The sequence below is a fragment of the Melitaea cinxia genome, chromosome 17 (assembly GCF_905220565.1).
Source record: "Melitaea cinxia chromosome 17, ilMelCinx1.1, whole genome shotgun sequence".
Classification (NCBI taxonomy): Eukaryota; Metazoa; Arthropoda; class Insecta; order Lepidoptera; family Nymphalidae; genus Melitaea; species Melitaea cinxia.
The window spans coordinates 12,227,790-12,289,085 of NC_059410.1; the positions used below are offsets into that span (position 1 = coordinate 12,227,790).

The 61,296-nt window shown below is 37.1% G+C and overlaps 5 protein-coding genes across 6 annotated transcripts; 3 read left to right on the plus strand and 2 right to left on the minus strand.

Annotated features, from left to right (window-relative positions):
- The first annotated feature begins 4,699 nt into the window (after positions 1-4,699).
- LOC123661548 (ubiquitin carboxyl-terminal hydrolase 14) lies at positions 4,700-16,347 on the plus strand. The gene is made up of 9 exons (XM_045596506.1): positions 4,700-4,822; positions 5,030-5,144; positions 6,060-6,309; positions 8,706-8,862; positions 9,388-9,453; positions 9,545-9,727; positions 10,243-10,354; positions 10,681-10,860; positions 15,198-16,347. The coding sequence occupies exons 1-9, from the start codon at positions 4,733-4,735 to the stop codon at positions 15,329-15,331; spliced, it is 1,287 nt and encodes a 428-aa protein (XP_045452462.1). The 5' UTR covers positions 4,700-4,732; the 3' UTR covers positions 15,332-16,347.
- Positions 16,348-17,379: 1,032 nt separating this feature from the next.
- LOC123661416 (protein sneaky) lies at positions 17,380-23,228 on the plus strand. The gene is made up of 8 exons (XM_045596378.1): positions 17,380-17,519; positions 17,689-18,157; positions 19,753-19,878; positions 19,974-20,225; positions 20,705-20,920; positions 21,217-21,422; positions 21,555-21,823; positions 22,964-23,228. The coding sequence occupies exons 1-8, from the start codon at positions 17,380-17,382 to the stop codon at positions 23,128-23,130; spliced, it is 1,845 nt and encodes a 614-aa protein (XP_045452334.1). The 3' UTR covers positions 23,131-23,228.
- Positions 23,229-23,270: 42 nt separating this feature from the next.
- LOC123661564 lies at positions 23,271-24,778 on the minus strand. Its single transcript, XM_045596520.1, has 5 exons — positions 24,689-24,778; positions 24,476-24,585; positions 24,238-24,383; positions 23,611-23,725; positions 23,271-23,425 (listed from the first exon to the last, which is right to left on the minus strand). The coding sequence occupies exons 2-5, from the start codon at positions 24,542-24,544 to the stop codon at positions 23,291-23,293; spliced, it is 465 nt and encodes a 154-aa protein (XP_045452476.1). The 5' UTR covers positions 24,545-24,585; positions 24,689-24,778; the 3' UTR covers positions 23,271-23,290.
- Positions 24,779-37,039: 12,261 nt separating this feature from the next.
- LOC123661898 (protein wech) lies at positions 37,040-39,384 on the minus strand. The gene has a single exon (XM_045596834.1). The coding sequence runs from the start codon at positions 39,382-39,384 to the stop codon at positions 37,042-37,044; it is 2,343 nt and encodes a 780-aa protein (XP_045452790.1). The 3' UTR covers positions 37,040-37,041.
- A 9,981-nt stretch (positions 39,385-49,365) lies between these two features.
- LOC123661666 (DNA replication licensing factor MCM4) lies at positions 49,366-57,933 on the plus strand. 2 transcript variants are annotated; one of them, XM_045596616.1, is made up of 17 exons: positions 49,366-49,498; positions 49,741-49,836; positions 50,020-50,183; positions 50,536-50,700; positions 51,529-51,627; positions 51,742-51,874; positions 52,436-52,678; positions 53,066-53,294; positions 53,427-53,621; positions 53,709-53,885; positions 54,195-54,282; positions 54,518-54,678; positions 54,816-54,939; positions 55,317-55,423; positions 55,864-55,998; positions 56,396-56,606; positions 57,611-57,933. In XM_045596616.1, the coding sequence occupies exons 1-17, from the start codon at positions 49,366-49,368 to the stop codon at positions 57,704-57,706; spliced, it is 2,556 nt and encodes an 851-aa protein (XP_045452572.1). In that variant the 3' UTR covers positions 57,707-57,933. The 2 variants fall into 2 exon arrangements, 1 of the variants encoding a protein (XP_045452572.1); XR_006744374.1 differs by lacking the exons at positions 49,366-49,498; positions 49,741-49,836; positions 50,020-50,183; ... (11 more) ...; positions 55,864-55,998; positions 56,396-56,606 and adding an exon at positions 56,979-57,050 and having other exon boundaries at positions 57,611-57,693.
- The last annotated feature ends 3,363 nt before the right edge of the window (positions 57,934-61,296 follow it).

The following is a 61,296-nucleotide window of genomic DNA, read 5'->3' on the forward strand; positions in this document are numbered from 1 at the left end:
TATGTTCTCAAGTAAGTGATAATAATGTCTTTAAGCCTAGTCATTAAAAATGTATGTTTGTTACTTTTATCTCAAAGAAAGCGTTTTCATAAACCTTTTTTAATTTTAACCAGAATTTAATGACGCTTTGCGCTGTGTTAATGACTATTGGCTAGCGCATTCACGATCACGGGTTAGATCCCACCACTTACCTAACAAACATGTGTATAGGTCGTGCAGATATTTATCGTGGACTTGGGGTGTGTGCTTGTGCGTTGTAGGAGTTTTTTTCGACTCCCGACACAGGATTTATAAATATACTACACTGGAGGCCATAGAGTGTGAGACATTTCTAATGTTAATATTTACTTTAATCAAAAATGCAATTTATAATAAAAGGAATTTATATAAAAAATATCTCATGGAAAATAAAATGAAATCTTATATCTATCTTTATCTTAAAGGATAAGTATTTTTATAGATCGATTAATCTGTTAAGGGGAACCCCTTAAAAGATTAATCGATCTATATCATGTACGGACGTACCTCAAAAGGAAAAAACGGAACCCTTATGAAACGCGTAGAAATGTCAAGCTGAGATTCATATCGAATACTCAGATCTACTGTCCCTTGGAGCTGTGAAAAAATCAAATTTCTAAGCTAACGCAATCAACGCATACAGCCGTCAGTCAGTCAGTTCAGCCTATTGTAGTCCACTGCCGGACGTAGGCCTCTACAAGTTCACGCCAAAAATGGCGTGAGCTCATGTGTTTTGCCCATAGTCACCACGCTGGGCAGGCGGGTTGATGACCGCAGGGCTGGCTTTGTCGCACTAAAGACGCTGCTGCCCGCCCTCGGCCTGTGTATTTTAAAACCAGCAATTGGATGGTTATCCCACCATCAGTCGGCTTTTTAAGTATCAAGGTGGTTGCGGAACCGTGTCATTGCCCAGTCACCTCTTACGACACCCATGGGGCGGCAACCACACAGCATACAGCCGTTGATGCTGCAAACTTTCGACACACCCCAGGGAATCAAAACCTACCGGGTACTTCCCGTGAACTCCATACCATCACCATTCTACCAGCAAACCGCTAGGCATCACATGAACCGCTACGTGGTTGAAATCCCAAGATCTCGCACTAAGCGCTTTGCTTCCTCGTTCTAAATACGCACCGCAAAAATTTGGAATGCCCTTCCGGCTACCGTTTTTTCATCTAATCATAACTTAGGTATTTTCAAATCAAGAGTGAATCTTCTAGGTAAGAGCGCACCATCTTAGGCTGCATCTTCACTAACCATAAGGTGAGATCGCAGTCAAGCGCTAGTCTATATATTAAAAAAAAAAGAACTCAGAATCTTGAAACTTGGTACGAAGCAACGTCTTATATAACAGATAAGGGAAAATTACGAAAAGTATAAATTTTTAGTTACATCATATAATAATATTTTTAATAATTTTTGTACGGAACCCTCGATATGCGAGTCTGACTCGTACTTGGCCGGTTTTTTTTTTGTTTAACGATAAGATATATAGTCAAACAAAAACGCCAAAATACAATAAATTACATACAGAAGAATACCATGAAATTAAAAAATGTATAACTTCGTATGATATGATTAATTAACTTTGCCAAACTAACGATTAAAAGGCCAATTCAATTTCACGATTGACCGTGAAACGATCGAGTTAATCTATGGAAATCGCGGCTAAATACTATTAGGTAAGCGTACACTTTCGATAGCTTATTGAATCGATCGTCATAGTAAAGGGAAAATGTTTACTCCAAAGTTTTTGCTTTTTACGGGATTGCAGGTCAGTAGTATCTAGTAAAAAAACTAATTTATATAATAGATTCTTGAATCTGACGGATCATGAATCACTTGAGAAAATTTATCGCATTCTTTTTTGCATGAGACATCTATTATCAATAAAAAACTTATACATCAGTTTTAATAAGCTCGGTCCGTGTGACCCATGGGTTTTGCTCTATTAACGGTGCGAATTGACTTTTATTTATAGAATCAAAGCCTTTTATAGTTTAATATGAGAAAAATATTTTGTGCAAAAAAAAATTTAATTATTAAAAAAACACAAATACATAAACCAACTCTATTAAACGAATAAGTGCTCGTAACTTTTTAGTTAAATTATATTTTTAATAAATTTGAGTTACAATTACAAAAAATAAATAGTTATATCAAATAAAGTAAACTAGACACACAACCATTTACATAAAAAAAGTAGTTTTGGTACATGTGAATAAATAGTGTTTATTATTACAAATTCTGATGCGCTTATCATAACCTAAGCACGTAAGCTCGCAAACTTACCTTAAGCTCGGGCCGTAATACTTTACATCGATTTATCATTACACTAATTGCTTTTTTAATTAAGTAAAACACTGCACTAATTTCCACAATACACTGTTAAAACACACCGCTGTTTTATTATATATTCTGATAGAATAGTAGATTAATAGATTCGAATAATTCGTTTTCTTATAATACGATTGTACCTTGCGACGTTCGTACGAATACTGCCGGTAGTCGGTACCGTAGGCTGCGTCTGCGCAGGCTTCGAAGGAAAGTTCATCGAACGCCTCCATCTTTTCCATACCTACTCTTTTTTGTTCGTATCATATTATTAATTTTCATTTTTTGAATGCGTAAGGTTAATTTGAAATAGGTATTGTATTTTAAATTATTGTTTATTTTAATCATCTGCGGCGAAATATTATTTGTATGTTGTACTGCCCCTGTGGTTTTCGCCCAGTAAACCCAGCTGTGGTACATTTAACTTTTTCAGTCATGTGCACTTCGAAATACTGTTCAGCACAGTAGGTACAATACATATTTATGAGTTGCACTATGTAATGGTATAAATAATGTAATTACTTGTATACTTTGTTTAAATCTAAACACTAAATATATAACCAAGCGACTTTTTCCATCTACTTTTAATGGAGCGGGCGATATAATACTTTATAAAAAAACACTAGTGTTTTTTAGATCACACGAGTTAAGTAAAACTTACGAAACATTACTCTCTCTCTCTCTCTCACTCTTTCAATTGTCACTAATTTATATCTCCCTCTCAACTTCCGTTCGTCTCGCTCGATCAGACTTTTCGTAACGCTCTCGTCACGCATTCACCAGCTTACTCCCCAAGTCAAGCGTGCGTAAAGAAGTTTTACTGCAAAACATGTGTTTATAGCATTCGTAACTTAACCACAAACTTTATAAATAATAAAACTTTTTTCTTATTACAAGAATTTTTTTGTCACAAGTATCCGAATCACAACGTTTTATCTGTGGAAAAATTAAACAAACTACAAATTTGACAGGATAAAGACATAAACGACAGTCACAGTTGTTGGTTAAGCCCACGAAGTTAATCGTGACTATCAAATTTTAATTACAAAAACGATATTAACTGATTTTTGTTTATATTTTTGGAGTTTTCGTTGAAATACAAGAAACAATGCCAAAGGTTTCAGGTGAGTTCCAATTAATAATAGTTCTGTTAAAACTGCATATTCATTCCGATACGTTGAGGTTAAAGTTTTCCTATGAAATATTATATTAAAAAGTGTTGGTTGATTATTAATTAAAAACACCGCTATCCTAAGGATTTTACTATCTAGATGGCATAATTTTTATACCTATTTTCTTTGTTTGAAATTTGTAACTTACAAAAAAATAATCACATCAAAACATGTCAAGGATTTTACCATAAATACCGGCTTTTGATAAGTGTAACGTTGTTAATATTTAATGATGTGTCATGCTATAAAGGCAATAGTACAAATTTTTATCCCGAGCTTTTCTCAGTAAATGTATTTTTTTTTTGTTCAGTAAAAGTTAAATGGGGCAAGGAAATGTACCCAGACGTCGAAGTGAACACGGATGACGAGCCAGTCCTGTTCAAGGCTCAAATATTTGCACTGACTGGTGTGCAACCAGAGAGACAGAAAGTAGTATGCAAAGGTGTCACCCTACGAGATGACAGCTGGGCAAATTTTAAACTTACAAATGTAAGTAATTAATTGTTTTGTTGTAGTAATGGAATGGAATTAGGTAATGAACTTTAAAAAATACACTAATTTTGAATGATACTGTTACTGTGGGGTAATGCTACAGATATTGTGACTTATTTATTTTGCAAAAAAGGCTATTATGATCTTGAAGCTCTAGTCTCCCTCTGGGATGTTTTTCTTAAGACATATTAACAATTGTGTCACTATATATATTATGTTTATTCACCAGAATATTGATTGTTTTAATATAAATAATATATATCACATTATAAACACGAGAAGGAATAACAATTATAATTCCATATTTCCAACTTTACAAATTAAACATCTCTTTTTTTGCATTTGGTATTTGCATGTATAATAAATATCCACAAACAATATTAGAAAGAAAGTAATAACTAAAGCTTATTATTCAGTATGGAATCACATAGATTATAAAGATGTGTCTCCACTTTAAAAAAATAATTAAAACACATTTTTTAAATGACGATTTGAAAGTGCTTTTGAAGCCTATTTGTATAAAGATATTTGTTTAATTATTGATGGTAAGCAGTTATCTTACCTTATAGATGCCTGCAATATCGGAAAGATAACAAGATCCTTGCCAATCCTACCTTGACTTCTCCCAGGTGCTTTGACTGATCTGTAAATTTTAAACAAGTTTCAACATAATAAGGTACTTTTTCAAATTACAGAATGCTTTGGTACTAGTGATGGGTAGCAAAGAAGAAGACGTACCTGCTGCACCAGTTGAACAGACTCGCTTTGTTGAAGATATGAACGAGGCAGAATTGGCAACAGCTGTAAGTAGGCATTTTGACTAATCCTCAGTATCCAACAGTACTGTAACATGTATTACCATGAAAAGATAAAAAAAAATTAGGATCCTATTCTCTGAATGTACTGTCATTTCTTAAGCATAAAAAAAGCTTAATCAAACAATTCAATTATTATATATTTTTAAGATAATTAAGAAGGTAAGATCAATAATAACATCTTTTTTTTCACAGTTGGACCTACCTGAAGGTCTCATTAACTTGGGTAACACTTGCTACATGAATGCCACAGTTCAGTGTCTCAAAACAGTTCCTGAACTTAAAAATGCACTACTTGGGTATGATCAATGTAAGTAAATTTTTAAAAACACAATACTTCAGACATTATCTGTGTCAAAAAAAACTTAATATAGATAAATTGAGGCACAGTTTTGACTACAAATTCTTGTTAATTGTACTGGTGTCTATTGATACGCTTCAGCCTGTAATATCACACTACTGGGCATAGGCCGCTTTCCTCGTGTAGGAAAAGGATCAGAGCTTAATCCACCACACTGTTCCAATGCAGGTAGGCGGATATATTCCCTACTATGAGCAACTATCGCTATCAGGTGGATATGATAACAACCGGGACTGACGGCTTAACATGCTCTCTGACGCTCGGAGAGGAGACCCACAAGAACTGCGCAAACACCCAGACCACGGCAAACACCTGTATGGCCAATACAAATGTTTGTAACATGCGGGGATCGAACCCACAACCACCAGCACAACATGTACAATCCATTGCTGTAACCGTTGCGCCAACCCGGTGTCTATTGATAGGTACATATAAATTAATGTTTTAATAAAACCAGTGAATATAATCTATACCATATGTAGAATAAAGTTTCTTTTGTATTGTATAAAAATTTAAAAATTGTAAATGTTTATACTTTCAGTTTAATATTTAATTTTTTTATTAGTTGGGTTATTTACATTGAAATTCGTATATTATATATTTTAACTATAATTATGTGATTAACACAAAAGTATTGATAAATCTTGAGCAGCTTATCTACAGAAGAACCTCTACCTTACTGAAGATTACAGCTAAATACCTACTACTCCTCTCAAATAGTATTGTGTTCCTGTGTTGAGTAAGGTGGCCAGAGTCATGAGGTAGGATGTCGCTTGTTTGTGGATCTAGTTGTATAGAAAATTTATAAACTTAGCTATGAAGCAGTAGCATATTACGCACAAACATAAGCTTTTATGGTAATAGCGTCTGGTGGTGGGACCGCGGGCGGACTGACATCGGCACTGAGCGAGACAATGCGGGCGTTAGAGGGAGGGGGAGCGGGCGCGTGCGCAGCGGCCGCAGCAAGGTTACTGAACGCATTGCACGCGGCCGCACCCCGCCTTGCTGAGAGGGGGCCGGGCGGGCAACTGGCCCAGCAAGATGCCTCCGAGTGTTGGACTGAGATCGTCCGAGCTTTGACGATGAGGCTGCCTATTGCCCCTGAACCCAATAGGTAACATTTTGTTTTTTAACGTAATATAGCTTTGTGAAACAAATTTGCAAATATTGATAAGTATTTGCAAAGGAGGGTATCGATAAGGTAAGAAAATCGGCCCCTTTTAAAAAAAATTTCTTTTATATTTTTTAGTTAGTGTATGACTCATATTTAAAAAAAATATAGATTATTTCGTGGAGGTCCTGTTATTTAACTTTAATTGAAGCACTCTATATATGTATGGAATAAAAGTAGTATAAGATAAAAATATTTTTATTTCAGATATAATAACCTACGAAAGAAACAACATTCATTATATAACATTATTTTTTATTAAAAATCCTATTCTAGGCCTACTCTGAATCGTCTGACCATCCACACTGCTGCGTATCAGCAGCAGCATCTTGTATACAACTGCTGAAGTCCACAACTCGTTGTGTTCGGCGTTCGTATCTTTCATACGATAAATACCATATAACTGATGCTATGTGAGCACAACAGCCAACGGTGCGCGCTCCTACTTTGCACTGACAATACCACGCTTCTATGGTGGTGGCATTATATTGTAGCCATAGATTGTATACTTTAGAAGAGATATGTCGCGACTGTATCTTAATTCTTATTATATTGTCATTTTCCCGATGCACAAAGATTGTATAAAGTCCCTCAGCATCTAAATGTTCTTTTGTGTTCCCTTTGATTTCGTGAAAAAGCCGCTTGAAGGGGCGAAACACTACGAAACACGATACGCGAATCACGAAATGCGAAAAAATTACGAAAAAGGCCTACACACTATTCACGAAAAAGTAAGAAAACTCACGAAACGCGAAAAAATTACGGAAAAAATGAATAGTGTGTAGCCACCTTAACCATGTAACGCGAAATAGATGTAAAAGTCGCGAAACGCGAAAACGTTGCGAATAGTGTGTAGCAAGCTTAAACCGTTGAGAGGGTACTTGTAGAAGTATTTTATTATAAACACCGCCTACCCAGCGAACGCAATTAAGATAAAATAAACACTGATAATGTGAGTATGGAAACTTGACCTAACGTACTATAATTCAAAAAAGTTTTATTACACCATGAGCGCATTTTTTTAGCAAATCAGTTTTTTTATATATTGTGCCTTGGCTGTCGGGTAACGTGTAGACGCAACAATAAAAGTGCTAAAAAAATGCGCTCTGTATACAATGATCACGAGAATGCCCCAAAAAGGCGATTTTTCTTGAAAAACGACGTTTAGACTTCACTTTACGGTATAAGTTTCCCTAGAAAATGGGACTATATATAATCATATTTATACGCACCATTAAATATGGGTCCTCTAGTATTTAGAAAGAGACAAAATTTTGGAAAACAACAGAAGTCAGTTTTTGTCAAAATAGGGGCCGATTTTCTTAGCTTATCGATACCCCTCCTTTGTTTCACAAAGCTATATAATTAAATATTAAAATTTTTATCTTGACTATATATATGAGCTGTGTGGCTACGGCATTAAAGAATATAGCCACCCCCCTCTCTTCCCGTGGGTGTCATAAGAGGCGATTAAGAGATAATACAGTTCCACTACCACCTTGGAACTTATAAAGAAGACGGGCAGCAGTGTCTTCGGTGCGACAAAGCCAGCCCTGCGGTCACCAACCCTCCTGCCCAGTATGGTGACTATGGGTAACACACATGAGTTCATGCCATTTTTGACGCGAACTTGTAGAGACCTATGTCCAGCAGTGGACTGCAATAGGCTGAAATGATGATGATGATGATAAATATGATGATGATAAATATTGGTTTTGTTATCATCAAAGCCCTTTGAAAGTCTTTAAAATGACATTATATTATACATCATAGTATTAAAGGAACATTAAACGTATGCCTTGATGACACATGGGTTCGCGCCATTTTTGGCACGAATTTGTGGAGAGCTATGTCCAGCAGTGGACTGCAGTAGGCTGAAATGATGAATGATGATATGTTGTTTTCTCTATACTGAGTAGTTTAGACGAACAGTATAGTTTAACAGCATGTTTGTATGTATTTTACACCTACTGTATTAAAATGTCCTCATAGTTCATCATGTTCATCACGTACAGTAGTAATGACATCATCATTTTCATGATAAAAAAATAACCTTTGTGTTATATCAGATTTCCACCAATTTCCATATCAATTCAGTATTTTTGGCATGATGCACAACAAAATTTCCGTTTTTACTTAGTCATTTGAGATAAATATATTTATAAAGAAAACAAATCAGCAATGTTTTGTTTTGTAAACAAATCCCAATATATCATTTTACTTGTCCACTTAATCGTGGTTTTTTTTTCTTTAAAAGAATGTCTCACTTTATATAATTTAAATAGTGTGTATAAATAAAACATGGGTATTGAATTAAACTTAAAAGTTTTAATTTGTAGTAAATCCCTGGTGGAACAATACTTTGGAGGTACATTAGATGTTGAACTGGTATGCAGTGAAGCAGACGAGCCACCGACTCGCTCCACTGAGTCGTTCTTACAACTCTCATGCTTTATCTCACAAGATGTCAAATATTTACAATCGGGCCTAAGATCTGTAAGTATACATTATAATTTTCTAAATTTTAAATAAATTTTAGAAATATTATAATTATACTAGCGACCCGCCCCGGCATCGCACGGGTGCAATGCTGATACTAAATATACTACAGAATGTCTATATTTATAGTGTGAAACTAGCTTATGACATGGTTATTAACATAATAACAACAACATTCAAATATGCGTCGTTAGATTACACGTTTTTACAGAATTTGTTGAAGAAATAAAGGTTCACTGCTTATTCCCCGTAGGTGATAGCGTGATAATATGTAGCCTGTATGTTGACCCGACTTCTTAATAGTATTCGTGCCAAATTTGAAGTAAATCCATGCAGTACTTTTTGAGTTTATCCTGGATATACATACAGACAAACCAACATAAATTCTAAAAACTATATTTTTAGCTTCGGTATCGATTGTAGATCACACCCCAAGTATTTAAAAAAAAAAAAATTCTATGTACAGTTTTGACTTTCCTACCATTTTATTATATGTATATGAGTAGATATTTTTCTTTACAGAAAATGGCAGAGCAAATCACAAAAATGTCACAGACATTAGGAAGAGATGCAGTCTATACGAAAACTGTATGTATTGACTTATAGAAGAGCAAGACTGAATGTCTTAATTCTATTTTTCTTCATACAAGTGAAATTAAAAATTCATTTTTATTTTCAGAGCAAAATCAGTCGTTTACCAGCATACTTAACAGTGCAATTTGTACGTTTTTACTACAAAGAAAAAGAATCCATCAATGCCAAAATTCTTAAAGATGTTAAGTTTCCTTTAGACTTGGATGTGTATGAACTTTGTTCTTCAGAGCTTCAAGAACGCCTGACACCAATGAGAAATAAATTCAAGGTAAAACATTGGTAACAATTAATATATTCTTGATCACACTTTAAAATTAGATTGATTTGTACTGAATTTTAGTAAGCAATCGCTTCAGCCGGTAATATCCCGCTACTGGGCATAGGCCTCTTTCCCCTTGTAGGAGAAGGATCAGAGCTTAATCCACCACACTACTCCAATGCGGGTTGTTGGATATATTCCCTACTATGAGTAACGATCGCTTTCACCGACCGACCGATGGCTTAACGTGTTCTTCGAGCCACGGTGGGGAGACCTACAAGGACTGCACAAACACCCAGACCACGGCAAACACCTGTATGGCCAATACAAATGTTTGTCATGTGCAGGGATCGAACCCGCAACCGCCACGCACAACAGGTACAATCCATGGCTGTGACCGTTGCGCCAACGCGGCGTCTTAGTAGGCAATGGCTGCATCCTAATGTTGAATCTAAAATTATTAAAATTAGTAATACAATATTATACTACAAATAGTACAAAATCTGAATTTTAATTATTTACAGGAACTAGAGGACGTGTCTATCGAAAAATCTTTAACTGCTAAGAACAAAAGTCATGGAGACAGTAAAAGAGAGAATAAAAGAAAACGGATAATGCCTTATTGGTTTGAGAATGGTGAAGATGTAGTATATATCTTAATTATGCAAAATTATAAGTGTTTGGTTCCTTTTAAATTTAAGGGATGCTATTACTTCATAACACCTAATAATTAGTACGAAAAAACATAACTTATAGGGCAAAATAGAAGCAAAATATTTATGAAATCAACAGATGTATGAAATTATATAACATTTTGCTAATTTTTTTTTTTTGTAGCAAAGAAATTTGGGGTTTGGCTATAGAGATATTTCGAAATTCAATATAATGTATAGCATACATAGGCTGTTACATTTTATTTCAAAATTCGCAGATAAATGATTGATAATAACAATGCTTGACAGACGTCGGCAGCAACAACAGCGGCTACTACCGGCTGCAGGCCGTGCTGACGCACCGCGGGCGCTCCTCGTCGTCGGGGCACTACGTGGCGTGGGTGGCGCGCGGCGACGGCTGGCTGCGCTGCGACGACGACGCCGTGTCGCCCGTCTCGGAGGAGGAGGTGCTCAAGCTCAGCGGGGGAGGTACGCGCCGTGTTAACGTCACGTAACGTAACGTAACGCTCCTCGTCGTCGGGGCACTACGTGGCGTGGGTGGCGCGCGGCGACGGCTGGCTGCGCTGCGACGACGACGCCGTGTCGCCCGTCTCGGAGGAGGAGGTGCTCAAGCTCAGCGGGGGAGGTACGCGCCGTGTTAACGTCACGTAACGTAACGTAACGCTCCTCGTCGTCGGGGCACTACGTGGCGTGGGTGGCGCGCGGCGACGGCTGGCTGCGCTGCGACGACGACGCCGTGTCGCCCGTCTCGGAGGAGGAGGTGCTCAAGCTCAGCGGGGGAGGTACGCGCCGTGTTAACGTCACGTAACGTAACGTAACGCTCCTCGTCGTCGGGGCACTACGTGGCGTGGGTGGCGCGCGGCGACGGCTGGCTGCGCTGCGACGACGACGCCGTGTCGCCCGTCTCGGAGGAGGAGGTGCTCAAGCTCAGCGGGGGAGGTACGCGCCGTGTTAACGTCACGTAACGTAACGTAACGCTCCTCGTCGTCGGGGCACTACGTGGCGTGGGTGGCGCGCGGCGACGGCTGGCTGCGCTGCGACGACGACGCCGTGTCGCCCGTCTCGGAGGAGGAGGTGCTCAAGCTCAGCGGGGGAGGTACGCGCCGTGTTAACGTCACGTAACGTAACGTAACGCTCCTCGTCGTCGGGGCACTACGTGGCGTGGGTGGCGCGCGGCGACGGCTGGCTGCGCTGCGACGACGACGCCGTGTCGCCCGTCTCGGAGGAGGAGGTGCTCAAGCTCAGCGGGGGAGGTACGCGCCGTGTTAACGTCACGTAACGTAACGTAACGCTCCTCGTCGTCGGGGCACTACGTGGCGTGGGTGGCGCGCGGCGACGGCTGGCTGCGCTGCGACGACGACGCCGTGTCGCCCGTCTCGGAGGAGGAGGTGCTCAAGCTCAGCGGGGGAGGTACGCGCCGTGTTAACGTCACGTAACGTAACGTAACGCTCCTCGTCGTCGGGGCACTACGTGGCGTGGGTGGCGCGCGGCGACGGCTGGCTGCGCTGCGACGACGACGCCGTGTCGCCCGTCTCGGAGGAGGAGGTGCTCAAGCTCAGCGGGGGAGGTACGCGCCGTGTTAACGTCACGTAACGTAACGTAACGCTCCTCGTCGTCGGGGCACTACGTGGCGTGGGTGGCGCGCGGCGACGGCTGGCTGCGCTGCGACGACGACGCCGTGTCGCCCGTCTCGGAGGAGGAGGTGCTCAAGCTCAGCGGGGGAGGTACGCGCCGTGTTAACGTCACGTAACGTAACGTAACGCTCCTCGTCGTCGGGGCACTACGTGGCGTGGGTGGCGCGCGGCGACGGCTGGCTGCGCTGCGACGACGACGCCGTGTCGCCCGTCTCGGAGGAGGAGGTGCTCAAGCTCAGCGGGGGAGGTACGCGCCGTGTTAACGTCACGTAACGTAACGTAACGCTCCTCGTCGTCGGGGCACTACGTGGCGTGGGTGGCGCGCGGCGACGGCTGGCTGCGCTGCGACGACGACGCCGTGTCGCCCGTCTCGGAGGAGGAGGTGCTCAAGCTCAGCGGGGGAGGTACGCGCCGTGTTAACGTCACGTAACGTAACGTAACGCTCCTCGTCGTCGGGGCACTACGTGGCGTGGGTGGCGCGCGGCGACGGCTGGCTGCGCTGCGACGACGACGCCGTGTCGCCCGTCTCGGAGGAGGAGGTGCTCAAGCTCAGCGGGGGAGGTACGCGCCGTGTTAACGTCACGTAACGTAACGTAACGCTCCTCGTCGTCGGGGCACTACGTGGCGTGGGTGGCGCGCGGCGACGGCTGGCTGCGCTGCGACGACGACGCCTTGTCGCCCGTCTCGGAGGAGGAGGTGCTCAAGCTCAGCGGGGGAGGTACGCGCCGTGTTAACGTCACGTAACGTAACGTAACGCTCCTCGTCGTCGGGGCACTACGTGGCGTGGGTGGCGCGCGGCGACGGCTGGCTGCGCTGCGACGACGACGCCGTGTCGCCCGTCTCGGAGGAGGAGGTGCTCAAGCTCAGCGGGGGAGGTACGCGCCGTGTTAACGTCACGTAACGTAACGTAACGCTCCTCGTCGTCGGGGCACTACGTGGCGTGGGTGGCGCGCGGCGACGGCTGGCTGCGCTGCGACGACGACGCCGTGTCGCCCGTCTCGGAGGAGGAGGTGCTCAAGCTCAGCGGGGGAGGTACGCGCCGTGTTAACGTCACGTAACGTAACGTAACGCTCCTCGTCGTCGGGGCACTACGTGGCGTGGGTGGCGCGCGGCGACGGCTGGCTGCGCTGCGACGACGACGCCGTGTCGCCCGTCTCGGAGGAGGAGGTGCTCAAGCTCAGCGGGGGAGGTACGCGCCGTGTTAACGTCACGTAACGTAACGTAACGCTCCTCGTCGTCGGGGCACTACGTGGCGTGGGTGGCGCGCGGCGACGGCTGGCTGCGCTGCGACGACGACGCCGTGTCGCCCGTCTCGGAGGAGGAGGTGCTCAAGCTCAGCGGGGGAGGTACGCGCCGTGTTAACGTCACGTAACGTAACGTAACGCTCCTCGTCGTCGGGGCACTACGTGGCGTGGGTGGCGCGCGGCGACGGCTGGCTGCGCTGCGACGACGACGCCGTGTCGCCCGTCTCGGAGGAGGAGGTGCTCAAGCTCAGCGGGGGAGGTACGCGCCGTGTTAACGTCACGTAACGTAACGTAACGCTCCTCGTCGTCGGGGCACTACGTGGCGTGGGTGGCGCGCGGCGACGGCTGGCTGCGCTGCGACGACGACGCCGTGTCGCCCGTCTCGGAGGAGGAGGTGCTCAAGCTCAGCGGGGGAGGTACGCGCCGTGTTAACGTCACGTAACGTAACGTAACGCTCCTCGTCGTCGGGGCACTACGTGGCGTGGGTGGCGCGCGGCGACGGCTGGCTGCGCTGCGACGACGACGCCGTGTCGCCCGTCTCGGAGGAGGAGGTGCTCAAGCTCAGCGGGGGAGGTACGCGCCGTGTTAACGTCACGTAACGTAACGTAACGCTCCTCGTCGTCGGGGCACTACGTGGCGTGGGTGGCGCGCGGCGACGGCTGGCTGCGCTGCGACGACGACGCCGCCGTGTCGCCCGTCTCGGAGGAGGAGGTGCTCAAGCTCAGCGGGGGAGGTACGCGCCGTGTTAACGTCACGTAACGTAACGTAACGCTCCTCGTCGTCGGGGCACTACGTGGCGTGGGTGGCGCGCGGCGACGGCTGGCTGCGCTGCGACGACGACGCCGTGTCGCCCGTCTCGGAGGAGGAGGTGCTCAAGCTCAGCGGGGGAGGTACGCGCCGTGTTAACGTCACGTAACGTAACGTAACGCTCCTCGTCGTCGGGGCACTACGTGGCGTGGGTGGCGCGCGGCGACGGCTGGCTGCGCTGCGACGACGACGCCGCCGTGTCGCCCGTCTCGGAGGAGGAGGTGCTCAAGCTCAGCGGGGGAGGTACGCGCCGTGTTAACGTCACGTAACGTAACTTAACGCTCCTCGTCGTCGGGGCACTACGTGGCGTGGGTGGCGCGCGGCGACGGCTGGCTGCGCTGCGACGACGACGCCGTGTCGCCCGTCTCGGAGGAGGAGGTGCTCAAGCTCAGCGGGGGAGGTACGCGCCGTGTTAACGTCACGTAACGTAACGTAACGCTCCTCGTCGTCGGGGCACTACGTGGCGTGGGTGGCGCGCGGCGACGGCTGGCTGCGCTGCGACGACGACGCCGTGTCGCCCGTCTCGGAGGAGGAGGTGCTCAAGCTCAGCGGGGGAGGTACGCGCCGTGTTAACGTCACGTAACGTAACGTAACGCTCCTCGTCGTCGGGGCACTACGTGGCGTGGGTGGCGCGCGGCGACGGCTGGCTGCGCTGCGACGACGACGCCGTGTCGCCCGTCTCGGAGGAGGAGGTGCTCAAGCTCAGCGGGGGAGGTACGCGCCGTGTTAACGTCACGTAACGTAACGTAACGCTCCTCGTCGTCGGGGCACTACGTGGCGTGGGTGGCGCGCGGCGACGGCTGGCTGCGCTGCGACGACGACGCCGTGTCGCCCGTCTCGGAGGAGGAGGTGCTCAAGCTCAGCGGGGGAGGTACGCGCCGTGTTAACGTCACGTAACGTAACGTAACGCTCCTCGTCGTCGGGGCACTACGTGGCGTGGGTGGCGCGCGGCGACGGTTGGCTGTTCTTCTTGATAGGAATAATATCCTATAGAGGAGCAACTTAGCGCTCTAATCTTGAAACCTTTACTGCAGATATCACTACTATATTTCAGTTGAATAAATAAAATGTATTATATAGTCATTTATCATTGTTTTTTAAAACATAATATAATTCGCAGGTGATTGGCACTGTGCCTACCTTCTGCTGTACGGACCTAAGATCCTGGAGATCCCTGAAGAGGACGAGGAGGAGCCCATGGTCACCGACGTCACCGAGGACCCTGCCGGAGACCCCCCCACCGCGCTTGCGTAACCGCTCTACACTTGACACCTATCTCGAAAGCAGGCTTTAGGAATGAGGGATCAAGTTCGTCCGGATTGCAATTATGAAATCGGAATTTAATGGAATCACAAAAGCGGAATAAATCGTTCTTTTAGCCTAGTATTTATGTTTATTTCGTAGATTTCACACAAAGATTATCAAAAATATGTATAAAGAAATTGACAGGAGATAAATAAAAGGTGAATTCAAACTTTCATAGAATTTTGACTCATCAGTAAAATACGACAATCGTTAAACAAAAATTGCTAAATAGAGATAATTTGATCATATATAAAATATAATTAAATAAATTAAATTACGTCAATGTTTGATATTTACGTACTAATTGAACATACCATAACTAGGTTTTATAATAGTGATAATCCATTTTATAACGAATACACTCGAATTGTATTGAATTTGAATTATGTTCTTAGCTATAAAATTTATTAATGTATAGAATAATAATAAAAAAATTTAAAAGTGTATCCTACAATACAATCAACAATTTTAAATACCATCTTTAACCACACTGGTACTTTTTATATTTTTATATATGTAAGGTACGCTTTAGAAATACATCAGTTATGATAAACGTTGTTAGTTACAGTACAGACCTTCTTATAACGGCTCATTCAGTTTGTTCTGTAAAATTAGGAATTATTCTTAATCGTAACATTTTAATTTTTACTTTTTCACGCTGGTATAGAAATTGACTCGTGTTTAGCACAAAGATTTCAAAAATTTAATTTACAATAAAAATAACTTGGAAAAAAGCTACGCTCGTTCCTATAAAAGCTAAGTGAGATATTAATCAAGCAATTTCGCAATTGCAATGTGCTGACTGAATTGGAAGTTTACAATTTTAATTTATTATAAATTAAGCATTGAAAAGGCTGTTCATTGCTTAAAGCGCTTTAGTTAGCACTTCTCGATTTATATCTAAGTTCCGTGTACTAATATTGAATTTATAAGACTAATTATAATAAATGATCTACTCAATACTATCTTGCTTTTTCATTTGCAGCTTATGTATACAGTTATACCAAGAAATAATAGTCTGCGTCGATTATTATATGGTCACATACAAAAACTTGCATCCAGAACAGAAATGAACAAAGAAACGTTAAAAAATAAATATAAATAAATAAAAATAATAAATTTAGGTTGTCTGGAAGATGTGGCTAATTAGCCATATTGTACTTCATAATATATGTATTTATGGTGTACAATAAAGATAGATAGATAAATAAATAAACAAAAAACTAAACATTAAATGAGGATCAGCTTTTTTTCATACTGTTTTTTTATCATATAATATAGATGGTATTTTAGTAGCTACATTACTATATTTACATTTTTTTTTAATGTCACTAGGTCGGCAAACAAGCTTACGGCTCACCTGATGGTAAGCGATTACCGTAGCTTATAGACACCTGCAACACCAGAAGCATCGCAACCGCGTTGCCGACCCAACCCCCAATCCCCCAAGGAGCTCTGGTCACCTTACTCACCAACAGGAACACAATACTGCTTGAAAACAGTATTATTTAGCTGTGATCTTCTGTAAGGTCGAGGTACTACCCCAGTCGGGCTGCTCCATATTTTGAGCAGGAGTTTCCTGCTGTGCCCTACCTCAGTAAAAAGTAAATAAGTCCAGACATTTTCAAAAATATAGGATTGCATTTAAATATATCCAATAAATACTGGATCATTACAAATATTCGTGAAATTTTGAAATGGAAATGTTCAATTTACAATTTAATCATATGTACGTGAAGAGAGAGAATGTATAGTTGGATTACGAGCAAAGTAATCTATACAGCAAAATAATTTGTAAATTTTAATTATTCGTTTGGTTACCATTAGTTACTGTATACAAATATTTGACATAATAGTGCTATTATTTAATGTGTAAATATGTATAATATTACAAATAAATAACATTTTGTTATCACTGTAATTTAGATAGCTACAAAAAAAAATTAAGTGTCCAAGTGATAAATATTCTTGAATTCTTTATTATTGTTAAATGAAGTATGAATGAATCAATATTCGAGAAAGTAGGAGTATTTTTAAATAACTTGATTCGCATTTTGTGTCCAGCTCTACATATAACTATATTCTCAGAATATCATGAAAGAAAAATTTTAAAAAAATTCCTAAGTTTTATCACTGGGTTTGTTTTAGGGCAAGCTTATTTTCATTTATTTTTAGAAGATATACCTTTTCTAAGTGTAAACGGTTTCGTTATTAGCATATTAATAAGCATAATAATAGGTAAGCCTCTGCAACATGAATAACAATAGTCATCATAATCTTAAAATCTGGTAATGATCACTACGAAGTAAGAATATTTTTTCAGGTATAGCTAATTCAGTGTCTATACAAGTGCGTTGTATCTCTCTTTTGTGCTTACCCATGTACTGTGGAAAAGCTGGCCGAGGTATTTTGAAGGCTGTTGTGTTGACTTACGTTGTAGCTGGTAAGGACATTAAGCTTAAAATATTTGAAGGAAAAAACTTGATAATCACCCGGTTGTACCTAATAAAACAATATTTACTTCATACTATTTTTACTGTAATACTTATATGTGTATTTCATGTAACAGGACCAATAACAAATATGGGTTTAAATGCCAAAGAAGTCGTACGCGTATTTTCTTGTACCACCCGTTTGTCACATAACCTTTCAAAATTTAATTACGTTCAATCTTATCGACCATTGAACAAAGCTTTAATGGATTTTAATGGTGAAATTATTCAAATAGTGGAATCTATAAGGTTTTTATATTTTAACACGTCTATTAACCATATATGATTAAAAAAATACCTCCATGTTTTATATACTTATTTAAAACTATTTCTGACTCATAATTCCTCATTAGGTCCATCCGTGATGTAATATCTCCAATCGAGTATGAAATCGAAAGATTCTCTGATTTGCAGCAGATGAAAAATGAAATTGATTTTACAGATGCTTTGTTTGATATTGTTTATCGTTCTGCTAAAAAATTAAAATATTTGAGGTTCGTTTGCAAATACATATTTATCTTTTATATTTTTAATGTTATAATTATTTTGGCACGTTAAGGAAAAATTATGAGAGTAAATTTTTACGATACGCTCGCACGCCGTCAAGAACCGACACCCTGAAGTTAGCTACAACGAAGAAGTTAGCAACGTGAAGTTAGCCAATGAAGTGTAACTTCTTACGCGCGTACATAAGTACCTGCACATACTTTTTTATTTTACGCAACAATCGAATTTTTAAGTTTTAGTAGATGTAAGTATCTAGGTGTAAAACAATAATTTCTCATAATTATTATGAGAAATACGATCTTCTAAATATATACTTCAGCCTATCGCAGTCCACTGCTGGACATAGGCCTCCCCAAGTTCGCGCCACACATCCCGGTCTTCCGCAATCCTCATCCAGCCTACACCGGCAATCTTACGTAGATCGTCGGTCCAACGGGCCGGAGGACGTCCTACACTGCGTTTGCCAAGACGCGGTCTCCACTCTAGGACCCGTCTACTCCAACGGCCATCGGTCCTGCGACACAGATGACCAGCCCACTGCCACTTCAACTTGCTAATTCTATGGGCTATGTCGGTTACTTTCGTTCTCTCGCGGATAGTCTCATTTCTAATCCTGTCTTTGAGAGAGACCCCAAGCATAGCCCGTTCCATTGCACGTTGAGCGACTTTAAACTTGTGGACCAGTCCCTTCGTCAGTGTCCACGTCTCGGCTCCGTATGTTAACACAGGCAGGACGCATTGCTCGAAAACTTTTGTCTTCAAGCATTGCGGAATCTTCGAAGTGAAGACTCGACGGAGTCTGCCAAACGCCGCCCAGCCCAACCGAATCCTCCTATCGGCCTCCTTCTCGAAGTTGAAGATCTTCTAAATACTATCTGTTAATACTTTATCTTACAAAGATCAAACCAATCATTTGAAGCTATCACTTCATATCAAGAATTATACGTTAAAAAAATGGAAATTCGTTGTGAAAATCAATTGTCACACGCTATCTCTACGTGCATCGACATATTTTCGTCAACCTATGATATATGCAGTAGGGTCGTACCCTCTTCCATAGAGATTATCTGTTGGTCGCTGATGCTCCCTCGTGTGTGTGATGTAAAGCGTATGGTCGGACTTGATACTTGTAACTTCAAAAGAGAGGTACTAAAAACTTTTATATACATTTATTAGATTAGGAAAATATGTATATTGTATATTTTTATAATAATTGTAATATGTTTTAGTTTAATTTTAAATTAGCAGTCGGAAGTAGATTTTTACTTTATTGACGCTAACTTCTTCAAAATTTGGCTATCAATATTTCAACTAATTCTATTATATGTCGACTAGGCGGCTTTAAATATGTATATAAAAAATGCTTGTTAGATTGATGCTGGTTTTGGAGAAGGTTACTCGAGCTTAAAGTTGGCAGAAAGAAATTTTACATCAAATTTAGATACGATTAAGTTGCAGAACAGGATCTATTTTGAACGAAAACTTTACGGTGTGCAGGTATAATTATGTTTTTATAGTTTCGCCTACGTCGCCTATATTTTGCTTTGTCAATATTTGTCTTTTTCAATTTTCAGTCTTTTTACTAACTTTAGGATGCTAAAGAAACTGGAGAACATGTACTTCATGCATTTGCAGAAAAATACACTAAGATGGAGTTTGCAATCATCGCAGTCAATATTTTCTTAGCTTTCTTATTCCTACGTATTCCTATAGCTGCCGTAAACTATCATGATTTATATCTCACAAATATTGACTACGATAATATTTATATAACTGACAACTTTAAGAGAATCGACGAGAAGCGACGCAGGAATAATCAGTTAAACCTTTTGCCTTTAAAAAAGGTATTGATTTTTTTTAAATTTAAGAATTATTGTTCTAATATCTAAGATTTTATTTTTGTGTTACCCACATTAGGAATTCTAAACATTTTGAATATCATATCAAAAATTGACCGCTCCAGCGGGGTTCGAACCCGCGTCTCCGACGTACCGTGTCGGCGCTCTAGCCAATTAAGCTATGGAACGATACACCCGCTCGAGCGAAATTTTCGATATGATACTTTTTAATTTCGGTTTAAGCGAACCGTGGCGCCGTCTATAGTGAGCTCTTTACAGAAACCCGTAACTATTCATTCCGTATATATTCAAAATGTTTAGAATTATTGTTCTTTTTATCGAAATTATGTAGTGATATTCCCATTTTTTATACTTTATTTGTGTAAAAATTTATAACAACTTTATTATATTAAGTAAATTGAAAATCCATGTTGATTAAATAAAAGAAAGGGCAAATAAATAATAATAATATTTTATTTAATAAGATGGAAAGGAATAGATATATAGACGTGTACTCAGCATCCTACATACCGTCAGAGCACAACAAGCTGTTGACTCAAATCCTGAAAGTAATGCTAGAGGCGGTCACAGCTACGACCTTTGTAATGTTAGACAGATTATTCTATGAAGCTTTGGACGTAGTGAGACAGCATGCATTGGAAAAAAGCCCTACATTCTCTACACAAGATATTTCAATTAAGGTGGGTACTGCAGTTGTTGTTAAATGATTCTGAGATAAACGTATGTAGTGGCAACAATATAATAGGTACATATCTGTATGTATATATATTTATATTAAATTGTTGTTAAACCACCTAATATTGTAATAATTAAATAGCATAACACATACCTAAATTGCTTACATTGTTTTGGAATATTTGGAATAAGTATACGATTTGGTTCATAGCTTATAAAAATATAGGTAAGTGCTATGTTACTAATAAATATGTACCTATATTTTTATTAAAATCTAAGATGTAAATATATTTAATTATAGACTGAAGGAAAAGGACCCCTATCTAGTATGGTGCGTAAAGTCTTAAGAGAAATTAACTTGAATAAAAAAAGTAAAATATTTTCAAACGGGGATTGCGTCCCTCAACCTCGAGCAATGCCTATAATTTACTACGTTAAAATATATGGCGGATACGTTTGGATCCTTCTTTTGCTGTACATTAATCCCTACACATTAAGATTGCGAAGGTGAGCATATTTGGTTACAGTTCTGGTACTATTAGTCTGAGCATAACATTTATTATCCTTTAACAATAAATAGTTATTCTAAAGCTGTAACTTTTTTAATCCATCAGATTTTACAAACATAATTTTTTGTAGACTGATCTGCAGCTATTTCTATTATAAACGCGAAAAGAAACGCATATTACACCTGTACAATGTCATTCTTAAGAAACGTTTGAGAATGCAAAAGACTCTCCGAAGGAAAGCCGTACAAGCTGTTCGTGCTCATTATTTGTCTGGAGAGAATCTGCTGAGCATGAGAATGAGATACCCTCATTTGTTGGGCTGGCTCGCAGCGTTGCCGGTGGCCAGAATGAAGTGCCTGATTTGTGAAGAAACGGAGCCGAGATACGTTAAGCGACAACGTTAGTTTTTTCACTTTATGCCAATAATAAAGCTATTACTTTATATTTATTTTATTTTCTTTATTAAACTTTATTGCACACACAAAAAAGAAGATACATTTTAGAAGGATTAGGTAGATACAGAAACACAGGCCGAAGACGTGCAGCAGCGTTTTCGGTGCGACAAAGCCAGCCCTGCGGTCACCAACCCGCCTGCCCAGCGTGGTAACTATGAGCAAAACACACGAGTTCACGCCATTTCTGGTGAACTGATGGAGGTCTATGTCCAGCAGTGGACTGTGATCGGCTGAAATGATGAGATACAGAAACAAATAATGTATGCAAAGGCGGCCTTATCGCTTAAAGCGATCTCTTCCAGGCAACCTTTAATAAAAGTAGTATATGAAAAATATGTCGGTAATAATGCGCAATCAACAACGCAAGTTTATTAAGTATACATAATTAAATCAGGTTATATTACTAAACGTAGTTATATAATACAATATTCATACATTTAAACGATATATACCTACATAAACATATACACATATATGTAAATACATACAAAATATATTATTTATACAAACATACAAATAAAAACAATACCAATATAATACATAATTATATTTAAAACTATGTAAGAGTTAAGTAACTCTAGTACTCTACTCTAGTAGTAAGTTCTAATTTGTTTTTACCAGCTTTACATCTTGTATAAGTTAATATTGATGGAAAAACTTGTAAGTAGGTAGAAAAGAACAGTATAAGTAGACAAACAGATAATAATGTTGCCGTTATTAAAATAATGCGTGCTTCGGTAGCTTGCAGTTGTTTAGTATTTTTTTTATTTGCTTAGAATACTTTATCACCTTGTTTCGTTTGGTACATTTTCAAAGACAATAAATAATTGAACTATTGTACAGAACAACATTGACTTATTCACATAATACAATAATCTGTTGTTGACCTTTGTAATTTAAGGAAGGGGTTGTTTGTAGGCCGGTCTATAATAGCAAAGTATTAAATTTTTTTAACAGCTTGATCGGTATTACCGAACTATATCTACCTTCATACAATGGGTCAAATTATTTAATTTTAATAGGTTTATTAATTGTTTATCTTAATGTATATATATCATTGTTATTTCAGACTCGAATTCAATAGAAATATGGCATTCGTGTATTCAGAGTACTCGGTGTCCATTCGTATACTGCAACGAGTGCTGGCTAGAAGTAGGCTTGCAGTGCCTCGCCTGCGACCCCGCGCTCGCCGAACTTAGTGATGTAGACTCTCTCAGCGACGATAACCCACCACGATATCACTTAAGATAAACAATAGTTCCAAGATGTTTTATTTTTTCACTTTAAAAATTTATGAATGTGTTTAAATGGTAAATATAAATGTAAGTTAAATAAATGCATTGTACAAATTATCAAGCTTAATGGTTAGAGGTGTAAAAGAAATTACTAGATAAGTTCTTAAATCCTTTATTTAAAATAAGCCATATTCAAGTTGTTCGCCAACTGTTAAGTTGCTTACGAATTGAATGTTGTCCGCAACTTCGTTGCAAAGTTGAGCCAGACCAGTCAGCTCACCATTCTCTTGTGGACTAAAGTTATACACCAACTACGGAAAATAAAGTTGTTTCCAGATTATCTTTATTTTTACACTAGTAAAGTTTAGTTACTTGTGACAAGTTAACATACCCAGACAATTGGGAAACAATGAGCATTTTTAATTAAAAATTTTATTACATCGAAGTGCCTCAATTTGTAGTTACGTAAGTAGATAAAAGAAAAATAATTAATTACCGACAAAAACTCGTCGTACGTAATCCAACTGTCGTTATCAGAATCAGCCTCCATAAACTTTTCTCTTCTAGACTCCATTGACGTTTCATCGCCTAGACTTTCTAAAACTGCACAACTAAATAACAATTTAAAGTACTTAAACAAATGGCATTGGATATAGAAAATGTACACTAATATAATATTTACTTATGAAGAGGTAAACTTTACTAGATTATTTTGCAAGCTTGTAGGAACTGTTTGGAACTAATAAACCGATTTTGAAAATATTTCAGTAGCTTCATTTTTGTAAAAAAAAAAATTACATTTCACAAGTCTGAAGAGAAGCACTACAGCTGTGCCACTTATTCTGTAAAAGCTGATGTACCTACCTATATTAAGCTCTCATCCTTCTCCTACATGGGGAAAGAGGCCTATGCCCAGCAGTGGGGTATTACAGGCTGAAGTGAAAGCGTACAATGTAGGTAGGGGGTAATGGAGTAGTGTCTACTATACCAAATGTTAGTCTTTTGTCGATCTAAAAAAATGTAGTAGTCAATTAACTCGAAAGTTTACACTAAAGAAGTTTCATAACTAGCAAACTGGGAACTGGTTACCTAAAAGCTTTTTAGAAAGATTTTCATTACTAACAAGTCATCAAAGCCGAGCATTCCATTCGACTGGTTGTCGAAGAGGAGGAACAGACTGTGAAGGTTTGCAATGGTAATTTCGTTCCAGCCTGGGAACCGGCGTACTACCTTCTGCATGCTCCATCGTCGATCATGTTCTTTCATTTCCTAAATATAAAATATATTTGGAGTTTTATAAAATTTTCGCTGCTGAATCAAGAAGTTTACATTCAATGAAGTTTTGAAAGCTGTTGACATACTTGATTGTGTTGCCTCTGCTCTGCTAATCTCTTATAGAATTGATCCACTAACTTATCATAGTCAGTCATGGGAACTTTATGGACATCTGAAATTTTCCGTTGTGGTTCACCTAAATTTTAAAAATATTATGATGAAATCGTGGCAGTCTGGCTTTCCGTTTACTTATACATATGTAGTCATAAAAGTTAGATAACTTGACTAACGATACCTACTATAAAATAAAATCAAAAATCATTTAAACTTTGAAAATTTTAGCAATTTCATACTTGTTTACTAATCGTAGTAAATGGATAATTTTCGAGGTTACCTGTCGCAGTGAAGTCCTCCTGCCTGTAGAAACATATCGGTTTTCTTTTTACAGGGTATTCGAAAAATCTACCCAGGCTCGACACGAGAGTACTTATATAATGACCCATTACTTCTAGTGGGTATAACAAAAATTATTTGATAAGTAATAAATTGTATAGCCACTGAATTCCGATTTAATTGATGTTTATAAATGACATTTGACTTGTAAAATTAACATCTGGTAAAAGAAACTTTTTTTATTATAAAATAAGAAATAATGTTGAATATTTATTGATAAATTAATATTTTTTCAAATAACTTTCTACTATTATATATTTACATTGTGAGTAATTGATCGGGGAAATTCGGATAATGTAGAGAATTTGTAAATAAAACACCATTTTTTTTATCAATCATTTATTTTATATAAAATTTGCATTAAAAAAATAAAAAAAAAGTCATGACCAATACAATGTCACGCAAGATTAATAACATTATGACTCGAAGTAATGATTATTACCGAAAGGTTAAAAAAATCATGTAAGGTAAGGTTGCACAAGTCGTACCCTAGCAATATCTCGCATAATATTTATATTGTATTGTATGTATTCATGTGAGTTAAAATGTAATAATTAAGTTGTTTTTTTTTTCTAAAATCTGATTGTAATACAGTATAGATATTATTTTACTTTGAAACTTAGAAAACTCGTTGCTTAATTAAATTGTTCTATACTGAGCAAAATTCCTTACTATACTTATTCGTACTGGTACGACTTAGGATGTAAGAAAATTGTTAAATAAATCACAACAAAATTTGGAAGACCTTACGATATGACACCAGACTTGGAACAGACATTAACAAAACAAATGATGAATTTAGACTTTTGCTTCTTCGGATTAACTACCACTTTTTTTAGGAAAATGGCTTTTGAGCTTGCAGAAAGTTTTTTCGATGCCTCCTTGGAAAAGCTTACCCTAAGTCTGTTTGTATGACACAGCAATAATATAATGGTTTAAAAACAACAGAATTAGGTTAGGCCGTGTGACAAAAATATCATTAACCTTTTGACCGCCATAGTCACCTATACTTGACAAGGGCTCGCGAGTCCTGTGCGCCAGCGACGTCTATAGGTGACAAAAAACACGGACCACAAAAATATTAAATAAAATTATTAAAAAAATATTTCTAGTAATTTAATTCAACATTTCTGAAAATAGAATATCCCTGCAACATTCGAGTATAAATAATTGTGTTTGCTCGCAAACGAAAAAAAAACCGACTTCAATTACATCGAAGAGTAATACAACGTAGATCGACGAAAAAATAGTAATATTTTGTTCGTATTCCATATAACTCGACATTATAAAATTGTAGAATTATATAATGTTCTACTGTTATTTCTAACATTTTGTTAGCGACATGATTGTAGGCAGAAATTTCATAAAAGGCCCGTCGTCGATTCGCGCGAAGCACTGACATCGCTTATTACGGCGGGTTTTTTAGTTGAAGCGGATTTATATTGAATTACGGTTTATGTCTTTTTTATTAAAAATATGTAATGTTCATGTTTTCATACAGCTCCGATGCACGACTGGAGTTTACCCCTTCAGATCAACTGTCTAAATAGGCACAAAAAGGCTTACTAGTCTAAGAAATATATTATTACTATATCAAATTGTAAATAAATGAATGCAATAACGCCATCTATCGGAACCTAATTGCGTTATTAGAAAACGTCTGAACGCCATCTCTAACAAGGTCATTCGTTCAGTAGATTTTACTGTTCAATTTTTTCATTCCGGGGCCTTAAATGAAAATCGATTCTTAAGGAGAAAACTCCAAAAACAGTCAAGTAAATACGCCATATCAGATATAGCTCAAAAATTTCGAGTCAAATCTCAATTATATTTAAATGGGACCACATGACAAGCACCACCTATCGATTAAAAAAAGAATTATCGATATCGGTCCACCCAGTAAAATAATAATGAGGTTAATATAACGTTGGTCGACGTAAAATAGCCAAGTAAATACCCAGTATTAGCGATAACTCAAAAATTAAAAGCTCAAATATATTTATAACGAATAAACTGCTACTCTCTACTCTAGTGGAATATTGTAATTTGATCGATAGTGAACGAAGTAATTTCATTAAATTTTGATAGATGGCGTTGTGGCAAAGTATTGAACATGACCACAGCCGTCTTAACATCGTCATGTAAATACGTGTCATCAAAGATTACTCAAAAATTGCTCATTATATCTCAATCATATTTAAAACGGACGACATGACAAGTATTAGCTTTTAATTTATACAAAAAAGATCAAAATCAGTGTACCCAGTAAAAAGATATAACGTATAATACAACGTAGGGTGACGAAAAAACCGTCAAGTAAATACGCAATATTAGATATAACTCACAAATTACTAATCAAATCTCAATTAAATTTGAATGGGACCACGTGACGAATAGTAGCTTTTAATTTATATAAGAAACGTCAAAATCGGTGCACCCAGTAAAAAGTTATGAGGTATAATACAACGTAAGGTGACGAAAATAATGTCAAGTAAATACGCGTTATCAAAGATTAATCAAAAAGTAGTTATCAGATCTCAATAAAATTTATATGTGACCACATGATAAACATCAGCTTTCGATTAAAGTAAAAATTATCAAAATCGATACACCCAGTAAAAAGTTATTGCGGATTTTCAAGAGTTTCCCTCGAATTATCTGGGATCCCATCATCAGATCCTGGTTTCCTTATCATGGTACCAAACTAGGGATATCCCCTTTCCAACAAAAAAAGAATAATCAAAATCGGTACACCCAGTAGAAAGTTATGTGGTATAATACAACGTAGGTCGACGAAAAAAGCGTCAAGTAAAAACGCATTATTAGATATAATTCGAAAAGTAGTTGTTAGATCTCAAATAAATTTAAATGGGACCAATTGGCACACACCACCTTTCGATTAAAACAAAATTTGTCGAAATCGGTCTACCTGGTCAAAAGTTCTGATGTAACATACATAAAAAAAAAAAAAAAAAAAAAATACAGTCGAATTGAGAACCTCCTCCTTTTTTGGAAGTCGGTTAAAAACAAGTCTTAGAGCTACACGTACTGAGAAACATTGAAATAAAAACATGCATTCTTATTCCACGTAAATGCTATGTCCAGAACGCCGAAGTCGTCTATAGTTGACTGCTAGGGATGTGACGCAAGAGGTATAAATAAATAAGAAATAAATAAATATTTATAATATACACACACCGTCATCTGTTCCTAAAGTAAGCAACTTAATACTTTTGTTATAGATAACAGCCGACTGGTAAAACTACATTTTTTTTTGATAAAGTTACATATAAATAATACATATATAAATAAATATATATTACACCCAGACTCGGGGTGGGAATCGAACCCACAATACCCGGAGCAGAAAGCAGGGTCACTACAAACTGCGCCAACGGGCTAGTCAAAATTGTATAGATGTTTTTTTAAGCTATTCAAAATTGAACTCAAACGTGTTATATTTTCTATAAATAATTTGATATTTGAATAAAACAAAATGTAAAAAACGTAAAACTATCAGCTAACACATAAATAGCAAATAAATAAAAAAATCAAATCATCTAAAATCAATCAAATCGTCATAATAAATCTGATATCTCAAATTGGGCGCATCTCTAGCGTTTAGTCATTAATCCGTTCTCTACACGCCGTTGTCAAGTATAGACGACAGCCTGGTGACGTCATAAGCGAATGGAGAGAAAACTAGTGCAGTGAGCGATACCTTAGAACATCGTCGCATTTTGGAAGGCGTCGATGGTTTTTTTTAAATTTACAATTACAAGTAAAATTGTTTTATATTATTTAATTTTTTTTTTTTTATCTAAGGTTAAGACTAAAATTACGATTTTCTTTTTCATTCTCAAAATCATCTGGCATCAATATCATCTTTAACCACCACTCTCATAAAAGCTTTTCTTCTGAGACCCATGGCTTTGGTGTCGTGAAATCAAATGGCAGGCGTATTACTCAGTACTGTTTTAGTACTATTTGCTACCTAAGCGAAAAAAAAAAATATTTAACGTAAATATTTCTTTTAACTAAAGCTGGCACAGACCGCACCGATTATATTAATTTCCTTTTAGTGGTGTGTAGGTAGATTTTTTTAAATTTTAAACTTTTATTACTCCTTTTTTAGTTATTAATTATCTAATAAGATAATAATTGTTTGCAGGCAAACGAAAAAGACCAACTTCAATTATAATGACAAATAATACAACGTAGGTAGACGAAAAAATAGTCAAGTAAATACGGATTATCAAAGATTACTCACAAAGTTGTAATCAGATCTCGATGAAATTTAAATGTGACTACATGATAAACATCGGCTTTTGATTGAATTAAAAATCATCAAACCCGGTGCACCCAGTAAAAAGTTATGCGGATTTTCGACTTTACCTCGATTTCTCTGGGATCCCATCATTAGATCCTGGTTTCCTTATCATGGTACTACACCTTTCGACCAAAAAATAATTATCAGAATTGGTTCATAAACGACGAAGTTATCGCCAAACATACATAAAAAAAATATAATATATATACGGTCGAATTGAGTAACCTCCTTTTTTTTGAACTCGGTTAAAAAATTACAAATTTGAATTTGGTTAATTTTTTAAATTACTTTTCATGTATATATCGATTCGATTCGAAATCGATATAAAGTGTGCGGCTTCCTTGCGTGCGACACAGCACATCTCTTAGGGAGTTTTAAAACCGTAGGTCAGCTGCGCCGTAGTCGTCCAGTCGTGACAATGACGTCATGGCGATAGAAAATAGTGTTGTGCTTTACTACGATTATTTTTGTAATGTTTGTTTTTTATTTATGTTATTGTAAGTATATATAACGAGTGCAAGATAACACAATAAAAATATCGAAAAATAAACCTTCCTAGATTATATAAGTAGTCATTTATTGCATAAAAACCAACAAAAACAAGCCACTGTGTGGTACTCGATAACGACTCTTGGCAGCACTATTTTTTTCGTAGGTATTTTAGTTTATTTTATGCCTTGGCGTACAGGGCACGGGAATGGATTTGAGGTGTGGCGGTCAAAAGGTTAAAGAAGAAGATTTTCAAGAGGGGCCAATTTAATAAAGAATCAGTAAATGGAGACTACTGTTTTATATAAATTTCATCGAATATTACTATATTATTTCATTAGGGAGTACGACTTTAGCTCCCTTACCCTACATGAAATAATATAGTTAGATAGTAAATTATTCTAAATTAAAATATAGGAACATTTATAAAATATCAGTCTTCTTTGAGAATTACATGAAATTCAAATATTACAGGAGCGTAACGAAATATATAGATATAATAATTGTTTGCTCGCAAACGAAAAAAAGCCGACTTCAATTACATCGACGAGTAATACAACGTAGATCGACGAAAAAATAGTCAAGTAACTACGTGTTATCCTGGTTTTCTTATCATGGTACTAAACTAGGGATATCTTCTTTCCAACAAAAAAAGAATTATCAAAATCGGTACACCCAGTAAAAAGTTATTGCGGATTTTTAAGAGTTTCCCTCGATTTCTCTGGAATCCCATCATCAGATCCTGGTTTCCTTATCATGGTACTAAATTTGGGATATCTTCTTTCCAACAAAAAAAGAATGATTAAAATCGGTACATCCAGTAGAAAGTTAAAAAAAAACAGTCGAATTGAGAACCTCCTCCTTTTTTGGAAGTCGGTTAAAAAGAAAAACGACTCCAATAAACGCATAAACAAAAATTTTGCCATCTTGATAAATGTGCGTTATAAGTAAAGGTGAATACAATACAATTGCAATATCTGCTTATCCTAGACAACAGACTTCTAAAGCGGTGATTAGACCACCGTCGCATTAATTCCAATCAGTCTTTAATGTATTACAAGTGAGGTAGATACGGTTACTTAAACTTTGAACACAACTATATATCAGCTTAAGATGTCATTACTGGCACGTTCTTTGATATTGCATTAGCTGTAATAATATTACGGTAGCATCAAGAACTGAGTCTAAGATTATGTTGTTCTCGTAATATTCAGGTTCGAAAAAGAATGTGTTAGCCATGACATCTAGCACGCTAATCTTCGCTAAAAGGCCGAGTCGCACAACGCGACTGACTCTTTAAGGGCTTTATATAATAATTCTACGAACTACTTAATCATACTTCATAAATTTTACATAAACCTCCCCTTCGTTTTTTTATAAGTAATGAGTTCGTCATTAGAGAAACAAATATTTGTTTTACATAGTCCTTGAGATTTTACATTCATGGTTTAAATGTTATACGTATAAATATTTTGTTATAATAAAATATAAGCCTTGTGAAAATTCCAAATAAAAAACGATGGTTTGTATGTGAAGTTATTGTAAGGTATTGTATGTATCTGTTTTTATCTGGGCTATCTGTATCTATTTATTTATTTGGAATTTTCACCAGTGAGGTCCCAGATCAAATAAATTGCGGTAAAGGAGAGGTGAATGTAACAGTCACACTAATACTATACACAATAAAAGCGCCTAGTTAACATTAAAAATAACACAAATACATTGGCTGCAATGCAATTTACTAAAATATCATAATTATTATAATTGTGCAGTTTTATAATGCGTCTTACCCAAGATAATTCTGATTTTTTAAAACTAAGAATCTGTATTGCAACCTTTTTTGTTTACAAAAAAACATGTACGCACTACCAAGTGCGAGTTATCAATTTTATTGTATAATAAAACGACTATTTTACCGCTAGCACCTAGCAGTATTCAAAGCGAAACAATAATAATCTAAGATTATATTAAATGATTTAATCAGCATTTATTAATGTGCTATTTGGCTCACTTTTATAAAGTTGAAACGTGCAAAAGTGGTATCCTGTTTAAACAGTGAAACTTAAGTTGCTATTACGTTTGTGAATTTTAAATGTCTTATTTCATTCACGTCTCTACAGTTCGTAGGTAACCACTCTCGACGAGTTAGATCCACTAAACCATGTAACAAAACTAATCTAAGAAACATAACTATATTTAATGAACATCTTGTCAACTTTGAGCCAACTTAGAAATTAAAAAGAACCCATTAACCGAAAGAGGTACGTCTGATAATACGACAGGAATTACTTCTACTGTTGAATTACTAAATAATTTTATGTGGTTATACAAATTCACATGAAGTGTAATCGTATAATTTATTACTGTCATATCATCAAAATATTATAAGATATATATATATATATATGGGTTTTAGATTATGTTGGTAACTTACCAGTTTAAGAAATTTCAAGTAACTAAGTGCTTTGCTTTGCAACGCAACTTCAGACAGACATGTTAAGCAAAACTTTAATTGAGATTCTAATATAAAATTTTAAGATACATAGAATGTTGTGTAAAAAATGCATTTTATGCAACAAAATGTTTTAAAAATAATAAAGTTAATATTTAAAAATGGCACAAAAAAAAATTTAACCGATAATGAAGCTAAAAATATTTTAAACAGTTTTTTCATGTTAAGTTAATCGGTTTAGGAATTGTTAGCTAAGACGCAAAAACTGCATGAATTTTTATATCTTTTCCATTTTTTTTTTTATCACAACATCTTCAAATCTTACAAAAAAAAATTCAATTGTAAACCTATTTGTCAAGACGATCAATTTAGGAAATCGAAGTCTAGTACAGCGCTAAGCAAACCATCGCTAGATAAAATATACTGGTGGAACTTACCCTAAACTTCAACTTACATTAATTTACTTCAGACTATATTTGCAGTCATATAAAATCAGTTCATTTCACTACACTAAAGATTAATTATTTTTACTATGACCGAAAGTTTTTGTTTGACGTGACACGTTTAACTCTAAGTATGAGTATATTAAAATGTAGTTTTTCTATAACTAACACATTAGTGTTACACAATTATAAGTACAATTCAATATGAGTGAATTATTAATCTAATAGTATTATTATGCTTCAATTATTGGGCAGTAAGCTAAGCCATGTAGCGCTCGTGGCATAATTAAGATGATATATGCCTAACGAACACCACGAACGTCTTATTTTAATATTATATTTAAGCGGCTAGGGTGTAGATTCATCACCTAGACGGGGTGTCCTCAATGTGAAATGTGGATACAGATACCTTCCTCTCTGACGTTTCCACTGTTTTGTCTTAGCTTGTTCCGAAGCACGGAACGTGCCTCCATTAACGAAAACGGCAAATCAACGTAGGTGTTTTCACCCACTTTTGGACACGGTACCGCTGTCACAAATTTGTGACAGCGGTACCGTGTTGCGGTACGACGTCGCGTCCAAGTGATGAGTCCTAGCCCTTATTTATCTGGAGAACGAGCTTATCAGCGAAATACAATTTAAAACTTTGGTACTTGAAATAAAACGTGAAATTAGTGCAGTATAAGCTAATTTACACGTGTTACTGGTGCCTTAAATCTAATTATATGGATATAACGAGTTCTAGCGGGGCATCCCACGGGATGTTTAGGAATTATTATGATATCCTCATGGTGGTGCATGTACTAGAACGTTTTAGTGCGGTGAATGCAAACTACAAATACACCATACGATTATAAAATAGATAAAGGTAAAAGAACAGCGATGTGAGTAAAAACTACATTACGCAATATAACTAGGCGATCGAACCGCTCGGCTCGAACACGTCACTAAACCTACATTAAAAATTATGAACACATATTGATTGAACACAGTGTATTAAAATTAGCACGTACGATCCGTGCGACGACACATCAACAAACTATATTAAAATTCTAAAAAAAAAAAAAAACAATTTCGCTAAAAATATTTTGACTAAACAAAAAAATTTAGCCGATACAAATACATCAGTCGCTTATTCAAAATCAATAATTTTGTAGAAGAATATCTATATAATTAGCTAATTTACACGATTTTGCTATTGTGACTTACTTAAGATTTACTTAAGTAGAAGTTACTATAGTATTCGATCATACAAGTACCTAACAATTAATATTTTATCCATTACAGTATATAGGACGCTGGACGTAGGTCCAGGAATACTATAAACGACACATATTTTCATAATGAAAAAATTAATGTCACTACGTTTAAAAACTAGCGATCCGTTTGTCAAATGTTGAATTTAGCACAAATAAACAAACATTCAGACAAATTACACATGCAAAAAATATTTCGATTACATTATAATACTTATATAGTCATAAATTATAATGTGATCTACATTAGAAAAATAAAAAATTGCATTGCCCATAGTGACGATCTACAACACCTCTTCGCCCGCTGGAATCACCTTATATTTTTTCAAACAGTCTTTTCAAGTCAGTCTCAACTTTTATTGCAACCTTAGTTCTTAATTCGTTTTAAATAGAACTGTTCAGTGTCAAGGTGTAGAATATAAACAACATCCAATCCAATAAAACGACGTTGTTCCGCGGTCGACTTTTAAAATACGTATGCGTATGCTACGTAATGCGATTTACATAGATATAGGTATATACTATTGGATTAAAATGTAAAAAAAAACTTAATATAAAAATGCAGATTAGATTTTTGTTTCTAACCATTTTTAAAAAAATCTGTAATTTTTTTTTAAATCACAATGTGATCCTTTATTATTTTTAAAGTAAAGAAAGTTGTACTTTTATTTTTGAAATAAATATTTAAAATACTTAAGCCCTGTTTCACTGATTGCTGATAAACTTTCAGATGTAAGATATAATCTGATAACAGAAGGAGGTAAAACAGAACCATAGCAGCTGTTTCGCCCCAACTAGTAAAATACAAATTTTAAATTTACAATCTGTCAATAAAGTCTCGAAAAGAATGTTTGAACACTATTAAAACATAAATATCATCATAGATTTTCTTTAATAGTTTGTTTCTTTAGATTTTTGCATTAAAATAGCTAGTTCTTCACAAATAACTGACAAGAACAAAGAAGTCACATGGAAAACAATTCGCAGTGGTGCTCGACGATATTTAAGAGCCATTTCACAATTTTACGCTGTACAAGTTTAGGTAAATTTGGTCGCATCGCGCGAATCGTACGAGCCGCGCGATCTTTGTGCTAGTAAGTATAGTGTGACAACCAAAAGACCATCTTGATCATTTTCTAATGTATAATAAAAATTAATAACTATGTTATAAAATGTTTTCTACATAATTAATTTGTTATAAATTTCAAGTATGTTATATAACAACAGTCAATAAATTTAAAATAAAAATAAAAAATCTATGAAAATCTATAAAAAAATTTATGAAACAATTTTTTTTAATTGATTTTTTTTTTCAGTTTACGAATGAATCTAATATTTACGATATGAATAAAATAGCATTTTATGACATCGACACCGACAAACATATTAACTAACAAATAACAAGACAAACAGATTGAAATGCCTATTTGTATTGATAATGTGAGAAAAGAAAATTAAATTATACATTTGTTTACAGAAATTATCATTATATTATTTTACAGTCATTTTCGTTATGTGTTTATTTTATTTATATTTTATTATGAAAGTATCAAATGCGGTTTATCCGCTATAACAACAGGCGCTTGGCGTGTGTGAGCGAAAGAGACGGCTGCGCAGAATTTGGCGTGGACCTTACCTCTAAGAGCGCTAGCGCTCGACTGATTTACTGGGCTTGATGCGTGGTAATATATACTATCTTTTTATTATTTAATATAAAATGTATTAAAATAATTACATCTTTTAATTATTTTTTTTTTTTTTTGTATTTCTTGATGATGTAAGTTTACTTTGATGAAGATAGTTCGTTAAATTTTTTTAGTTATCTACGAAAAATATCGCTTTTAAAATTGTACTTATTTGGAAAATATTCGTAACTTTAAATTTTTTTTATCGTTTAATAAAGATACAAATGGAATAAAAATCTGTGATAGTCCGCAACAAAATTATATTCCACATATTATGATATTTTTTTAAAATGGTTTCAACGTAGAGGTTATTGAAAAGTAGGAATTCAAAATATACATTGCGACCGTTTACCCAGGGAGGAGGTTGATGAAAAGGTTAATAATTTTATACACATAATATAAATTAAAATTCTGATCCGACTATCGACTACAACAAAGGTTGCTTTAAGTTTAAGTTTAGTTTTTTTCAAGAATATAAATTGCATTATTGCATCCAACACTGAGATTAACGACGTCAAAATATTACAATTTCGCGGATTGTTACCGATTTTTGTGAAATGGCTCTTAATACTAATTTTTGGTATAAATTGGAGTTGTGTAGTGTGTAGGTGTAAGAGTTTATATTTTCAAAAGGTTTTATTTTACATGCAATGTCTGTATATATATATATGTATGTGTGTGTGTGTGTGTGTGTGTGTGTGTGTATGTGTGTGTGTGCGTGTGCGTGTCAATAAAGTGTAAATATATGTAATTGTATATATATGTGTATATGTTTGTATGGGTCAAATATTTGAAATCAAATTTAATTCTTTTCCCTGTCTGACACTGAAAATGCAGGTCACATCGCAATATTTTTTTGATGACGAATTGTGGATAAGGCATATAAAAATAATGGAACTTTCCGTTCTCCTGATAAACATAGAAGTGGTCGACCAAAAGGAAATGCATGACTTTACTATCTATCCATTTTTTTATTCGCAAAGCATTGCAAGTATCAGAGACTCTTATGTCATATTATACAGTCTTGCTATGTGCAGAATTACAGGGCCCTCATTAAATTTCAGGACTTTATTGACATTGTACAGATGCAAATAGAGATATCAGACTGATAAAACAGAAATCATGGTGGAAAAGAAAAATATTTCACGAAATTATATCCAATTATATCTTATTATATCTGGATACCGTTATGAGTTAAATAGCTTTATCGGGAACCGATGAAACAGACTCTTAGCCAAATTAAGTAACAGATTAAAACTACTTTTTGTTTTTCAAATAATGCGAATAAAGTTTGGTCTTTAAAGACTAGTCTCTAGGAAACTGAAATATATATACTTATATATATATGGTAACGAAAGCTTTGTTAGGAAAAATTATCAGCATGTAACATATTATTACGAAAAAAAAAATTCCTATAAGCTTAGCTCATTTCGGATTACAAAATTGGCACATTATGAAAAAATCACAAATTAACTATAAACAAAAAATACAATTAATAGATCTGGCCTATGGCTCGACAATTTTTCTCACTTTTTTTCTATTATTTAATATACTTTGATGTATTGTTTGCCATGTGATGCAATATCGCGGGCCGTATCAGGCAAAGTCTCGAACAATACAACAAGATACCCCTCCGGGGTGAGTGCTACATCACTGGGACGATCTTTATCGTCCAAACCTGGACTTTTCAAGTCCACAGCCCATAAAATACGTAATTCGGAATTGAAAACGATAACTCTGTGATTCTTAGAATCGGCCACAATTAGACGACCTTCATCGTCTGTTACGATTCCAGACGGGCGATTAAGTTCACTGATACAAGAACCTTCTCTACCTATGCAATACATAATTTTTGACAGCGTCGGATCTACCATTAATAAACGATGATTTTCAAAATCAGACACAATAATATTCCCAGATACCGTAAAGCAGACACCCCTCGGAGTAGTTGGGCCTTTTAACATTTTAGCCGAGTTAGCTGTTTCGAAAACAAATTTTGTTATATAAGTACCGTTATTGGTGAATAACTGTATACGATGATTGCGAGTGTCTGTTACTACAATATTACCCAATGTATTAACAGCGACATCCCATGGGTATTGAAATTGACCACAATCTTTACCAAAGGAACCGAACTTATGAATAAAATTCCCAGTTGATGTGAATATCTGGACTCTATGATTGTCTTTATCGATAACAATTATACGCCCAAGGAAATCCGTGGTGATACCGGCGGGAAGGTCGAATTCTCCCGGTCCTGTCCCTTTCGATCCGAACATTGTTTTGAATTCTCCGCGATTACTGAATATTTGTATGCGATTATTTCTTCTGTCAGCTACTATAATGTTTCCTTCTCTATCTACACACAGACCCCACGGTCTGGATACTTGACCTTTATCTTGTCCTTCTCTAGCAAAAGATAACACTGGAACACCAGATATTGGACTTCGAGTAGGTTTTATGGAAATTGCATTCCCGTATCCAAGTATAGCTTTTCCGATGCCACGAGGAGTATTTGGATCTAGCGAAATTATACTATTATAAAAACTGTTCTCATAATAGTTTGGAGATCTAGTATGATTACTAGAATAATCAGGTAATGAGCGCAGGCTTGTAGTAGGTGGCATCTGATAAGACGAACCAGAGTACGTTTGAGCCGCCTGTAATGAATATAGTTGCGATTGTCGCGGTTGCAATGATGAGGATGAACTTGAAGACGCTACTGAAGTTGAAGGCACAGATTGAACATTACATAGGCTTTTAATTACCTCTACAAACTCATAATTAGGTGGTGTGAACTTAATACGTTCTTCTATAATATACATATTTTTGAACAAATGTGCAAAATAATCCACTTGTGCTTTTCCTTTTTCTTTTGCCATAAATAATTCGATACCTTCTGAATCCATACTACGCACTAGTGTTTCATTAGTGTGCGCTAAGCCAGCAAGAATACCGCGAAGAGTGTTCATGTGTTCTGATAATTCATTGATTTTAACTTGACGTATTTTCTCCACCTTATCTAACAAACATTTCTCACGCTCTTCAACTGCCAGAGCAAAAGTACGCATAGCTTTACGAATTTTCAAATTAGCTTCGGTTGCTTCTTTATCGAAAGCTTTCGACATTGCTACGGCACGATCTATGGCATTTTTGACAGCTTTAGTGCCAGTTTTTGTAGTTTCTATAGCTTTATACACTCCAACTTTACACGTATCCAGTGCACCTTTTAAAGGAGTAAAGCTGTGATCTTTATGTAACCATAAAGTACACTCTTGGCATATGAAAATAATGCAACCCTCGCAGTAGTATCTAACAGGATCTGAATGAAGTTCACAATACACGACTTCTTTATCAACAGTGACGGAGTTTGGTCGAACTCCGATTGGAGATATTTGATGAATAGGAAGTAAAGTGTGCTCTTTCAATTGGCACTCAGAAGTAACATTGTGGCAGCATTCATGACAAGAGATGTCATTACATTCGAGGCATCGAATCGACGGAGTGCGTTCCTCACAGCGGCAACATGTTATAGAGACCGATGACGAGGTTCCAGGTGATCCGCTAGAAACATCCTCTTTAGAATGGCTTTGGTTATTATTATTCGATATAGTATTATACTCACGAGCATTGAATGTCGTAGTGTTTTGTCCCGAGCTACCGGATTGTAAAGCCCAAATGTCGTATGGCATGGTAGATGAGGTGGAAGTTGATGGATTCGATTGCAGGCGTGATGGGTTGCTTAAGGTTTCCAAGATATTACAGAGAAGATTCGACATCGGCATGGAGTCTTCTTGCACGGCGGACCTGCCATCGCCGGCCGTTGAAGTTGAGGTGGACGGCAAGCTCGCACCAGGAGTTTGCGTCATGTTAACGAACGAAGTCATTTGAAAACTCGCGTCGTCATTAGATCTAGAAAAAAATAAGAAAAATTATTTTTAAGACATTGATTTTTAACCGTTTTTCTTAAATAATACTCACAATGTTAAATTTTTTTGGATTTTTTTTTTTTACTTAAACATACGGTACCAAACAATATAGCCACCGCCTCTCTTCCCGTGGGTGTCGTAAGAGGCGACTAAGGGATAACACAGTTCTGCTACCACCTTGGAACTTAAAAAGCCAACCGGTGGCGGGATAAACATCCAACTGCTGGCTTTAAAATTCACAGGCCGATGACGGGCAGAAGCGTCTTCGGTGCAACCAGCGACAAAGCCAGCCCTGCGGTCACCAACCCGCCTGCCCAGCGTGGTGACTATGGGCAACACACATGAATTCACGCCATTTTTGGCGCGAACTTGTGGAGGCCTATGTCCAGCAGTGGACTGTATGGGCTGTAATGATGACTTAAACATAAGCTGGTTAAATTACTAATCAGTACATACAAATTCTTCAGCCTATGTATTTCAAAGCCAGCAGTTGGATAGTAAATAAAAAAAGTAATCAAAAGCTATATTATTTTTTTTCTAGTAAAAATATTATAGATTTATTATAAAAATCTCTTAAAATATTTTAATGCATCATTCGCATGCTAAAAAATTATATACGTTCAATTAACTGCCTGCAAACTAATTATGTAGCGGATTTGTTTAAATTTTTTGTATTCGCAATAATAATGCGTCTACATACCTACTTGTTTTAAACTAGCCGTGTCGTGTGGTTTCACCCGCGTTAATTTGAGGAAAATGGCTCTCCAATGCACGGTGGGAAACCCACAAGGACCGACACCCAGAGATGCAACAATTATTTGTACAAATACGAACATTCAGCCCGAGCGGAATTCGAACCCGCGACCGCCGGTGTTTAATCGCCTACAAGCACCACTACACCAGAACAAGATACGTTACGAAAAAGAATACGCACAATGTATTTAACACTAGGAGTACTAACAGTTGTTTTATATCTATTCAACGAAATCGGTCGAAAAAAAACCGATTTGCTATTTCGTTAACAACATACAAAAATTAAAATAATCTTTTGACATACCTAAGATAAATAATTTTTTTCTAATACTGCAGGCACATAACATAATGTACGTAAACTGCACTTTACTACTAAAAAAAAATGCAAAAAAAAAACTTAATAAAATTTTACTATTAACTTTTGACAGAACGAAGTCTGTCCGGGCAGCTCTACAATAATTACCCTTATAAACAGTTAAAAACACAAAAAAACACAAAAAATAATGACCAGCCGAAATATGTTCATGCGATTTACATACGAAAAACTAAAATTTTAAGGACCTTTATGAGAGCAATAGAAGTCAAAAACTAAATAAATAAATAAAACATATTGTTTATATGATAAGTAATTGAGACGAATTGGAGAAAACTGACAAAGAATAAAAAAGTATGGATAAAAAAAAATTGCAAAATTAAAATTTAGGAAGAAAGAGCATTATAATTCCTGAGTCTTTTTATTTTTAGTTTCCATTGTGCCGAATTGAAGTAGTTACTAGGAAGTTTCATAATTTTTCACACTGTGAACGTATAATTTTTATTTTAAAAATTGAAATGAAATAATAAATATAAATTTCAAATAGTAGGTAATATTAATATCATTGTGTCAATAAATGAAAAAAGAAAAATTTAGTAAAATATTTCTCATACGATCATTTAGACCGGACAGTAGTTCTGGTGTTATTATAAATTAAAAAATTAAAATTCACTTACAACTTAATGGTTTCAGCAGGATTTTATCATCACTTTATTAAAATAACCATTTAAGATGTTTGTTATGGTACTTGTAATATAAGAAATTCACTAATCGGTATAACACTGATGCTGTGATGAGATGTAATGTTGTACTAGTTACATGGTGATGCTTCGACTGATGCAGTTTGCGAAAAAAAAATTATCCCAAAAACTTTTGTCCGTCTCCCTACCACTAACCCTCGCATTAGTAGGTAAGGAACACAGAGCGAGACAGAACGATAAACCTATTATACGAGCGAGAAAGTTCTACGATACGGCACATTCCAAAATTTTCCATAATTTAGATAAAAGAGGTTCGCTATTATTAGGGTCGGTGCACGCATTGTTCTTTCATGCGCATATTGACGTTTTGTTTTTTAGTTTTTCTAATGCCAAAATAAAATATGTTTAATGGATTGAACTGAACCATATATACTTCGTAATTACTTACGCGATCCCCTGATATGTTTAATATCTATATATATTTGATATATTAAGCAACGGAAGTATTTTGTAAATAGCAAAAATGATACTAGCAATATCTTTTCTATACAAATAAAGACAACCCTATGTTAAAATGGTATTGAGTGGCATTATTGTGTGTGCATATTTGTGTGAAAGAGACGGAAGAATTGCTTTATTGAGATGCTGTATTTCGGGCGTAGATACGTAGTGGGAGCACATGGCGCTCATGACCTTGGGTGGCGAGTGCGTTTGAGGCAGGTCCGAGACCCTCCGCCATCTTAGCGCGCCCCCGCCTTGTGCCGAATGCGTAGGGTGACGAAAATCGATGCTTTCCCTTGCTGCCCTTCGAGCCCGAAGGGTGAAAACCACGAATTCAAATCCCTTTTACATCATACATTACATAAATGGATATTATTTTCTGGATAGATATAAAGTTTATAACGGTTTTCTAATACTTTTTCGATCGAGACACACGAGGTTCGGTACAAAAGTACATGAAAGTAACACAATAGTTGACGTACCTGCTGTTAAGCACAAAAAAAAATTGTAAGTAAAGTCCTTCAGGTAGCAAGCATGTACTGAGCCGCCAAAAAAAATTGAATACAATTTTTTTGCTAGGAGAAAAAACGCACCGAAAGCACTAATATATCCACTGTGGTCAAACTATCTATGTCATTTAGTAAAAGAAAAAAGTAATAGCAAAACGAACATGTATTAAGTTGATCTTGTGTTAAGATTATATACCTACCTAGTTTTATTTTTACGACATACATTTTTAGGTATAAAGAATAATTATTTTATATAATTTAGTAAAGTACCTATATTGTATAATTAATTATAACTTGTATTACGGATCGTGCTCACATCTAGTTGTCCAGTTAATTTTCTCTTTGATAGTCGTACATTCAATACGAGAACCTGGGAGTACACAGAGACACAGAGACACAGACAGGAGAGAGTACAGTACACAATCGCACGTACTTATTCTACGGTATAACACAGTATATACCGATTAAAACTGTTTTATAAATAATCGGTTCCTTATTATAAGTTCAGTTAATGACATTCTTAGAAATCATTTGTTAATTAGATATTCTATCGCCGAGTTGCACGAAACAAAATTAAAATTTAAGTAGAGATTAAACTAATTTAATCACAAATATTTCATACAATTTTTGCGATTAAATTAGTTTAATCACTACTTATATTGTAATTTCTTTTGGTGCAACTGGGCGTATTAATTTTAGTGTTAACATAAACGAGCTCCTTTATTCGTATATCTTTGTTACAAAGTTTGAATGTGCGCCATTTAAGAGACCGTCCTGCGTGAGCTTGAATGAAATGTATGTCGATTTGTCGATAGGGTTCACTTTAGTCTAATTTTACGTCGGTTTGTTTATGACGCTTCTAGAAAGCACCGATTGTAAAGTGAATAAAGAGGATTTTGTTACTATTTGAATTGCATTGTTTCTCAACACGTTGCATGTTGCTGTACATCGCCCGTCATCGTAGTAGAATATGGTGGACGTGTGCAATGTCCCAATATTATCTTACTGCAATCAGGCAATTGGACAATGAGTCGATTCCTTTGTTCAATACCAATTCTACAAAACACATCCAAAAAGAAGATAGCTTTGTTTAAATAAGTCATATTAACATTTAATGATTCATTCCATGGTTTTTAAAAATTGATTTTAGAAACGTTACTATTGTATTTTTGTACATTTAACGTGATATATATAAAAATAGCTACATTACGCGGTGGTTTACTACCTACAATGTGAGCTGTAACCTGACACCGGGCACAATACCGGTGGAACCGGCTGGAAAATAAAATTACTTTCGAGCCTCTTTGATAAATAATTAAAAGAATATGGAAATGACATTACCTAATTATAATATAAATATATATTTTTATCGTTCTCGTCGTATTACTTTACGCTACTATTATTTCAGTGCTAATTTGATTTGCTAATTTGTTTACTATAATATTAATATTAAATAATTGTAAAAACAACATAACGGCAATTTAAATATAAAAATAATTAAAATAAGGTAAATAGATACCAACAGAGCATCCAAATATTTAAAATAATTTTAAAAATAACCACTAAACTAGAATTTTTGAAAAAATGAGACAGAGAAAATAAAGGATCAAAATTTTAGGAATTATTGATTGGATTTATTTTCTTTTTAATTTTAGCAATTTGATTAAATCCAAGTATAATTCAACCAATCTAATAACTTGTTACTCTATATTATATACGATGTAACTCATCATATAAACGTACTACCTATATATTTTTGAAATATATGTACGAATTTCTGAAACCTTTAAAACTAAATATATGTTTTAGAATATAGTTTCTGTTATTTCTCGATTGGTAGAGGAAGTGATGCTCATACCCTAGCTTTGCAGATCGCATGCGCGAAACGCGGACTGTTGAGCTTCTTGAATGCTATCATAATAAATATAACATTTACTCGACGCATAGGCGTCTTCCTACTACGAATATTCAATACGAATATCACGTACAAATTTCGGATTAATTACAAAGTAAATTAAGTAAATCGGAGTAAAAACAGAAATCTAATAACTAAAACTGATAGACAAATAAGTCATTTTGAGCTTACTCCTTGATAAAAAGCTAAAATAGAAATTATTAAGATAAGGAATACATTTAACGCCGCTGCATACATAACGAGCACGGGACGGCGTTAGATCGTGGACGTTACGAGGACGGAACGTGGTTAGTATACACTGACGGAGATTTTTATTGCATACGAACTCAGAACTGTGACAGTAACCCAGTAAAAATAGGTAAACGCACGTACTTCCCTACGGGACTTGCTAATAAACATCGACGTACGTCACCCCCGTGCGTTTCACGTTCCCGTCCCGTCCATGCTTCCGTGACGTACGCTCTTTCGTTTAAGGTCGTTGCATACGTAACGTGTACGGTACGGAGTTTGAATGAGGAGGGGACGGGGAAGGAACGTGGTTAGCCAACTATTTTCCCTCCCCGTGCGTTTCACGTTCCCGTCTCGTCCGTGCTACCGTGAAATATGATCTTTCGCTTAAATTTTCTATGAAAGGATATTCTAAAACTTCACGTCCCGGTCCGCCCGGACTCGTTTCGTATGCAATGGCTTTATTTTGTATTTTGGAACAGTTAGGCATGCAATTATCAAAAAAGTTTTTTTTTTGTTACTCAATGTATTTACCAGTGAAATACGTACTTACTAATATAAACGGCCTAGAAGGCTTGAGCCTATGAATTACGTAACACATTAATTAAAAAATTATCGCCCAAAAGCTGATGGAGCAATATTTACGTACTTAAATCACTACCAAACGCGAAAGTTTGAGCCTGGAAATGTATAAATAGATTTTTGTCACTAAGTGTACAAATCGTTGAAAGAAATGACACAACACGTAGGCTACAACTTACTCAATTCTGTACAAAAAAAATTAGGACATATTTCTTTCGATAATTCGTAAATTTATATATAATTAGCGACCCGCCCAGGCTTCGCACGGGAGTGATGTTGATCATTACATCATCATCATCATCATCATTACAGCAGCCTTTTGCAGTCCACTACTGGACATAGGCCTCCACAAATTCACGACAAAAATGGCGTGAACTCATGTGTTTTGCCCATAGTCACCACGCTGGGCACCGAAGACGCTGCTGCCCGTCTTCGGCCTGTGTATTTCAAAGCTTGCAGTTGGATGGTTATCGCGCCATCGGTCGGCTTTTTAAGTTTTAAGGTGGTAATGGAACTGTGTTACCTTTAGTCGCCTCTTACGACACCCCCGAGAAGAGAGGGGACTGACTATATTCTTTGATGTCGTAACCATACACGTATACGCGGTACCTATACCAAAATAGCATTTTTTACAATTTTTGTCTGTTTGTCTGTCTTGTTTGTTCCGGCTAATCTCTGAAACGGGTGGACCGATTTCGACGACACTTTTACTGGCAGGTAGGTGATGTAGTAAGGAGTAACTTAGGCATTTTTTATTTTAGAAATTTATTTATTTTATAACCTCTATAAACTGAACAATAACTTTTTTTGTTAAATTCTACGCGGACGCGGATTATACAATAAACCTTCCCCTAGAATCACTCTATTTACTAAGGAAAACGGCATCAAAATCCGTTGGGTAGTTTTAAAGATATAAGCATACAGACAGCAGGAAGCTACTTTGTTTTATATTATGTAGTGATATACATATATCCCGCATTATGTTTACTACTCGTACATCCTTTAGTTTGTAAATACATTGTTATTGGGGTTACATACATGCTATAAAATTTACATATAGTTACTAACTTTTAGACATGAAATTTTTCTAATGAAATAATGACAAATTGTCTGCTCAAACATACTTCACTAGCTGATACCGCCGATTTCGACTTATTGTTTAACCACATTTATTATTATTTTATATTTCGAGAAGATTCATTTAAAAAGTATTCTATAAATTTATTTGTAAAAATAATGCCTTTAATTTTTTTTATTTGGTAGAATTTAAATATTTTTATATTAAATAAAGATGTTGCAATATTTTTATATTTTTTAAAGATAATTGGCAAATATCTAATAAACGTTAAAAAAGAAATGTATCTCATAATTTTTCCATGATGCGTGCATTATGGCAGCCCTCTTGTTTCATTTATAGAGATTAGTGATGTTCCGGATATCCGTATCCGTATCTGCAGATATCCGCGGAAAAATGAGGTCCGTATCCGTTTTCCGTATCTGTTATCCGTATCCGCCACTTTTCTCGCGGATCTTATTTTCAAACTTCTTACTAATTTTCAAATTTATTTACAGGATAAAATGCTGCATAATAACTTAGATTATGTGATTAAGTAGTATAATAAAAAAATATTTGGCACAATTTATTGCAGACATATCATATATATATAAAAATTTCACGATGTATGTTCCAGATAAGCTCCAAAATTACTGAACCAATTTTTATCAAATTTTGTAAGCATCTGTAATTAGGTCCAACATGGGAGATAGGGTAGCTTTTATCTCAATTGGGCCTGGTAGGTGGCGCTGCTATCGGTATGTAAGCTATTAAATTTGGTAGCTGTTTTCCAGGCAGGGCAACGTCTGCGGATCCACTAGTATTCTTGTAAGTTATCAAACTAACAGTAACTCAAATATACGAAATCAACTATCATATGATATCACTATTGCACATAGGAAGCTATGACATTTCTTTTATAAATATAAGAAAATAAAAAACAAATAACTTTTTTATTGAAACAACTCTTTCGGATTTTATTGCGGTTTATTAAGTTTTTTAGACGCCCGACGCTTCCTGGACCTGGTTTCTAAACAAAAGTAATACGCGCGCAATACTACCTAGGGTTGCCTGATGGTCGGGATTTGGCGGGATTCTCCAGAATTCTTGTATACCTTCCCGACTACCGATAAAGAAAAAAAAACTCCCGAAAAACCACTTCAGTTTAGAAAACAATAGTTTTAAGTTCCGAATTTTCGTCAAACGAAACGTTGCCACTCCGCGCTCCGGCAGTATTGAGATGTTGTTATGCAACTGAGGTAGAACACAGCAGGAAATATCCTACTCAAAATTTGGAGCTTGGCCTTAGTCCGTCTATTGCAGACGATTTAGACAGTGTCAGACAGACACTGTGTCGCCTAGGACACTCTTCAGGAAAACGCACAGTTGCCTAAGCTCTGCGCCACCCTCTCGACCTCACTGGCTAGGACCACAGGAACGATGAGTCGATACATGTGGAGCCAGTTTCGCTGTAGGAGTCTTTCGCATTTTAGAGCTATGCCGCGAATGCTTGACAGAGACCCCATCCCAGGTTTCGACGAAAGATGGGGCAGAAGCAAATAAATGTAAACACTCAATAACTTGGCACATAGTAGAAAATTAAAAATGCTTTTTTACTTACCTTCACTATCAAAATTATTTCGATAATACCTTGCAAGTTTTAGTTAATCTACAATTTAAATTATACATCTTAAAATTCTGTTACTAGCTTCACATCAGGGTGGTGCAAAGTCCCCATCTTGCCCCATTATGGTATACCCATAGTGGTAAAGATCAATTTTAATATAGTTCTATATCAATAAACTTATTAGGTATTTGGAAATATTCGAAAGAAAATAATATAATTTTTCTGTAATATTTTTATGCTCTTGTTAATTGGATCTACATTATTTACTTATTTTAATTTTATATACCTTTTGCTCTGTACATTTAATATTTATTTAATAGAACCAAAGTTCTTTTAAAAATGCTATGTACTTCTTTAAGCAACAAATTCACCATTATCATTTTGTTTTGATAACAGTAAAAAAGTCTTTGAAATTTGACTTCTCCTACAAAGAGAAAGAGGACCTGATACCTTCTCTCTTTTAAGTCTTTGGAGTACATACCACAACCTTCTCTAAATAAATATGCAGTATATTGTATATGTTATATGATTTTTGAATACATTATTTCAATTTCTTATCTTTCCATTATTAGAAAGGTTATTATCATAATGACTTATTTGTGAAATATGATAAATAATAATTATTTCGATAATTTGCAAATAGTTTATAACATTTTTGGTCTTAATATCGTAATAAACTTAAATGTTTTCTAAAAATGTATATACCTTCTTTGTTTTTTTGTAAACTTACTGCATTACTAATAGATACACACATAACATACAAACAAGTTAAATTGTGAAATGACAAAGTATATTTGTGCGATCGCGAAGAAAAATAAGCGAGAAATACAAATTGCAGCTTCCTTTAATTTACTATAAATTTTCATGTCTCATTCAATACCTACCTGCAATAAGTCAATCAGTGTCACAAACATGTTAAAACAGCGATGATAACATATTCCGGTGTCTTCTTGTTGTCTCCGAGATCCGAGACCTCTACATAATGGATGTTCATACGACGATGAATCACTAATTTCGACAAATAATTATACAATTCTTTAATACTTACCAATAATCCATATAATCCAAACTGCAGATTCGCAAGTAAGCAAACATTATATACACCACAATTTATAATCTACTCAAAAGTCTATTTAAAATAAAAAGATACGATCAGTCAATAATTATTTACGAAAATATGTCCAACGATGCAGGTAGATTTCACAGTTAACTAAGCTAAATACGCTCTATTTGAGAGTCCTTCTTTAACTTCATTAACGTTATTGCACTAGTTAAAAATACTGATAATCATCGCGATAAATTGATTTATATTTCGCAACTATCGTACATTTATTTATTATTATCATAAAACACCACGAAAACAACAGCGGTGAATGAACGATCAATTGATTTAAAAATAAACTTATTGTCTATAGTATTTTAATAATTACACAGATAAAATAATATTGGCTTAAAATATTTTTTAAAAAGTAAAATCAGTTTATTTCATTTAAAACATTCAATTCTAATGTTATTATACTATTCCAAGTATATAATTAAGCTTTGCTTACATTACACAGGTAGGACTGTAGCCTGTAGGTAGGAGTTTTATCCTTCACTACAGATGAACTTACGTCAATGTCGTTAAATTATGAATGATGTCGATTTGCTGTCAAATTTTCGCGCCAATTTGTTTACAGAAGGCATACTATTTGTGCTAGTTCACAACAATTTTCAAGTGTTTTTGTTTTAATGTGTTTATAAAAGTAATAAAAAGATGTCGACTCCTTCGAAACGTCCATCTTCACGAGCATCGTCTGAAGCCCCTACACCGTCTCGACGAACTAGATCTTCTCAACAACTTGTTGTACCCGAAACACCTCAACGGTCAACCGGTACACCTTCAAAAGGTTATTTTTTTAACATTTAATAAATATATATCAGTATATTATTAAGAGTGAACTATAGAAAAGTAATGTAACATTTTTAAAATTCTTTATTCTTCTTCAATATTGTAAAATGTTTTTTGTTAATCTCACCCAATATATAATAAAATTAGTCATCTTATTAGATTACACTTGCTTAATACCATTGAAGTGACTTATTTCTATGTTATTTACTAATATTTAACTTATATTCATTATAACATCAGATGGAACCCCTGGAACTCCACGTCAGAGCTCTCGGACTCCGAATCGTCAAGCGCCTGGTACCTCACCAGCTCGAGCATTGCCATCCAGCCCACTTGGTAAGAGTCCAGTTATTTCATGGCATAAATTTCTTACATTGCATTAATTTCTAGACAACTCACAGTTTCACCTTTATTTGATCTTACTGCTCTATTTCTATATACATAGCTTTATATAGAATTATTAAAATTGAACTGGAACATTCAGAGTTGGGTCAGTCTAATTAAATGTTTGTATTGTAGGAACTGATATAGATATGAGCTCTCCACTCAATTATGGTACTCCAAGCTCTCTCAGTACACCTCGATCATTACTGAGAGGGGCAATGACTCCAGCTCGACAGAGAGCTGATCTCAGAGGTCACCAATCGGGACCTAATGTGCCAGCTCCTACTCCTACAAGAAGGGTAAGTCAAACTATTCTTAAGAAAATACATTCTAAATATCTATTTTTATACACATCTTGTCAATCATTATATTCCTTATCTAGCCATGTCCACAACTTTAAAGAGCTTGGAGGTTGTAATTCAATTTTGACGTATCCTCTCTCAGAACCAGCTAACCTATTGTACAAGATTGTCAACATTGGTATGCGACGACAACTTCATTAATTTCTTGTATGTAAATGTGTGGAACATTTAACAAAGAAGGTATTGTTCATCATGACTATGGGTTGACTGGAAGAGATCTCTTTTAAAAATAAATCAAATATTGTTATCAACCATACAAAATATTTGGTACATTCTTTGTTTTTTGCAGGCAGAGGCCGGTGAAGCAGAGGCATCGGGAGAGCCTCAATTAGTAGTGTGGGGCACAGATGTGGCGATTGCTGAATGTAGGGAGAAGTTTGTGAAATTCATACAGAGATTTGTTGAACCTACTGCTATTACTACTGAACCCTTATATGAAATGAAATTGGAGGAAGTAAGTTGCTTTAACTGTTTTAAGATATTAAATCAAAATCTATCGCTATAGTTTACAGAGACTTAATTAGGACCCTATGTCTTTTTTTTTATATCACTAGTTCGGCAAACAAGCGTACGGCTCACCTGATGGTAAGAGATTACCGTAGCTTATAGACGCCTGCAACACCAGGAGCATCGCAAGCGCGTTGCCGACCCTATACCCAATCCCCCCCAGGAGCTCTGGTCACCTTACTCACCAACAGGAACACAATACTGCTTGAAAACAGTATTATTTAGCTGTGGTCTTCTGTAAGGTCGAGGTACTACCCCAGTCCCGCTGCTCCATATTTTGAGCAGGAAATTCCTGCTGTGCCCTACCTCAGTTGTTTGTCTGGTAGTTGTTTTAAACAATGTTCTAGTTAGCTAATTAGTTTAAGAAGCTAAATAAATAAAGTAAAAATATTTTTTGTACTTGTTATAAAAAGGGGAAATAATCTTTTTTAAATATATATATAAATATTATTGGCACATGATACTATTGATAATATTTGGGCCTCATATGTGATCTCATAGATCACTTAAGAAAATTATAACTATTATATTTATTTGGCATGCTAATATATATCTCATATTGCGTGTCTAATTTAAAAAATTATTTTCTGTTAAAAACTCTTTTTCTAAGGTGGAAGAAGACAGAACAGAACATAACTTGGTACTGTCACACAAAGGTGATCAATAAAATTAAAATGCCATTAAAACCATGTGGGACTCGTGATTTATTTTTAAACTGTTTGTTTATATAATATTCCTGTAAACAATTCCTTAATGTGATTTTATTATTCTATAGATACACACGCTAGAAGAACCATTCCTAGACGTGGATTGCGAACATGTTAAAATATTTGATTCAAAACTGCACAGACAGCTTGTCTGCTATCCTCAGGAAGTAAGTTCTTATAGTATTAATATGTACAGACATACACAAATACTTGTAATGTTTATAATTAAAAAAAATAAGAATGATTGTAGTTTAAAAAGTCATTTCGTTTTTCTTTAAAAGGTGATCCCAGCATTTGACGCTGCTGTAAATGAGCTATTTTTTGAGAAATACCCTGCAGCTGTTTTAGAACATCAAATACAAGTACGACCGTTCAATGCACCGCAAAGACACATGAGAGATCTAAACCCTGAAGGTATGAATTCATTATTTACAGTATATTGCTACACTGTTACTTTATAATTTCAATAGAGTTTGTAGCGACATCTATTTCGCGACATACGAACTAGAGAAAACAGATGTATCCTACATCGCACTATCAAAGTTATCAAAGTGATTGAGTATATATACAAGAACCGGATAACAAACGTCGGGGCAGTAGCCCACCAAACGTAACACCCATCTGGTCGGATAATCCTCCCTTTTCAATGGCAGACGAGGGACTTCACACCCTGTTCCTCGCACCCCCAAAAGTTGATAAACAAAGTAGCTTTTTTTATAAAACTAGGTTGACAAAGAGGCATATGGTTTTCCTGATAGTTTCTGATAGTAGATTGTCATAGCCTATAGACGCCTAGCTCCTATCCCAAATTCCCCCAGGAACTCTGGTCACCTTACTCGCCAAAGGAACAAAACACTGCTTGAGGGCAGCATTATTTGACTTATCTTATCTGTAAGGTCGAGATATTACACATCACATCTATAGACATCACAATACAGGTATAGGCCGCTAATTAATTTTAAAACATGGTTCCAGACATCGACCAGCTGGTAACGATATCGGGTATGGTGATCCGCACGTCGGGCATCGTGCCGGAGATGCGCGAGGCGTACTTCCGGTGCGCGGTGTGCGGCGCGGCGGCGGCGGGCGAGCTGGAGCGCGGCCGCGTGCCCGAGCCGGCGCACTGCGCGCACTGCAGCACGGCGCACAGCTTCCAGCTCATACACAACCGCTCGCACTTCAGCGACAAGCAGCTCGTCAAGCTGCAGGAGGCTCCGGGTACCGTGTCGACTACTAACGTTCTGTCTTTAATAGAGCACACTAGCTGTGTAATGAAAACAGACATTATCGAAATCGACTCTAAGAAGTTGTCGATGTTTTTTAACACGAGTCTGACGACGCGTCAGTGAAGCGTTCGCAGCACTGGCTGTTGTTGGTCGCGGGTTCGATCCCCGCTTACGACAGACATTTGTATAAGCCATATAGATATTTTTCGTGATCTGGGCGTTTGTACTTATGTATTGTGTGTTTCCGAACCCCAACACAGGAAAAAAATCTTACTGGAACCGATTGAGGTCTTTTTATTTGACTTTTTATTTTAATGGCCATTTTATTTATTTACATTGGATCAAGTACACTTTGTAAGTATCATAACCGCCCCCGCAGATGACATGCCGGCGGGGCGCACGCCGGCCACGGTGAGCGTGATGGCGCACGGCGCGCTGGTGGAGGCGGTGGGCGCGGGCGAGCGCGTGGCGGTCACGGGCGTGTTCCGCGCCGCGCCCGCCGCCGTGCACCCGCGCCGCGCCACGCTGCGCGCGCTGCACCGCACGCACCTCGACGCGCTGCACTACCGCAAGGCGCACAGCGAGCGCCTGCTGGAGACCGAGGACGGGTGAGTGTCGCGAGTGTAGTGTCCCGCCGCCGTGTACTGCTGCACGATTACACAAATTAATTTGGCACTTAGTAACTAGCGTTAATGTCACTGAAGTTAGCTTCTAAAATAACTATTACTCTTTTTTTACAGCAAAGAACATCAATTTCCTCCAGAGCGTATAGAACTATTCAAAGCACTGTCAGCTCAACCAGACTGCTATGAAAGGCTCGCCCGTGCTATTGCTCCGTCAATATATGAAAACCTTGATATCAAGAAAGGAGTATTACTGCAACTGCTTGGTGGAACCAAGAAAAATTTCAATGCTGCGGGACGGACACACTTTAGGTAAGTTATTATACTACAATTTTATGTTAACTGCTATTTGTTGTCTAATTATTATTGTCATTAAATAGTATAAATTTATTAACTTAGGTCGGAAATCAATATCCTTCTCTGTGGTGACCCTGGAACCAGTAAGTCCCAGCTTCTTCGATGGGTGCATGCACTAGTACCTCGCGCCCAGTACACGTCTGGTCGTGGGTCTTCTGCTGTAGGTCTCACTGCCTACGTCACCAAGGATCCAGATACACGCCAATTGGTTTTACAAACGCAAGTATTTTCTCGTATAAGAGTTTATAGTGTATATAAGTATTCTATTTTTCCCCATTCTAAACACTAGACAATATTTTAAATTTATCATCTTTGTAATTTTGTACATACATATCTTTTAATTTGTAATAATAATTATTTTTTTTTTGTTACTTTTTGTTATTGTTAACAAATAACCAGCTATTTGTAATAATAATAATTTTAATTTATGCCACTATTATTTTTTTAATAACTACTTTTTTGCAATAATTATTTTTGAGTATTTAACTTACTAGTGAATATACTGAATATTTAACTTTTATGTTTTAGAGGTGCATTGGTGTTGGCTGATAATGGAATATGTTGTATTGACGAGTTTGATAAAATGAACGACTCTACAAGGAGTGTACTTCATGAGGTTGGTATTTTATTCCAATATGTTAAATACATTATTTATTATCGTTTAATATGGTTTGTCGTATAAATGTTATACTTATTATATAAAAATCTTTATTGTAACACTATCAAAACTGTATTCAATATAACTTTTAATTAAAAAAAATCAGTAAATAGCATCACTTTCCGAGACTACTTTCTTTTCCCTCTCCAAAAAATGGACTTGGTATTTAAATGTATATTTTTTCCCTTTTAAGGTAATGGAACAACAAACACTATCAATAGCCAAAGCCGGTATAATCTGCCAGCTCAACGCTCGCACGTCAATCTTAGCTGCAGCCAACCCGGCTGAATCACAGTGGAACAAAAATAAAACTATTGTGGAAAATGTGCAACTACCCCACACACTCATGTCCAGGTATTGTTCTGATATTATTGGCTGTTATGATATTTTAATATTATTTAAATTGTGTTATAGTCCAAATTGTGTCATCTATTTTATGATATTACTCTTTATTGTATAAAAGTTATTTACATTTTTTTTTTCTTTTTTAGATTCGACTTAATATTCTTAGTGCTAGATCCGCAAGATGAAGTCTTCGACAGGAGGCTTGCTTCCCATCTGGTATCATTGTATTATAAGGATCCCACGGACACACAGGATGATGAGGATGTCGTCGTAAGTTTGATTTATACACTTAATTAAGATTAAAAAAAAATTAAGCCAATCTGTAATGTATTGTGTTGTACTTTAAATGAGCTAATTTCTATGAACAAGTAGACATTTTATTTATTTAAAAAATTGCATATCAAAGCAAGATTATTTGTTGCAAAGGGGCCATTTATAAATTCCGTCACACGAATTTCTCGTTTTTACACCCCCCCCCCCCCCACCTTGTCACAGGTGGTCACATTTATGAGACCGTGTGACGTGACAAATTTGGACCCCTCCCAACCCCTGTCACAAAATTCTCACTTTGTCGACACCCTCTCCCCCCCCCCCCTAAACGTGCAGTCGAGTGTAAGCATGAATTAATGAGGTTATGAATGTCGTAGAACATGAGCGTGATGCGCGACTACATCGCGTTCGCCAAGGAGCACGTGTCGCCGGCGCTCAGCGAGGCGGCGCAGCAGCGGCTCATCGACGCCTACGTCGACATGCGGTGAGGCGCGCCTTGTTTGTGTAGTGGAGCGTGATGATGCGCGACTACATCGCGTTCGCCAAGGAGCACGTGTCGCCGGCGCTCAGCGAGGCGGCGCAGCAGCGGCTCATCGACGCCTACGTCGACATGCGGTGAGGCGCGCCTTGTTTGTGTAGTGGAGCGTGATGATGCGCGACTACATCGCGTTCGCCAAGGAGCACGTGTCGCCGGCGCTCAGCGAGGCGGCGCAGCAGCGGCTCATCGACGCCTACGTCGACATGCGGTGAGGCGCGCCTTGTTTGTGTAGTGGAGCGTGATGATGCGCGACTACATCGCGTTCGCCAAGGAGCACGCGTCGCCGGCGCTCTTCTATAATTTGTAGTAAAATGTTATAACAGTACTATATGTAGTTGATTGTGGTTAAAATGTATAGTATTTTATATATTTTTAAATATTCGCAGGAGAGTCGGTAGTGGGCGGGGACAAATTTCGGCCTATCCAAGACAGTTGGAGTCTCTCATTCGGCTCGCGGAGGCTCACGCGCGGGTTCGCCTGTCCTCTGTTGTGGAAATCATAGACGTCGATGAGGCGGCTAGGTAAGTTTAAGGCGATATGGAGATACTTAAAACAATTATTAATGCATGATGATTTATGTGCAATACTATTTTACGGGTTTATGTCGACTATGAGATCAATTATAAGGGACGATCCACATTACAGTGTCGATCTCAGTTCGTTTTCGGTCGGATCTCGATCTGGTAAAATATTGTTAAATAAAAAACAATGAGTGTATTCATACTATTCTTAGCAGTCACGTTCCGATCAAATCACACTTGAGCAACGATCCGTCTATTGTACCTTGTTACAATATTTTACCGGATCGAGATCGAACCGAGAACGAACTGAGATCGACAGAATAACCCCACCCCAGAAACGCTCACGATCAGAAACATATTCTCCGTTTCAAAATGTCTTAAAAGTCACTCCCCGCAGACTCCACCGCGAAGCCCTGAAGCAGTCGGCCACGGACCCGGCGTCGGGTCGCATCGACGTGGGCATCCTGACGACCGGGCTGGGCGCGGCGGCGCGGCGGCGGCGCGCCGAGCTGCGGGCGGCCGTGCGCGCGCTGCTGGCGCCCCGCCGCGCGCCCGCCGCGCTGCCCGTGGCGCCGCTGCTGCTGGAGCTCAACGCCGGCTCGCAGATCGTGAGCGCCTTTTGTCTGACAAGTCTCTAGCGCCCTCACGCACCCGCACTCGGCCTGTGACGTGCGCGCGCTGCTGGCGCCCCGCCGCGCGCCCGCCGCGCTGCCCGTGGCGCCGCTGCTGCTGGAGCTCAACGCCGGCTCGCAGATCGTGAGCGCCTTTTGTCTGACAAGTCTCTAGCGCCCTCACGCACCCGCACTCGGCCTGTGACGTGCGCGCGCTGCTGGCGCCCCGCCGCGCGCCCGCCGCGCTGCCCGTGGCGCCGCTGCTGCTGGAGCTCAACGCCGGCTCGCAGATCGTGAGCGCCTTTTGTCTGACAAGTCTCTAGCGCCCTCACGCACCCGCACTCGGCCTGTGACGTGCGCGCGCTGCTGGCGCCCCGCCGCGCGCCCGCCGCGCTGCCCGTGGCGCCGCTGCTGCTGGAGCTCAACGCCGGCTCGCAGATCGTGAGAGCCTTTTGTCTGACAAGTCTCTAGCGCCCTCACGCACCCGCACTCGGCCTATGGCGTGGGCGCGCTTGGCCTCTTTCTCCGTGTAGGAGAAGGATTGGAGCTTAATCCTTCACACTACTACACTGCGGGTCGGCAGATATTTTCCCTATCCTATCCTTCCTATTATGAGTGACGATCGCTATCAGGTATGGATAACGACCGGGACCGACGATTTAATGTGCTCTCCGAGGCCTATTTAAATTTGATCGAGGTCTGATAACTAAGTACTGAGCGTTGTGAGTTTATTGTAACATATGACCGACAATCTACAAAAGAATGAGGAGTCATATCTTTAAATCTTTCTGTTATAGGCGAAAAGGACTCTGCTCATAAATGTGACTAGTCTAGGCAAAATACAGTATGATCTCAGTAAGCAGGTTCTTCGTAGGCTTTTCACGTCAGGTTCTTTAAGGCGATATTTGTAAAGGAAACATCATTTTAAATTCGACTTATAACTTTTAAAATTTTTAGCTCTATTGTAATAACATATAAAACAATTCTGTCTATATTTTCAGACGGTAACACGAGAACAGCTAGACGAGGCGCTACGAGATCTACAAGACGAAGGCAAAGTCGTTGTTGTTAGTCATACACACATAAGAATTTGTTAGATATCTAAAAATCGATTAAAATAGAATTATATCCTCCGCCTTATAAAATGACATTAATGTTAATCTTCAGTATAATTCACATAACTCAGAAATACTTATCTTTATACATATATTCATTATTATGTGAGATTTAAGAAATAAATTGTTTTAGTTTAAATTGAAGTCCATTTTGAAACATCATGTACATGTTATCAATTATTAATTATAATAAACTTGTATTTTTTACTTATCCTTGTTTTATTTTAAATGTTCTGTAGTTTGAGTCTGTGTTGAAATGATCAAAGGACATAGATTTAGCCATTTGTTTTCAAGTACGTTTTTAGCTTGCTTTTTACCGGCTTTAAAAAAGGAGGTTCTCAATCCGTTTTTTTTTTGTGTTACCTCATAACTTTTACTGCCTAAGTTTTCACCGATTTTGATTAATCTTTACTTTGTTATTATCTTCTCCGATCTTGATCTGACGAGTAGTTATTGAGTTAATCCTAATAGTCAGTACTTGACATCTCATTTTATTACTTGTCGATGTAAATTGAAGTCGGTTTTTTTGTCTTCTGCGAGCAAGCAATTATTAACATTAGTTCTCACTATCACAGGTTGTCTGGAAAATATTTTCTCCAGAGATAAGTCTACCGTTGCTAACTAAAGTTGTACACGAATCACAGTATTTTAAGTGCAACAAAGAATACATACATTTACCGTTAATTTTGCAAAAAAAAAAAAATTGTGTTATTGCCTGCAATAAATACAATTGCAAGAAGGTATTTGTTATTTACTTAGAAAAATTTCACTACCTGCGAAAGCCAATTGCTTTGAGTAACAATGTATGTTAACGGAATGCGACCTTTTTTTTAATTTTAAAAGAATGAATTACGGACCCTACTAATACTGAATGGAATGCAGTTGATTTTGAAATAACATAAAAGTGACATTTGTTACAAAAGTATATCTAATATTGTTAAATCTTGTAACAATAGGAGCTTGAATAGAACAAAGGTGTGATAAACAATATGCCACAAAAAAGGCACACATTTACCAATTCTTTTCTAAAATAATACGTTTCACTTTAAATATATGAATTTTCTAAGAGATAAATATATACTAGAGATGCCACGAATATTCGGCAATTATTCGGTATTCGGCTATTCGGCCTCTTTTTTTCGCTATTCGGTATTCGGCCGAATATGGTTACCCATTTGGCCGAATACCGAATAGCAATTTTTTTATTTCCTACGAACTGTTTTTCCGCGACTTCGCGTAAATTATAGCCCATGTCCTTTCTAAGGCTCTAGAGTATCTGTGTACCAAATTTTATTAAAATCGGTTCAGCAGTTTAGGCGTAAAATCGTGATAAACAGATTTACTTTCTTATTTATGATAAAATACAGTAAGGATTACCAAATAAATTGAAAAAAACTCAAAATATTACTCACAAAGATATTTATTTACCCAAAAAAGAACTAACAAATTAATATTTAAAATCTACCAGTGGTAAGAAACAAACACAACAAACAAACTGCCAGTTTATTGTCTTCATTACAAATTTCATAAAAGTTCCAAATAGGCGATTTCTTATAATTGGATTCATTTAACTTTACTCGAATCAACGGTGATATTTCTTATGGTAATCAATAACATTAAATGTTATATTTTAGTAGGTATACAGTACGTACGATGCACCAACGATCAACAAATAAAGCAGGCTGTAACACGACCGTGAAGTACGTATTCAGCGATGCAAGTTTAAACTCGTACGGTGACGAGTTGTGTCTTGTCGCCCGCGAAAAATACTAAGTGTGGCCAAATATTCGGCTGCCGAATGTTCGGCGCTTCGGCCAAGAGCCTCGCCGAACATTCGGTATTCGGTATTCGGCCAAATTACTATTCGTGGCATCTCTAATATATACCTACATATGTGTGTATTCGATTTTATATACCTACGTACCTAATACTAAAATTCAAAACTTTAGCAGAACTGTTGCGTATACTGAATCAATACTGCTTTGGTTAATATGTACGATTTTATTTTTGTGTAACCCACACATTAGGAATTGTAAACATTTTTGTATATCATATCAAAAATTGACCGCTCCAGCGGGGATCGAACCCGCGTCTCCGACTCACCGTGTCGGCGCTTTAGCCAATTAAGCTATGGAACGATGTACCCGCTAGATCGACATTTTTGATATGATGATTTTTATTTTCGGTTTAAGCGAACCGTGGCGCCGTCTATAGTGAGTTCTTTACAGAGACCCGTAACTAATCAAAGTTTCATATTACAATGAAAATCTTTGACAGGAGACGACACCATGCTATTTTTAATATGTACGATTTTATGCTGTACTGCTTTTGTTGATAGTCACTGCCTACTCATTGGTAAATGTCCTTTTAGAGATAGGCTTCATTGTTAGTTTTATAACGTTTGCTTCACCGTTATTTCGATAACGGATGTAATATTTATTTGCCTATATAAGTTATGCCTTTAGATTAAACATAATTCCTACTGTTTTTTTTTTTCAAGGAATGTTTTAGTGTTAACTGCTGTTGGTACACCAAGAACTATGTAATAAATAAAGCAATGCAAAGCACATATTTGTGATATGGTAAATATTTAAAAACAAATTTTAGAACGTGTAATCTACGCCACGTTATCCAAACAATGTCGATAGACGAATATAAAGTGTACAATTCTATGTTTCGGTGATTTGTGAATTTCTTAGTATAGGTCCTTTACCTGCGTAAGCAAAGTTTTGGTCACGAATTTTTTTAACTGGTCCAGTTTATCGAGGTATTCGAGAGGATTCTCCAAAACCTTTTTTTGCCCGATACAGGGAAAAAATATGCATCGTTCCTTATGTTTTAGAGAGCAACGCTTCACTGCTTATATATTTAGGTGCAACCAACAGAGTTTTGTGATAATATAAAATAATGGTTTGCTTAATGCAACTACGTAGATACTCTACTGAAACTAGTAGTAATTTAGTGTGATACGAAGGTAGTTAATGTCAGAATTTAAGACAAAATAATAATGACTTATATCCATTGTTTGTTGTATCAAGATATGGATATTAGCGTTCTATTTTGGCCGTTTAGATAAATTATAGTTTAGAAAGTTTAGATTAATAACTGCGGTAAAAATTTGAGCTGTGCGCACATGTTGGAAGGTTTACATTTAAAGCTTTGTTTTCGAGTTATTGTTTTATAAAGGAAGGGCGTTACCGTGGTGGAAATATTTGTTTGAAAAAAATATATCCTAAAAAGTCTTCATAACATTGCATAAAACTTTAAGACTTTGTAAAACTCTGTAAACTCTAAAAGAATAATAATAAGTCAAATATTCTCCGAAATTTAACTTCATTTATTTTATGAAGACTTACCACCACTGGGGTAGAGAGTTGAAATAAGTATAGGTAGTTCGTATTTTTTATGAGAGTATTTTGTAAATAAATTAATGACTTTAGTTTATTAATACTTCTAGTGTTAATATCTAAATTTAAAAAGTGTTAATAGTTTATTTGTTCTTTTTTATTTCTTTCCCTATCTCTTACATATAAAAATTATTAAAACTAAATGCACCAATAAAATCAAAGTAA

Coding starts and splice junctions, on each gene's coding strand:
- LOC123661548 (XM_045596506.1), top strand. CDS start 4,733: ATGGGTAGCAAAGAAGAAGACGTACCTGCTGCACCAGTTGAACAGACT. Junction 4,823..5,029: donor AGGCAGAATTGGCAACAGCT/GTAAGTAGGCAT, acceptor TTTTTTTCACAG/TTGGACCTACCTGAAGGTCT. Junction 5,145..6,059: donor ACTACTTGGGTATGATCAAT/GTAAGTAAATTT, acceptor TTATGGTAATAG/CGTCTGGTGGTGGGACCGCG.
- LOC123661898 (XM_045596834.1), bottom strand. CDS start 39,384: ATGACTTCGTTCGTTAACATGACGCAAACTCCTGGTGCGAGCTTGCCG.
- LOC123661564 (XM_045596520.1), bottom strand. CDS start 24,544: ATGACTGACTATGATAAGTTAGTGGATCAATTCTATAAGAGATTAGCA. Junction 24,384..24,475: donor AGCAGAGGCAACACAATCAA/GTATGTCAACAG, acceptor TTTTATATTTAG/GAAATGAAAGAACATGATCG. Junction 23,726..24,237: donor ATGCTCGGCTTTGATGACTT/GTTAGTAATGAA, acceptor ATTGTTATTTAG/TTGTGCAGTTTTAGAAAGTC.
- LOC123661416 (XM_045596378.1), top strand. CDS start 17,380: ATGAATGAATCAATATTCGAGAAAGTAGGAGTATTTTTAAATAACTTG. Junction 17,520..17,688: donor TTCCTAAGTTTTATCACTGG/GTTTGTTTTAGG, acceptor ATCACTACGAAG/TAAGAATATTTTTTCAGGTA. Junction 21,423..21,554: donor TACACATTAAGATTGCGAAG/GTGAGCATATTT, acceptor AATTTTTTGTAG/ACTGATCTGCAGCTATTTCT.
- LOC123661666 (XM_045596616.1), top strand. CDS start 49,366: ATGTCGACTCCTTCGAAACGTCCATCTTCACGAGCATCGTCTGAAGCC. Junction 53,622..53,708: donor GCGGGACGGACACACTTTAG/GTAAGTTATTAT, acceptor TTATTAACTTAG/GTCGGAAATCAATATCCTTC. Junction 54,940..55,316: donor AGGATGATGAGGATGTCGTC/GTAAGTTTGATT, acceptor TGAATGTCGTAG/AACATGAGCGTGATGCGCGA.